The sequence below is a fragment of the Homalodisca vitripennis genome, chromosome 8, assembly GCF_021130785.1.
Source record: "Homalodisca vitripennis isolate AUS2020 chromosome 8, UT_GWSS_2.1, whole genome shotgun sequence".
In the NCBI taxonomy this organism is placed as follows: Eukaryota; Metazoa; Arthropoda; class Insecta; order Hemiptera; family Cicadellidae; genus Homalodisca; species Homalodisca vitripennis.
In genome coordinates this window covers 48714982-48787070 of record NC_060214.1, presented here as the reverse complement: position 1 = coordinate 48787070, position 72089 = coordinate 48714982, and the positions used below count along the sequence as shown (strand labels likewise).

Here is a 72089-nt window from a genome sequence, read left to right as displayed (position 1 = left end):
CATACTTTATATAAATGGAATGTATGTCTACTTTGCGGACAGTTATACCTAATCAGTATCGTGTCTCGTACAGTGCAGTGCAGTTCTGATCAATGAGCTCGATGCTCACTTTGGTTTTCTGCAATAAGGAAATTTCACCTTTGTGTCTGGTGCATTGCTTTATGATTCCACTTGTAATGGTTACATGCTAATTGCGCTCGAATATTATCTCTACTTATAGTCACAAACTGAATGGTTCGTTGAGTCATATTTTTATCGTCCCTCAATTTTTATTCATTCACCTTCTGTAAATATACCGCCACACATTTTTATGGAAGCATTTTGCGTACCCTAGCTGTACACATTCACATCTTTGCTTATAAAATTTACGTTTATTATAATTTTAAGAATTCTCCATTTTACCTGCTACTGCTTTTTAGTAAAATATAGATTATGCTAATGTTATACTATTGGTATTATTCTTTTGTCGTCGGTATAAATACCATTCTTGATCATGTATGGACTCTGTTCTATGATCAAAACATCTGTCAAAAACTTTGCTGATATTTACAGTAAATAAATCGTTTTCTTGATTTACTTTATGGGCATTTATTGATGATATCTTGGATTTAAAATATTAAGACTTTTTACTTTTACATCCAAATTATCTCTATCATATGTATGTGTTAGGAATCGTGCTAAATTTGGTCAAATATGACCGATAAGATTTTTATGATTAAGTTACTAGCATCTAGACAACCAAATGTCTCAACAAGCATTTGCATATATAATGCAAATATGATTTTGAAACCTTTGGTGGAATAATAATGTCTCATATTTTGAAAACACTACCAATAAATGCGAGAGAATAGTATAGATATTTTGAATAGAGAAGCGTTAATTTATGTGTAGTTTGATGATGAAGATAATAATATTGTTTCACATATTCTGACAACCTTTCATAGCGATGTTTAAGAGGCCTACACCCATACTTTAGCATGGTCAGAATCAGTAGCACGTGAATCTGATGTTGGGATGACATCCTAATCACGTCAAAAGAAGCGGGAAACCACTAACCGCAAATGTCGAGATTCTGGGGTGCAAGGGTAATTCGATAGGTCTAGTCTACTGTTAGATTTGGTAGTGTTTGTTATCGAAGGGTGAAAGGTTTTTGCCAGACTGGACAAGGATATGCCACCACGTGCCTGCTTTGACTGAAGAGGCTGGTTCAGAGCTGGCTTCTGCTCTTCAGAGCAGATATGACTTTAGAATAGTGTCCTAAACGTTTCCTCATGTATCTTGTCAAGAGGCAACCCCTACTCCCAACCTTCCCATCCAAAATATCCTGTAACTCCGAAAGCAGGGCAAAGGTCCTGGTGCAAAATCGTCTACGTTACTTGTTCTAAGAGAAAAAAAGGAAAAGTCGTGTTTGATAACAGTACATGCCATTCCACGCGATTAAGCTGGGCGTTAGCAAAATTTTTAAAACTACTGTTTTAGGTAATCTTGATGACAATGAATTCGTGGCGTAAACATCTTAACAGGCAACTTGTTATTAATATTTTCAAATTTGCATGATGGCATCAGGTATATCAGCTATATTCCATGATTATGAATATTATAATTCAATCATCTGTCTTTGATATTGTCACAAACATTTGAACTATGTTTCGTTCTTAGTAAAATGGTGCATTGCCGTGTATATCAATAAATAAATGTTCTTCGTTAAGTTCTAATGAGTCCTTCAACACTCTGTTCATAGATTAATTTATTTGTATAGATATGACAGAACTCGATGATGTTTCACGTCCCGCCATGGTATTTGGCTGTTTTAGCAAAGCCATTAACACTTTTTTATATGTCTAGGAAGAATTGAACTATGAACTTGAAATTTTCTAAATTTTTCTTAGCTTTCACTTAGGGTTCTGGCAAAGTTATCAGTTGCCTGCCTTTTCATATGCTTCTGTGTGATATTTGTGCTGCATATCTGAAGGACCAATTATTGAGCTGTCGACTTGAGATTATCTCATTCAACTCCATTTCTTCATAGAAACGAAATGTTCGATGATAGGGGAGTTGGTGAGGAATATGCAGACACGCGGCATAGTATATTGGAAGGATATTAGAGAACGATTTCATCAGTAAACTTTAAATCATGTATAAAACTGTATTAATACATAGCAAAGTATCAGTTCAACAGTGATGCATGTATATACGAGTACATAGGATTTTAAATGACCTATATACTCGAAATGCTACAAACAAACTGGGCGAAGCCTGTTACGCAGCACGTTGTACTTCTACCTGATATAACTATATTTCTTATATCACGTTTTTATTGTAGGTAAAGGAACATCATGATTACGCCATCCGTTTCAGATTATTGCAGTGACATAGACGGGAAAAAAATGTGAGTTATAATCAGTTTCTTACACTGATAAATTTCTAGGTGGAAGAAGTAAATTTATGTTGTATTACGTCTCGTAAATTACGACATCTGGATCGGATGTAAGGTTACAAATTTAGCTACCTACGGAAATACCACAGAGTACATAGAGTCTTTGATTCACCTCTGATTACAGGGCTAGTATCTTGCTACCTCATCCTCCCCATCACTCATTATTTCGTTTCCCTCTCAGAACTAAAATTATTTACAATTTTATGTACAATGTGATACATATGTCTGTTATGATTGATCGATTTGAGTAAAAATGGAAAAAAAACTATAATCTGTTATAATGTTTCTTTGTACACACATACACGCATGGTTTAGTATTTATTAACTAATTATATAACTCTATATAAACTTTTCCCACACTTTTACGCTAATATAACGGCATTGAAAAAATACGTTATACATAATATTAATATATAATTTGATGTTGTGTGTGTGTGTGTGTGTGTGTGTGTGTGTGTGTGTGTGTGTGTGTGTGTGTGTGTGTGTGTGTGTGTGTGTGTGCATATATATGAATTAATTAAATTTGTATAAATGCCGATAGTCGAATTTATTTTCAAACAAACATTGTATCACAAAAATACATACTCCGCCAAGGCTCGAACCCGGATCTCCCACTTACCGGATGAGTGTGCTACCATTACATCACAGAGTCCTTAATTTTTACGATTCAATCATTTTGTATATAGCCGTATCTGTTATACATCTTAAAAAACTAACATACGTTAAGAAGACCAAAAAACATGTCAAATGACTTTTATTTACTTTAATTAAATTTATATAAATGATAATAACCGAATTTAATTTCAATATACATTGAATCACAAACATTTCTGTTATTTATTTGCATTATATATTTTGTCTCGCAACCCTAACTCATTACTGGTTAGTATCATTTTCTCTCCGATGTTCATTGAACTAAATTCTTTGCGAAATAATAACGGAATTGCTACGCGTATTAGTTTTTTCTCTCTTGAAATTTGTACATGAAGATCTTGCTGCCGAGCAACTCCTTGCACGCTTGCCCTAAATTAAAGTTACATTTTTCGTATTATAAGGAGTATGTGCACATAAAAATACGTATTTAGTGCAAGAAACCTATTTTTAATATTCTATAATGTAATTTTGTAAATAGTAAAGTAACTGTGATGATATTTTATTTGCCAAAAGTAATACAGATATTAGTAGCGCTAATGTCCCTCTGACGAGACCACGTTGTTGGGATTAGAAGTTGTCTCAATAAATAGCTAAATTATCGCAATTTGGTTTTAGGCGAGTTTGGGTTCAGTTTTTGAGTACAAATACAAAACGAAATTCTTGTTAAACTTTGAGCAATTCTATTATATTCATGTTCTAGACTTGTAATCTTCCTTGTAGTAACTACAGCTGCAATTTCGAGAGAAGATGCTGACGCCGCGATGTGTGAGTCAATTTCAACGTAAAGTAATTTTAAAGTATTTTATGTAAATAAGTTCATAGGCTAAATTCTAAAGAATGTTGGAACCTCCAGGCTGCCCTCGTCCAAGATATAATTTACGTTTATTAGTAATCTATTTTGGCAGCAACGTAGCAAGACATTATTTTCTTTTCTCATCAAGAAGTGGTGCGTTTAGGTTTTATTTGCTACAATAAGAAAATTTTGTACATTGGGTATTTATTCCTACGACCTCAGAGATCTCGAATCCCATGTGTTTTCATCTATTAGGTACAAACTGTAATCATACTTAGAAACACCTGCAGTGGCAATATTTATACTCAAAGTCGAAGCAAGAGTCTAGTTCTTCACTGAATCCTAAAATTTATGGTCTTTAAGTGCTATAAGAAAAATTACAAAATTAAGTAAGTGCTTTTTACCTCTTAGAAATACCCAACGTACTCCTGTAACGACAAACGGAATATTGCTAAATACATTAAGCGCTTTTCAACTTAAACAGATTAAAACAAAACTGCAATTGAATTTGAAGAGGTTAGTCTTTTAATTAGAATAGTATTGTAGTACTGAAATTCCATAATAAAACAGTGTTACGTTTGCAACTACAAATAGCAAGTTAATAATTGCTATTGGTTCCAAGTTAACAAAGAAAATAATGATATTTCATTTTAAAATGCTCTTTAGTATTTTTAAAAAATCAACTATTCAGCTTTTATAGTGGAAGATACTGAACAGAGACGTAACACTATATTTTACTATCACAATTTATTGAGTTCAGGTACATGAAATTTACCTGAGCTTCCTGTTTACATTATGTCATAACATTTCTAGAGCCAGAAATCTTAAAATATTTCGGCTTCACTGTGGACAAGTATTTTAGATCTTCGAATATGAAACCAAAATGAGTACTTTATTATTGATCTCCCCTTAATATGGATAAGCAATTGAAGGATTTTAATTTATTTTCCTTTTTGATATACATGTGACAACCATTTAAAATATTAAATTCACTAGAATTCTTTATTGTATTACCAATAACTCCAATCTGATCATTAACTAATATAGACCGTTCATAATTATGTCATTCACAACCATTATTATTTTGGCTCTGCACGTTTGGATTGTTAATGGTACAGTTTTGTTAATGTTGCTTGTATAATTACAGTGTTATCTTATCAGAAGCGTGATAAGAGTTGTTTTTGTTTCACATTGTATCTCTAGATAGCTAGAAGACATTTTAAAATCACAAAGCAGTATGGAATTACTAATGATTTAGCAAAGAAAGGAGAATAAAGAATACTTGTTGAAGCAAGGGGACAATGGCAGGTGTATTTGAAGTGGCAGGCAAAAGGATCGCAAGTTAATCATGTGAGACGTGTTTTAAGCTGGGATAATCTTGTATTATCGATACTCCTACTCCTATAGATCTTATTTTGATGTTGATTTGAAGGCCAAGTTCTATGATAGTGGATTCTGTATTAAAAAATAGCGAATATTCTTAGGTTATGATCGACTACATTTGAGGTGGATGTACATTGTCCTGGCTGAAAAGTTGAAGCATAGTGATTAATGTGCTGTACAACTAGTAACCAAAACAAATCTATTGCTAAGAAAGTTTGCAATAGAGGTAAAGATTAAGGTCCTTACAAGGAGTGATGCCCAAGCACACGGACCGGTACGTCTAGTACGGACCTTAAAGGCTCCCACGGTTTGCCCGATGATGATGGGTAGACGTGTATTGGGCTACACCTCCATCACTATACAACAGCAGTCACTAGCATAGGGTGTGGTACCAGGGGTTGTAGGGATTCCAACTACGTATCACGCAATAACGGGGTACAGAGGGGCAATCAAGAGTGACCACTACCAAACTAAGTCATACCGAAAGGAGCTTCCACAGTATACTACTAACGAGGTACAAAGGAGTAATTGAGGCAATGCCCGCACTTTGATGGGAGAGTGACCACGGCCGAACTATGTCTACCGAGAAGAGCTTTCACGGTTCACTACTAACACGGTGCAAAGGAGCAATTAAGACAGTGCCCGCACTTTAACGGAAGAGTGGCCACTCCCAAACTAGATCATACCAAGCAGAGCTTCCACGGTTCACTACTAACTGGGTACAAAGGATAAATTAAAACAGTGCCCGCACTTTGACGGAAGAGTGACCACTCCCAAACTAGGTCATACCAAGCAGAGCTTCCACGGTTCACTACTAACTGGGTACAAAGGATAAATTGAGGCAACGCCCGTACTTTGATGGTAGAGTGACCACTGCCGAACTAGGTCATATTGAGAAGAGCTTCCACGGTTCACTACTAACAAGGTACAAAGGAGCAATGAAACAATGCACGCACTATGGTGGAAGAGTGACCGCGTTCAGATTATTCTATTATAAACCATCACACATCAAGCCATGTCAGTCAGCCAATTGGACACGATCATCAAAACTGGCTCCAGGTTGTATTAATATGTAAGGCAGACCAGTTTATTGATTATTTTAGAGAAGAAGAATTCAACGACTTTATTTTTAATAAAAAACATCTAATTCTATTATAACTAATTGTAACGTAAATATACTAAAAATATTGTCTGAATTTTAGGAGTGGGTTGCCTATGGGTAGTGTTTGAGAAAGGCTATTTTGATGAATCCTTCCCTTTAAACGCACGGTTCACATGTTAGCATTGTTAAACAAAGTCGATCACCCTGGTGATTGTTTTTATTCCTTTGTGACTGTAATATGATACAGAATAATATCATCAACACTCTTTGCAGACGCCATACATTTAATTCTACATTAGAGACGAACATGGAAATAATATTGAAAGGCGGATAATAAGTGGATTTATTGCATTGATGCTCCAAAAAGTGGCAAGTTATTGTAACTAACAAAACATTAAGTCGCCCATGATTACTTTATTGGTGATTTGGTCGTCACTGAGTGTCCACTCCTCTTACTTTTGACCCATTTACACTGCATAAATTAATCATTTATTGGAGTTCTCAGAGTAAATATTTCCAGAGGAGCAAGATGGCTGGTATAAAGGCGAGGTCTATCCCTGGCAGTTAGCTAGTCCATCCATTCTTCTACTGTATAGGAATTAGTTAGAATAAGGAAATATTGTATTTAACTTGTAATTATTCCCTTTCTTCATAATACTCCCTAAGTGTAGCGTAACAAGCTTCGTCTAAAGATCACGTATCACGTCTCATTTAATTATTTCATTTTTATGTATAACGTCGTCTCATATTAAAGTAGCGCATGATTGTATACAGTTTATTTATGAATCGATGTATTCTTAAATCCTTACATCTCTCTGGTAGATATAATATTTAATGATGCTCAGCAAAATCCCATGGATAAACATACATCATAATTGAACTAATTCTTTTATAGTTAGAAATTAAATTTCAAGTACATTTTTAATTCTGCAGCTCAAGTTTTTTTAAAGATATCTAGTGGATAATTAGGTTACATGCGTTACCATATTTCAAGTTAAAATGTTATGGTTATCATTGCACTCAGTTTGATTCATAGTCAAAATCAAGGTCAAGGACAAAAATATTTTATTAAAAAATTTTACAAAGCTTGCAATCTTATGTCATATACTATTTAAGCATCGTGGCAGTCACATTTTCTTATTCATGTTTAATAATCGAACATTTACCAACCATTAAACATAATAGCATAACGTATTAAAAATGTTGTTTGACAATTAAACATTAATCTATTCAGCAATATTCTCGTTAACTTCACTAAAAACCTTTTTTTCATCTTGAGCTATAGTCATGAATGCATGTTTTATAGAGCATCAGTATGAACTCGCATGAAGTAGGGGAGTGGCCAACTTCCGTAGCTATGTATAACAGGATCAAAGAGATAAGTTTAATGGGAAATTCTAACTACATGAGTGTAATACAGGATAACTGACAAAAGCGAAGCTCCAACTTGGTTAAGATCAATTATGTTATAGCCGAGATTCACAGAGTACTCCGCTCCATAGTAGATCAACACTCAACTTTGTAATTGAACATTATTCCTGGTTCTGTCACGTTACATAAAGTTCAGTGTAATGTAAAATGACTCTGCTGAAGTTACTGTGACTGTTCATGAGCCCAAACGTATATATCAAGAAAATAGATTACTTGCAACTATGGGATGTCTTTTAAACCATTGATTGTGTAATTGTCTTACGCATTAGCTTTAAATCATAAATCTTAAAATATTTCCAATATTGTATGTAATAACTGTAATTCTACATATTTACTAGATCATCTTTAATAAAACACAACGTTGTGTAGTATAATTTCTCACGATTGAAACGTAACGGTAAGACAATTTGAAATAGAAAAGGATATACGGATGTAATGTGACTGAACATCGTCTTGTTTGCTTTCAAGTGCTAATGCTGAGTTGAGGTTTCTCGTTTGTGCCTCTACTATATTTGAGAAATTTCTTCTGTCTCCTTTAATATATATTAGTGTTCTTAAGGTAAAATATCTTGCTGCCAAATACCATTTTAAATATATTTTGATGAGATATTTTTATCCTGAACTGTTGTTATTATAAGTACTTGGTGATATAAGTCTGTACCTTGGAAAAGGAAAGAGACAAGTTCTTGAATTTTCATATTTATGTTGTGGCAACATATAACGATGACAAAGGTTGATGACTAACGAGCTCCAGCAATACACAATGGACTAATGGGATGGAACTTGGTGCAGATAGTTTGGTTTAACTTCCGTCATCAATCAGAATTATTTTGATCAATTTAGTCGGAAAGTTACAGTTGTGTCAAGTCAAGAAGTTTGACAGAATGTTCTCAAAGTTGGCAATCCTGTTGAGTTCCTCTTCTATATTTATATATTTTAATCAGTATGTTCAGGTTAGATTTATTAGTAATATGCTGTATTCCTGACAATAATATGGGCAATATTATGATGCAAATGGTCAAACAATAGATCATATTATTACGATTATTATTATATCTTTTATTTCCTAAGCGTTAGCTAAGCATATCACTTGAAGGATTGCAACCGTTTAAGTTTTGTATGTACGCATAAATTCGAACATGAAGTTATCAATAACATATATGGTTTGTATGTACATTCATTAATATATTGAAAATATCGAGTTCGAATATAATGTGTTTCACTCAATGAGATTTTGTAGAGCGTTAGTGAAAATTTTTTAACACTAGTACACGAAATGACCCAAATTGAAGCAAGCTAAAGCCTAAAACACATCAAATTCAAGTGAGCTGTATAGAACTGTGAGCTGAGGACCACGAATTATTTTGAAAAATATATCAGAATTTACAAACCTTTTGTACCAAAGAAATTTTTTTTTACTCACTGATAACATTTATTAACAATTTAAAAGTCTGCTCACAAAAACAAAATAAATCAAAGTAAAAAATACAATAATTTTTACAAAATTTTTTAACATTTTTATCACCAATTTTTATTTTTATACCAATCAAAATAACTGGTCAGGAAAATATACAAGCTTTCCTTGCTATGATGGAAGGAAGGAACTATACGTGCCGTTGGCTATGCACTGCAGGGTTGCAGCTTTAGTTAAGCGCGTGATGGACTTGCTGCACTGGCACTTGTCTGCCGTGGCCTCTTGCAGTTTAAGGCGATTTAATTTTTTTGTTTAAGTGAAAAATACTCAACCATGCCGTGTTTTTTAATATAAATTAAAGCAAAATGTAACATAAATTTCCAGAAAATTGTAAAGTACAACATTCGTTAGTTGTCTGTAGGAGGTTACACAATTTTTATTGGAAAGTGGTTACTTCACTCATTATGCGGTTAGAAAGTGGTTTTAAAATAGCAAAAAGGATTATTTAGGATATAAAAAAATAACTGTTTAAATATGAGAAAAGGTATATAATACTGCTGAAATCTCTAAAACCTCCATTTTATACACAGATTAAAAAATTTTAAAAAACTCATCCACCATGGTATGTACCCAAGTATGCTCACCTGGGTCTTTCTACGTTTCACGTGTGTGTGTGTGTGTGTGTGTGTGTGTGTGTGTGTGTGTGTGTGTGTGTGTGTGTGTGTGTGTGTGTGTGTGTGTGTGTGTGTGTGTGTGTGTGTGTGTGTGTGTGTGTGTGTGTGTGTGTGTGTAAGGAACAACTGTATTATCATATATTTAATTGGAAATGCAATGATAGGATAAATACAGTAGAAAAAATGAAATGTAACATCGTATCGCTTAGTGTACGAGTGTATTCTTTGTAATTTAATTTATTTATTTTAATTATAAGTTATGTTAAATACTACATTATCATATTTCTCTAATGCATATTTTTTAATTATTAAATTCCACCTATTAACTGGTTACATTATAATTTTAAATTTATTTTTATGAATATAATCGCAATATATTATTGTTCGGTAGAAATTAGTTTAAAATCTATTTTACGAGAATCAAATAGTTTATATAAATTGTGTCACAATCTTGAGCAATAACTACGATGAACATACACAAAATCGCTAAATATATAACTTACGTTAAACTTTGATACGTTGCCAATAATTGGGATGCATATTTACGTATACACATTTCGTTGATCCCCAAATAAAGTATGGGGATAAATATGGATAGGCTTCATAATACCTCAATCCCTTTAATAAGCTAATGTCCATTGGATATTACAGACAATCAATGGATGCAATTATAATCAATTAATTGGTTTTGTGGTGAACATACTGTAATCGCGTGTGCGTGTTATCCTTCCAGCAGTTATCAAGCTTCCAATTAGTAGGATGGCAAGTCTGAAAACGATATCAACCCCACATGTAATGTGTGGGAGCCAATGTTACATGGCATGTTATATGGAATGTTGTATGTACACGCCCATTATATAGTTATAGTTAATTTACCAAAAAGTTAATGTATGAATTTGTAAAAACTGTATACCCTCGTTTTGTATGAATATTTGTTATAAACCCTGGTTCACAGAATGTTAAGCTACTCACCTTTTACTATAATGGAAATATAACAGGATACACAAGCTGCTTATTACGCCAAACCAATCGCGCAAAGTACTAATTTTATATCTAGACACGTAAATCCTAGCTCTCTCCTACCATCTCGTATTAACATTACAATATTATTCCGGCTTCCTCCTAGGATTGTATTAATAATTCCCTACTTCTGTAAAAATTCTATATAACAAACGGTTAAGTCGTATAGTTTCAATATGTGTTTTAAACTAACAATGAAATTTCCAGAACAACTAATTATGTAACTCGAAATATTACATCGGACACGGTCTAACTTACTGTCTGAGCTTTAATGACGCCTATCACTTTAAGAGATAAAAAAATTACTTAGTGTCTTTCTGATTGTGCATCTATCATGCCTGGTATCTCTCTTGTCTATCATGTAGCGATAGACATGAACCTTTGTCGGTATGCCCATTACACGACAGATGGTGGTGAGTACTCCTACTTTATTTATTAATAACCCTATTTCTAACGAAAAGAATTAATTTTCTGTTCAGTTCACAACCTATTCTGGTCGCACTGGTCACTGGTTTGGTTAGTTTATATTATAATAAGCAAAATCGATTTATGGTCATATTTCTAGTACTTAAAAAAACTTTTGTTTCATTATACATAACCTTAATAATAATCAAAATTAAAAATTTGTATTGTACTGTTCTTAAATAGTAAAGTAAACTATGAGACAAATATTCTTTTTCTCTACTAAAATCACCCTTTAAACATTGGCTCCCAAAGGCAATATGTAAATTAAATCATTTTTAATCGTTTACATCCGGTCTCTCAATCCTGTATATAAACAGAAAGAAAGAAATTCCAATCATTAAAGTACAAATAAATTAATAAATTTAATATGTTATCAAAACAGGTATAATGACGTATGGATCAAGTAAGTTGAGGAGAGAAGTAGGTTATTAGATGCAAATAACAGCTGTATGATTTTTATTACAAATTTCAATTTTTAAATTAAATTTATTTCGTACATTACAATACCTTATTGTGGAGTATAAATTTTTCATTTGTTTTATTAAAATAGGTGCTTTATTAAAAAAAATTTAGTTTTATTTTATTTTATCAGCAAGTAATAAGATCCAGGTATATAATTTTATTGTCGGACATCGGCTATAGTATGTATTGTTTCTGAAAAAATACAAAAAGCATAGTTCTTGGTATATTCTAAATAACTAAAAAAAATTTAATAACATCTTGTAAGCCGATGGCCACTTAAACAATATAAATATTTACGTTTACGTTAAACACTAAAGTAAACTGGTATTTTTTTAAATAAATCAAATAGAGCATTAGTGAAAGGGCTTTTAATAGGAAAATCATATTTTTATTGAAACTCTTTATTTTATTTCTTTTTTGGGATAGAATCTCCTTTTGAGACTTATTTTTAACCATATATTGTACCACAGGCCTGTGAGATTATCTTATAAATCAGAATATGGAGTTTCGTTACAGTACAAGTTCGATGGTACTGAAGAAAGTACTTTAGTCACAGGCAGGGTTTGAAACACAACGTTTATGTCACTGCCTCACTCCCGCATTAGTCTTATATATAATACAATAAATTAAAGTACTATAAAGTAAAGATACGGAATGTACTGTACTTGTATACATAATGAATTTATTCATATTTACTATAACATTAGACTTTAAAAAAACTGATGATCCTGTAAGATCCTTAATATAGTTGCCATGTGCATAGAAACAAGACAATGTTCCTTAACGTATATGATTATTATAGATGATCATATATATATATATATATATAATTTAAATAAACATTGAATCACAAAAATTACTTGCTCCACCGGGATCTTATGATACACTTTTTGTACCCTTAAGCGATATCTGGATTAAATTTAGTTTAAATTGGGATTAAATTGAACTAAGAACATTTGAAATAGAGTATAAAATACCATTGGATATTCATACTGGAATATTCTATCTCAGAACTGTCGGAGAAAACAAATTTACAACTAATTAAATCCAGTATTTACCAAGACTTGCGTATACAAACAATATCTACGTTTAGTGAGAGAATCACTTGTTGTATTTGTATGTGCCATATAATCATTAACGTAGGGTGACGTATAGTGAAGCCTTTTACTCAGAGGTCTGGTGAAAATTATATTCTGTCTGTCTTCTTCTTCTGGAAATTATATTTTAGAGTCTTATCTTCTTTGGGAGACCGAATATTTAGTCTGCATTAGATGTATGGAAAGTTATACTGTATAACGTCTACTTAACCATGATGAATAAAAAGAAACTAGTTAATAATTTTTGCTCAACTAAAGAAAGTCTACACAGCGTAGATGATACGTTGAGAGTGTTCTAATACAGCCTTCTCCCGGTTCTACAAAAGACAGACTAAATAGAATTTAAATATGACTTATGAGTGATAAACTTTACTAGCGGTCAGCCTATAAGATTTATGAAGCATAATAATGAAGCATTTCACCGGTAAACATAATATATCGGAGTTAGTTATAATTTTGGATATTTTCATTTTTTGTTAAAAACTCACTTTTAATTAGAATAAGATTAATGTGTACATAATTTTCGGTAAATTACTGGATAAAATTTGTTGTAATACATTGTATTTCTACTTTGACTGTCTGAGATGGAAGAAGCCTGGATGCAAAACGGTATTTCATGCTCTATGTCAAATTTTACATGTAAAATAATTGGAATTTACATTATATATCAAGTTAAAACAGATGCGGCAACACCAAAAAAATCATCAGTATATACTAATGTAAGAGCATATACATATATATTCAATATAAAGCGGAGGACTGAGATAGTTACTTTTGGTAGACAACATAAACCATGAAATGTTGAACTTTGACTTCAATGATTTATATGAGCCAGTACAGCCAGGCATAGACATAATAGCTTCTGTAGAGAAGAGGCTAAATGTATGGTCTCGGTAATGTGATATATTGACCATCAGTGACGTCACAAACAGGGCATCGAATGGTCCTTCAGTCAGGACCTCTTGTAGAGTGCTCTCCGCCTTCACCCCTATTCTCTATTTTTTACCTATTTCTTGTTAAGTTTCTGCGTATTTGTAACAAAATATTTTCCATTGTTGCCTAAAAACTCAGAATATTTCAGAATTAATTACTCAACGCGGTGGCATATTTTCATAATTTGGGGTATTGCGGTATAGGAATAAAGTCGAGTAACTTTTCGGTAAAGATTAGAAACGTCAGTACAATAAATAGCAATGTAACATAATAAATAGTAATATGTTAACATACATATATAAACTCCCTTTTCCTTATAGCTTTAAAATGAAAATTTAATCCAACACTTCGGCTAAAATGTACTCGTCCTACATTCTTGATACTTATTGCAGCTCTTTGATGATGTGTATAAATAAGCGCATCAACTCAATATTAATTCAAGGAAACTCAAAATGATTAACATCAGTGCAATATTGCAACTAGTATTTTTTATAGAAAGTTTGTTACAGTAAAAGCTTCTAAATATGTATCTTAGAAACGGAAAAAGATTTAATTTAAATGTATTCAGTTTCGCACAACGTCGAATAATGGCATGGATTTCGAAACGTATTGGAAAACAATAAAGAGAACGCCGCAGCCTAACTGAAACTAAACTTCTTTCACAATTTCCTTTGAGCACCTTTGGTACAAACTATAAAAGCAAAGTGAGTTCCAAACAAGAGCAACTAATATAAAGTGTTGTTACTTTTCGTTGTTTGATGTTCTTTTCATGACTCCTAATGCGTTGCGCTCTCAAATATCAACATTATGTTGCGCGCCTTACCTTTGTGTGTTAAAATCTTTTATAGAAGTAACATTTTATATCCTTGACATTTGAATTTTTTGGGGTGAATAAGGAGTTATAGTAGTATAATATTAATTCCAATCCATGCGTACGTATTCGCCAATATAGTGCCTGTGGTTAGGCTTTTTTCTAGAAACTATGTTTCTTTCAGGTTTGTTTTTGACGATAAAAGGATTGGGAAGGAAACAGGATTTCTATAGATATTGGCCATCGAGCAATATAGTAAAAAATCAGTAACACAACTTTTTGAGATCTACGATCTGATATCTCCCTCAGGTGAATAATTGACCCAACATATACCTACAATCTAGGCTAAAATAAACAATTCTTACTAGAGAGTTGTGACATGCATAAGCCAGAAATCACAACAACCATGAAATCGATGCACAGTAACTCAAAAAACATACTTTTACAATAAAGGCTGCAGATATCAGTCCATTACTTCTAACTCACATTTGCCAGAATGTTTTTAAACAAAATTTGCACCTTTTTATTTGTATCTTCTCATGTATTGCACATCGTGAAGCAAAATAACAATTTCTTTTTTATTAGTATTTAATTATAAACTCCTAGAATGGAGCAATCCAGAGTAGAACTCTTACTAAGAAACGCACCATCCAAGAAAATTTCAAATAAAAACCTGATATAAATTTCATGACTATTGAATAATCTGAAATGATTTACTTATCTATTTTGCTAACTTACACATCACAAATGTCATAACGATTAATAAAGTTTATATTTTTAACTTAGATCCAACATTTCGTATCAAGAATTACATATATCCCAAAATATATTAATCACAATTTCCACTGTAAATGAAGAAGCCACAACATAAAAAGTATAAGTATTCCGCACTGCGTTTTGCGTAACAGAATTCAAAGAGGATGCAAGCAAAATATCAAGTCTATACAGACCATATATACAACATTTTTCGGTATCCAAATAGACATAACGAAAATAGTTTTCATTTCTTCAGCAAAACAATTTTGGCCTATTGGTTGATAGGTTTTAGTTAAGCTCAGAAAATTTAATATTAAGACAGGTTAATGCAAAAATTAAAGTGTAAAGATGAAATATTTTTAGAGAAACCTTTTACGTGATACATTCACTTTTTTTTCTTTAAGGTGAATTTCTCACCACCAAGATTCTCATACAGGATTAAATTATGTAAGTGTTGGACTTAATAAGCGACATATTTTGGCGCAGATGTTAAAATATCAATAATTTTTACTCAGTGTGTTTGCAAATTTATTTGCGCTGCGATCTTCTCGTTGCCATGAACTTTAAAAAGTAAAAGTAAACTAAAATTATTCGTTAACGTTCATTCAAGCCGCCTGAAACTGGCATGCAACATAATCGAACGATGTTGCCTATATATAAAATTAGCTTCAATAGAAATTCCAATATTATAGGTCAGTTAATTTTTAGGATATCATACAGAAATACAGAGATGTACACAGGTAGACATACAAAAATATGGAAATTAAGTGCTTCCTGTCGCTCAAATGAAAGGCTTTGCTAACTCTCAGCCTGATAACCAAATTTACTAAATTATAAGTAACAAATGACCTTCGATTTTTGATTGGCAAAGCTTACATTTCGTAGGCACACAAAAAATATGGAAATTAAGTGCTTCCTGTCGCTCAAATGAAAGTCTCTGCTAACTCTCAGCCTGATAACAAAATTTACTAAATTATAAGTAACAAATGACCTTCGAGTTTTGATTGGCAAAGTTTAAATTTCCTTACCTGGAACAAATGAACGCAGTATTAGTCACTAACAGTAAATTGAAACAAAAATTCACTTCCCTGTTTATAGTATTAAACCTTTTAAGTCACTAACAATATATCCTTCATGTTCCTATAAATGGTCCTGATGATACCCACCCGTAATCCTGACATGTCAACGAATGCAGTAATGAATGTGTAAATGTGAACGTATTGCATATTCATTCCGTTGTTTGAATCTATTCATAGTCAAGAGATTGGGTCGTGAATGGGCGAAATTATCCAACATGATCTGTATACAATAAATTTAGTATCGACGGTTTTTATCTTTAAACCAATATGGGATGATAATGGGACACAGTATTACACGAAAACAAATTTCTTAATTCTTGAAGGATTGATAATTTTGTAAATATAAAATAAGTATTAATATGTAAATATTGCTTTATTATATGTAAGATGTTCTCGTCTGTATATCTCGCCCAAATTTGGCTCGTTTATTATAAAACGGTCAGTGTGGGTTGGTTTATATCGAAACCTATTCTACCGATTATTGATTATAGTGATTACCAAAATTTCACAAACATGGAAAATAAATGAGTACTATAATTTCATTACCAGACTCTCCAACTTATTTACTATCTAAATGGTTCCAAAACATACTTAAAGATTTACCTTATTTCCCTTCACTAGTAATAAAATATATGAATTTTTAAATTGAGAAAAAGAAATTTCAATAGAAATTAACGAATACTTGGTATCTTTTGATGTTACCCTAAAGTACCCATGAAGACTGCGGATCTTTCAATATGAGATTGGATTAAATCTATAGATTTGACAAGTAAAGAAGTTAAAGAGTACATGCTTTTCATTAATCTATTTGTCTATAAATCAAAATGATTTTCAATTAAAAACTGATTTTATTGTCAAACAGATATAGCAGCAATGGGAAATCCGTTGCCTTCCTGCCCTAAAATATGTTTCGTGAGTTACTTCAAAATTTAGTTAAACAATCTCTCCCCTAATTTTTATAGAATAAAAAAATTCACTTCCCTTTATATATATATATATACATATATATTAGTAAATAAAAATACAATTTCAAAGCGTTTATAGTTTTATATATACCGTCAACCAACCACACTAAAAGTTTTTAAGAAAAGGGTCAAAATATACACTAGCACAAAAACTAGTAGTTTTCCATTCATTTATTTACAGATTATTAAATACTGTTCTGCCACAAGACAGATTTAAATAATACCTTCAGTATATTAAATATTTTACTAAAATGTTAAAGCATGTTAACACACCGAGATATTTGAGTGCATGGCAATCCTGTTACATTAATCAAGAAGATGGACTAATACAAAATCCCATGTTGTTTTTCTCGAAGATTACAAAAATAACTTTACATAGTATGATTTAACTTTTTTATGCACACACATCACAGAGGACAAATTATTATTAAAATTACATAGGTCTCTGGTCTTAAATTTAAGCTAACTTACTTTTTGTATTTATTTTTGTGATGTGTCCGAAAAAGAGGAAGGCCTCACAAAAGGTAAAAAATATTGGTTCTTCTGTTTTCTAATGTATTTATAGAAAAAAAGTTTTTTACATTTTAAATAACTTTCAACGTTATCTAATTTATAATTCAGTTTTATTTAGGCTATTGGATAGAGATTTGTATTGAAAGTTTCGATATCAAAGTTACGTATCATACATAAAATAATAAGCTATTATACTAGAATCAGACATATTAAACATATGCATATAACATTAATAGTTTATTACAACGTTAAAAAATATTTAAACCTTCAAAATCACTTTTTTTTTTTTTTTCAATGACAAAATTATCAAATATTTTATACAGAAATTAAATGTAAAACCACTTATACATACATTATAGACACTACTTTAAGTTTAATATTAATTCCTCTTAAAAATCATATCATAAAATAAATATACTATAAAATATTCAGGAAAACTACTATGCTATTATAATTGAAAGATTTTGTCAATCTCAGAAGTAGACTAGTAAATTCCCTTTGCTTGTTAAGAAAGAAACAAGTGAAGTAGTCACCAAAAGCATTGATACTATACATAATCAGGTTATAAAAATAACGTTTTAATAAGATTTTCCTTACAGCTAATAATATTACCAAAATGAAAATTATTCATTCATTTAAAGGAACATGTAAATTGCTGTTTTTGTGTAATAATATATCATAGCTCTATATATTAAAACATTTTATGATTAATAACTGTATTGAAGAAGCGGTCGTAGAGATATTAAGTTCTTTCCAAGTCATCCTCAGGATATTATACTAAATATATCAGATATGATAAATAGTTTCCTGTTTGTGTTGTGTCTGGTGTTATATCATGGAATCGAGCCATTTTTTCTTATTGATTTAAAATTTATGAAGTTTTTATTATACCTTAGCATTATCTTTTAATGCAATGGTTTTCATTTTTATTTCTTTCAAAGCTTACATATTTGCAAAAATACAAATTGAATTATACAAATCATCATTTATAACATTTAAATAGTTTCCTAAGAAGATTGATATAAAATAAATAATATAAGGATTATATAAGGTTAACCACCCTGCTTACGTGCATGACATTAAAGATACTGAATAGAGTAATGTAAAACTGTTTCTCAATGCTATTGATATATGCATGCATAGCGTAGCAATAGCTACATTTTGGGTTTTAATGCATTCAATAATTAAAACATGTATATTTTAACAGATACCGAGAATTTTATAGCGTAAACTAAAAATATACTTTCAGATGGACAGTTTTAAATGCATTAATTATTCTTGCGCAGCGTTTTTCCTTCATATTACAATTGCTATTGCACTGATAATTCGAGGTCAGAAATGTGGAATGCTTATATGCATCTGAGAGGTACACCACCCTGAGCATGTTCTTCTTTCGTCATCAGAGGTTCGGTCTACCAATGAAGGAGCTCCGCAGCATTTAAAATGGCAGTGAGAATTAGTGTGTTTCTGGAATTTCGATTTTGTTCTAAATTCCAAATATCAATTCTTAAATTTAAAATTTTTATTTCTGGCTTTTTTATTTGTATATCTGATTTTCTAATTTTTAACTCGAATTAAGAACTTGAGTTTACAATTGTGTAATTTAATTTCAAATATTTGAATATTAATTTTTAATTATATAACCAATTTTTTTTTTGCTTGGTGATATTTGTGTTAAATGCAGCCCTCTTAAACGACTGGGAACCTCACCCTTCCCAAAATGGTTTTTCCAGGGAGCTCATTAACCTGGTGATACAAAAGAAGATTGCGCACAAACGTTATAAACTTACCTATCTGCCTACGGACTACACTCGTTTCTGTATACTGCGTGAGGCTTGCAAGAACCTTAGTCGTAGATGCCGCATGGATTATCTGAGCCATATTGAAGATTCCATCCCGCACAATCCCAACAGCTTTTGGAGTTTTGTCCGCACTTCTACTGAATCTCTCGGAGTCCCTTCTACTGTCACACTTAGTGGACGCACTTCATTGGACCTGCAGGATAAAGCAAATATGTTTTCAGAATTCTTTTCTTCTGTCTTCTCCCAGCCAGTAACTTCAGCTCCACACTTCGATTTCAACACACATTCTTCTTTGGCGGCTATATCTTTCTCTGCTTCGGAGGTCTTAGAGGTCTTGAGGAATCTTGATGTTATGAAGGGTGCTGGCCCTGACAACGTACCTCCATCATTTTTGTATCACTGCAAAGACATCTTAGTTCAACCCCTGACTACTCTATTTAACCTATCTCTACTGCATGGAATATTTCCTGAAATTCTTAAAGTGGGACACGTGGTTCCTATACTTAAGAGTGGTAGTTCCTCAGAAGTTGAAAACTATCGTCCCATTACCATTCTCTCTGCTGTTGGGAAGGTGTTTGAAGGGCTCGTACTGTCTCGTTTGAGACCATACTTGAAACCTCTAGTTTGTCCTAGTCAACACGGTTTTTACCGCCTGCAAATCCACAGTAACCAATTTACTTCTGTTTGAAGAAAAAATACTATCCACCATGGGGTCTGGTAAACAGCTGGACGTGGCTTTTATTGACTTTGCCAAAGCCTTTGACAAGGTTGACCACTACATTCTTGGACAGAAACTCAAAGCTTATGGCATTCACGGCCCACTCCTCTCCTGGCTGAGCGACTATCTGCTGCGACGGCGCTTGCTGGTAAGGCTTCCTGGTGCACTTTCTCAGGAATTCCATCAATCCTCGGGCGTCCCTCAGGGCTCCTTATTAGGCCCATATCTTTTCACTGTATTCATCAATGATATTACTTCGATACTGAAAGTGGATGCCCTGCTTTTTGCTGACGACGTCAAAATCTACACGGTGGTCTCCAGCCGGGACGACTCTGCACTGCTTCAGTCGAGTCTTGATGGTGTTCTGGATTGGTGTAGAACTAACAACATGAAGCTAAACTCGTCCAAATGCTCTGTAATGACCCTTCAGTCGATTGCATCAACCTAGTATTTTTTCAGTATTCACTGGATGGTCAACCTCTGGATAGAGTATTCAAAATTAAGGACTTGGGTGTTACCTTCTCTGCTGATCTTTCCTTCAATGACCATGTCGATGAGCTGTGCAGAAGAGCGTAATAGGATGTTGGGATTCATCAACAGGTCTACTCGTGGAATGACAAGCTCTGCAGTCTTAAGGACTCTCTACTCATCCTTCGTTCGCCAGTTATTGGAATATGCGAGTCCTGTTTGGTCTCCCTACCAGCTGGGTCTTGTTGACAAACCATTCCTGAGACTGGTGGGACTGCGGCGAGGACTGCTGTTTAGAGACATTCCTGTTGCTGAGCTGCAGGCCGAGCTTCTTCTCCCAGATCTTCGGACCAGGCGCTGTGTGGCGGATGTCTTGTTACTGATTCGGCTGATAAGGGGGGAGCTGGACTGCCCGTCGCTGCTTTCGCGAGTGGATTTTCGTATACCATCGGGGACTCGTTCGAGGGAGTTGTTTGGGAGGCGCCAATATTCAAGAAAACTATGACTTCCATGGTCCACTTGCAAGGATGATGAGGATTGGCAACCGTCACTGCGGCGGGTTGGATCTCTTCCACGACGGGGTTTCGACCATAAGGAGAGGAGTATTGACAGCCGCACAGCAGGACTCTACATGAAGCGTCCTACCGTATCTATTCTTCATTTGTTATTATTTTTTTGCATACGTACATATAGTATTTATTGATTGTTATTGTTTTTGTTACTATATATGCATTTTTATCGATTGTTATTATTCTTAGTATATTTTTCAAGTTGTTACATACTTTGCTCGTATTTATATCTGCATGTATTCGGTTTGCTGGTATACTTATTGTTTGCTTGTTATAGGTTTGATTTGTAAACATTGGTTTGTCTTTTATTTCTTGCATACGTACAGATAGTATTTATTAATTGTTTTTGTTTTTGTTACTATATATACATATTTATCGCTGTTATTATACTTAGTATACTTTTCAAGTTGTTGCATACTGCTTGTATTTATACTGCTTGCATGCTAGTATTCTGTTACTAGTATATTTAAGTATCTGCATGTTATAGATTTGATTTGTAAACATTGGTTTTGCCGTTGGAATGAAATAAATAAATAAATAAATAAATTTTAATTTTACATATATTTTATCTTCCTGCCAAACATTAGATTCAAATCAGCCATTATTTCTGTAATAATACTAAGGCTTCCACAGTTCCTACAAGAAAATTCAGATAGCAAAAGATATCACAAAGCTTACGTATGTGAATTATAACCAGAGGGATTTAAATATTTTTTACTTTCAAACCACTAGTTTTTTCCAATACGTATAAATTGTTATGAATGTTTTTTAATTTTATAATCTACAATATGTTAATCCCTCTGGGAGCATTATATATAGTATTTGGCGTTTTTCAAATTGAAGAAAGTTAGTCATAAAGAGTCTGTGTTGATTTTTAAATAGGGTACTAGTTTTAGTACAGTTGGAATTGATATAAAAATTTCATCATATGTATAATTTTGTAAATGTTGTATAACTAGTGTAAAGTAGCTAGCTGATGGCTATGAAATTACAACTTTTTGCTTTTTTTACTTCGTACTTGCGCCCTTTATGGGGGAAAGTTTCTTGTATGGATCTCCCCACAAGTCACTTAGTGATTTTTATGCAAAAAAATTGAATTATTCGAACGTAAGAGACTTTACAAATTAAAACATTTTATATCCACGTAAGTCACCTTACATCTATCGGCCGAGAGAGATTGTTTAAAAAGAGAGGACACGAGGGCTGTGCTGAAACACAATTTTAACCTCTCCTAAAAGGGAGATATCTTTGTTTTAAGTTGCACTCTTATTACCCGTAGTTAGTTTGAATTTTGAGACAGATATCGTCTCATCGTGTAGGGTATCGGATAGTGAGCGTTCATTCAAACTTCGAGGGATTTTTAAGAGACAAAAGTCGTGTAAACGTCTCTTATACGCTTCGAAGATATACAAATAAACTGGTCGTATTTTGTGTGGATTTTAAGATAAAATTCGTCTTGTCGTCTCTTGTAAAGACCCAACTCGTTTAAATGGTAACATTTTGTAATTTGTAAGAGTGAATTTTTTATAGATTAGATAGTGACCGAACCGTTGCTTGTAGCTACAATAAAAAATGTTGTAGCAACTAAGAACTGATTTTTTTTTTTAAATGCCCTAAAACATTCTCAAATACAAAATATTTTTGTCGTGTTGGAAAATTTAAGTTTTTTTTCTTTGACTACAATTTTTGCAAGTCGATCAGGCTCAGTATTGAGCTTTCATTACTACGAATGACTTGCATACGCTTTGTAATACCAATATAAGACCAGATGGGTTAAATTTGATATTGAGTAATTGAATTATGCCATAACTGAATTACGATTCTTTTCTTAACGAAAAAAGAAGTTCTATTACAAATGCCATAGAATAAAATTTGACATATCTTAATATATAATGATAACATAATATGTTTTTGATTTGAAATATATGTTTTATAAATTTAGATCAAAGCAAAGTCTAACAAAATTTTATTAGATTTATAAAATAATAAACAATTGGAATACAACTATTTTAATGTCATGTATTATCAGTATTCTATTACCAGATATATTTGAATCAAGTCACCTAAATTCCCGGAATTCCAGCGATAAACGGGGAGTCAGACTCAAGGCTATTTACCCTCCTTCACTCCCACAAATAGCAATACCGTTTACATAACCTCTCCAGGGATATCTCACAAATATTGAACTACCGTAAGTACTTTACAACTTTATGTATTCAAGTTATTTAATATATTGTATAGCATATTTCCACGTAAACTTCATAAGGGCCAAGAAGAGATTTTAATGAGGGTTAAGCATATCCTTTATTAACACAATCTTAAAGTACTAAGTACAACTTTAATAACCCATACAAATTCAATGTAAGAACGTATCTATATAATGTATAGCGTATACAGTAGATACAATGAGAAATTTGAAAGTAAAAAAGCGTATTTTCGTACCTATTTTTTATTCCTTTGGTAATTTATAGTATACGCATAAGAGATAAGCTATAAAGTTTTGACAGAATAATACAGATCTCAATTGGTAATCAATGTAGAACACGTAGCACTTTATGGGCAGGGCTTGTATGTATTACAAAGTATTAGACTTCATTTGTTAGGGTTACTCGTGTACTAAATAATCATATAATTAGAAAATTTAGATTTTAAGCTCAAAATAGACTCAACATTTCACAACAATATCTTTTGAGATAGGTATAGGTAGATAGGTAAGGCGGGACAACTTATTTTGAATTTCTATTAGGATTGTGATACGTTACTTTTGATTCATACTGTGAGTACTTTTTAATGAAATAGTTTATATCACACTGTATTAATGTTACATTTTATTTTTTTTTTAATTTACGATGTTTGTCCAATATTTTGTTCAATATAATTCAAACTCAATAGTTATTGGCCTAACAAAGATGTTAAGGATTATTACGTTATATTATTTCGAGATTGGTACATCAAATTTACTAATATTCTCTCAATTTAAACCAAACCTAATTCAAATATTTCCAAACTTAATATTTATTTAATCTTAATCGCATAATTTTAATAAAAATATATTTATTACTTACATAATTGTCACCGAAGCCTTACAAGCAAACTTCTATGGCAAAGACTCATCAATTATTACACATTATACCTAAATTAAACTGAAGGTCTAATACAAACAATAAACCAAAATTTTTTTATAAAATATTTTCTGTTTTTTTATATCAAGGTCAGATAGTTCAAAGTCCTGACGGAGAAGCCAGTTGCTCAGCTACACAGGAGAAACAGTGAGAAAGTAGAGATAGTCTTTTGAAAGTATTTTGAATTCTTTGAAGCGATTCTACTTTCTTTACTGAAAATGGCACATGATTGTACATTTTTATACTTGTATAAAGTAGGCTCTCCAGAAAGCTTTTATGTTGAATAGGATACTAGATCAATTGAGAGTTTTTTTTTTTTTTTGTGAAAATGAGAGTGGTGGTGAGTGTTATCTAAGAACTTTTCTTGTTTCGCTTTGACGTAAAGAAGATTTTTGAAGGATGACAAGAGAAGGGTATGATGAAGTAATTGTTAATCTTTAAAGTGCTTCCGACACTTCTCTCGAAAAGGAGCAAAACTGACCGGGGCAGTCTTGCCATTTTCTTTTGCATAAAAACCCTTTATCAGGGACAGGTTAATTTGCTGAGATTATCGCTCAATACGATATATCAAAATGAGCGTAGGCAAAGTAAACCTGTTGAGAGTATGTTTATCAACAACAAATGCAAGAGTGAGAAGGGCAAAGAAAGATTTAGAAAATATTTGTCAGTAACTCATTAATATGGTTACCAAGTGAGGGCATAAAATCTATTTCGATTCAAGAGAAGATTTGTTGCTGTTACTAAGTTTAAATCTATTGTGAGAAAAGAGGAATCACTAGTGGAAGAATGTCGGCAGTTAATATGCTTCCTCACTTTGAATACTTCCTTCTTTGTTACCATATAGTATTCTGATAACTCTTGTTTCTCAGTCTGATTTTCAAAATTTCGAACATTATTTTCACTTCCTAGGTATTATAAATTCTATTCTGTAAATAAAACTTCACGTATATTTATCTTTCTTAAATGTATTACAAATTGGATGGTAAATGATAATATAAAATCAAACAAATAGTTGTATTTGTTGTCTAATTGAACCCGCTCGATTATTCTGAAAAAATATTAAATACTAACTCAATGGATGTTCCTCCTTCATCAACATTACATCCGCCTTGTCTACTCGATCATTGACGGAGTTTCGTAAGTTATCGTAAGGGATTTAGTAAAATTACCTTGATTTTTTATCTATAAAACCAATGTCCAACCTCATGCGGTTTTACGCCCTACTTTCATTCGTAACATTATGAAAAATTCATATAATTAACACACATGAAAATATTTTCTCCTTTTAAGCTCATAGCTTTTTTAATATTTAAACGATGAAGTACAACAATATTTGATGCATCTAAATAACCCATAAATATATATAAAACAAATAGCAATAAGCGTATGGTTACGTATTGATTGTAAATTTAAAATAAGACATATATAATTTTAAAAATAAAATTATGGACTTAAAAACTACATGAGGTTGGACATTGTCCTTACGGGAATAAACTCAAGGGCGTTAGTCCCCAAGTATTAGTTCTTCACTCTAACTTTACCTGTTAAAATAAGAGATACTGTACATTTAGCTATTTACCTTCATTTGAGATTTTCGTTATGTACCTGACATTTGGTAGGTAAAGTGATCCTTAGTACTATCAAAGACCATCCTTTGATAGCCTCTGCAATACGCTATGTACGATAAGAGGATCATGGCCTGTAAGTGATTGCCGCCACAAGCAGGAGCGACCGCACGCGCAAACACGCCCCTAATTGTCGAAATGCCCAGCTGGTTTCCCCAGTTCATCATTGACCATCTTTCTAGAACGGATTAATTAAGCAGTTTCATTAATTCCCATTTAGTTTAGTTAATTTTATAACATGAACTGTCTTCATTTTAAAACGAGGAAAATAAGATTAAATAGAAATAGGCTATTCATGAAATTATTTATGTAAATTGTATTTATATCATATTTATGTTCTGTTTGAACTTATTTTTTTATTTATATAATAATCTTTTGTAAACATACTTTGTAAAATAATCTCAATGAGTTATTAAATTAAAATATATAATTTTTGTACACTATTCCCACTATTAATTACAGGTCAGACAGTTAGGAGCTTGGAAAACCAGACGAAGAGGTGTAAGTGTTTATACTTGGATAAGCATTAGAGAAGACTCGAAGGGCTGGGCCAAGTTCATTGGTCTTGTTTAAGTCCGCACGATATTTAAAACACTTTGCTACAAATGTTATATTTTTATTGAGCTTAAAATCTATATAGGCAACACTGAGTTTGATGATGATGAAAGGCACTCCATGCTTTTTTTTGTTTTGTTTTTTTGTGAGCGTTAAGTAATAATTATGCATTAGTTTTGTGGCAATGTAATTATATATATGGTAATGAATGAGAAAAAAGCAAAATAAATAAATGGGCACATATAAGTAAGTACACCCATATGACATTGTAATGTTACATTTAACACACGTATCTCATTCATGCAATAAAAATAAAACTAATAAAAAGTAAAGTCAATATTAAGTCGATGCCAAGATTTAATTTTTGCAAAATGTAATTAAATTAACAAAACTGTATAAACATATAATGTAAAAAAATATTTAGAGCAGATTTTTATCTCTAGAGTAATGTATGAAACTTTAAATAGAAAAGATAACTTTTGTCAAGATGCATATCTCAGCATGAAATTTGGCCAAACGCCGTTGAACCTTATCAATTAGTAGGCTGACAACTTGTCTGTTTTGTTTGCTGGGGAATTTAAAAATAATTATATTGTACAATTTCTGTATGATATTGGTATATCTCTATAATTCCGCAAGTAAATCTTTACAATTATTACAATTATTACTATTACATACTTGAAAATCTCCTTTAATCCTACTTTTCCAGTGTAAGGTGTCGATTATTTAACGAGTTAATAATTATTTTATGGTCATAATAACTTTTTAAATATTATAATTATTCAAGGCAAAAAATACACTTTTCCTCATAACCGGAAGAAGTTTTAAAGTCTATGAAAACTAAAACATTATTAATTTATAGTAATGGGATTTATATGTACTCAATATGTCAAAAAGTGATTAATATACAAAAATTTATAACAACAATTTTAGGAAAACATATGTATTAAACAATACAAGTAATTTATATAAATTTTAGTACCAAAATTTGAACTAGATTCAGAATTTTTATAATCAGTTGATAGTGATAGAACGGTTCTTAATGGATTTACATTTGATTTGATCGCTTTTTGTTTTTCTATGGGTTCCTAACTAACGGAGTTATCTTTATTATTTAAACAGCCACCATATTAAAACAAAATAGTATACCAAGCCGGCAAGCGCACATAGCTGAAACTTTATAAGATTATATTAAGAACCAAGCTATCAGACTTTTTGTATTTTTTGGGACTGTAAAGCATTGTGATATGGTGGTTATGGGCTGTGGCATAATGTTTGGTGCAGAAAAATTGTGAGTAACTACTACCAAATGTGAAAAGAGAAATAAGATAGTTTTATTTTAATATTTACCAAACAATGATGTTTTATTTTATCCTAAATGTTTTTGTCGGCTACGTACGATATACTTTCATTTTATTTCGTTTATACATAAAATATGTTTACAATTTCGTAAAATAATTCTATTGTAAACATTTCAAAACCAAATTAAATAGGAAACTTAATAGTAATGTCATTACGTTAAGCCGATTACAAATTAAATCCCGGGCACCAATTATTACCAGGAAAAAGATTCGATCATTGATGGCTCAATAAAGTGATTAAAGTAAATAAACTTAAACAGGGATAGCTCCAGTCACGCATATGCTAAAATAAATAAAAAATAAATTCTTTTAGTAAAACCGATTACGTTAAAAGCACAGGAAAACAAATTAGAGAGAGTTTATAGTGAAAACGTTAAAATTTTGTATTTTAGTCTGTACATATCTACGTATTTTTCAAAGGTAACCAAAATTTTAGATCTGATTTTACTATTCACAATTGAAGCTTCCAGAGCAAAGCTCTGACTAGTTTGAAATCAAATAACCCAGCCTTAAATGGTCAATATTTGCAATTGTCGGGTGATATTGACTGTGCCCTCAGGGGATGCACTGCGAGATTGAAATATAACGGATATAGGAAAATGCTAAAAAAGGGTTATATTTTAATTTTTGTCTATAAATAGCAACTAATATTAATTTCATTTCAACTTTATAGCTATTCGTATAAAATTATAAAATCATTATAATATCTTTGTTTTAGATATTGTACAATTATCTTAGGATAGCACCAAATGCATTTAATCATATTGCTCTAACTATGTATCAAACAGTAGGTATTTTCCTGATGTATGCCATTTTTAAACATGTGCCTTTATTCAATGTAATCTTACATTCTACCTCTGAACCGTACTTCAATAGCTCATGTGAGAGGATAAATACAAATTGCAATAAGTATGATTTTATAAATCTATTAGTAAAAAATACAAATTCTAATTTCTTAATCTGGAATGCTGGGTTTTAAAGTTAGTGTTTTATTCAATTGGAATGAAATTAATATATTCGCACTATAACTAGACAATCTATCATTTATTTAATGAAACAATAAAGAAATTTTAGGAAATTCCATGCTATTTTAAAAATTGCAATCATATTTGTTTCGGACTGGTTGGTTAATTTATTCATGATATATTACACGAAAAACTTTAATTTTTATCTTAAACCTAGCGAATAACTTAAATAATTATACAAGGATCATACATAAGTTTAGGCTTTTTAAATGTCGTAAAATTAGTTATTGGTAGCACTATAATTTAAAACAACCTACGAGAACCTTAATTGTCAGGTATGAAAACTGGGAATAGCGTAATAATTTTTAAGTTTCAAATTTTAAAACTTTGAAATGTTAAATTTTATATACAAAACAAGTATATTGCAAGTAGTAAAACTCATGAAAGTGATGCTTCACATATTTGGAGACAGTTAGTTGAGTTTCTTCATAGAAACACGCGTTATATCAAGTAAATTTAATCATAAATAAAGATCTAAAACTGATATTTATTTTGAGCGTTTCTCGGTATACAATATGGTTTTTTAGAACAACTCAGGTCAAACATAACGCGTTCAAAATATAACAGTTGAGTTTACCAATAATCTTAACAGTAAATTTCCAAATATCATGTATTTGTCTAATAATTATATCGCAATAGCTTTCTTTATTATATGAAACAGAAAATAAATATTTAGTTCATTAAGGAATATTTATATAAATCCTTTGCCTACTATATGAGAAACTGTCTTTTACCCACTTCGAGGCTTACTCTGGGGAAGTGAAGCTTTTTTTGGGTGCTGCGCTGAGAGACCTCATAACGGTGCATGAGCCTCTCACGTAGATTTTGCAGTTCTGCAAGTCTAAGGTTTTTAAATTTTGCAGTTGTTCATTATTATTCAAATAATATCCACCGGAAATATCTTTTCAAGAAGGATAATGATGAAAATTATGTGTATGCTTCTTACTTTTGTACATTCTTTAGTATCCTCCCGTGAGATTTCGTTTCCAGAAACCAATTAATATACTGTTTCCACTAATAAGACCAGACATTGAATGAGATCGAGCTTTAGAGATTGTGACATAAAATTTATGAATAAAATCAAACTTTTTGCCTTCCAACGGCAGTCCGTGTGGCATGAGTAACATTATCAGGAAAATAACACTCAGAATTTAGTATGAAGCCAAGAGTTTTTTACCTCGCCTCATGCCCCTAAGCACTCACCCCCGAGAATGGCATTCCCTCGTCTTCATTTAGAATCCGTACAAAATTTTGTGCCACATGAAGGACAATCCATTTGTCTGAGTACGGGTTTAGCCCATTTTCAGCTTTGTGATACATTCCAAATCAACTTAGAATTAGCCCAGGCGGAAAGATCAATTCATAGAACAAGTGCGGATGCCAATCATCGATATACTGATGGCTGCGCAGTTCTAAACACAACCGGCTAAACCAGGCGTATACAAATTTAACAGAACAGGCTTCAAGCAACTTCAAGAGGCACAACTCTTTGTCTGATGAGAGCAGTATATGTCTTATTTTCAAAATTCGTAATCTATATTCGAGTTATATTTTAAACCACTCAACTGAACACCTATCCAAGCCACAATAAATAACTTTCTCAATTGGTAAGTTTATTAGATGGTTTTGGATTCTCAAGTATTACTAACGTGCTATATAATCTTTGGCATAAAATAGATCACTAAAAACATTAACCAACCCGGTGCAAGTTCTTTCTAAACCCACATTGTTTTTTAATATAATTAATTAGAAGGCCCTTGAGATTTAAACGCAAAGAACTGGAAATTAAATGACAACGAGTGAAATAAATACCAGAAATAAATATCACAAAATTTATTTCTGGTATCTAAGCAAAAGTTGAAGTTAAGCTAAACTCAATATTCGTATTGAATCATCCCTTCACCATTAGTGTAATTTTCGTCTGAGGTCAAGCAAAAAAAGTGATAAAGAAGATCTAAATGAACCTTTTAAACCGCTATAGATGACGGCTTCATGAACTTGTTTTTTAATTAAGGCACGAGTGTCCTAAATTTCATTTTTCCAGGACACCGAGAGTTACAAAAACTAAATATGGTTCTTCTAGGGCTTGTTACCCTATTTCAACTTCTATAGATGATTCATAGTTATGAAGATGCTTTAGTTTTTATATTTTAGTCATGTGGCATAGATGTACTAATTCAAACTTTCTAAGATGTGGGGTAGTTAGACAACTATTTGTAACTGAATCTGTTAGTAAGTCAGAGCTTTGCCATACGTATATACATACGTATAGAAAGTTTTATTATCAAAAAGGTATATATCTCATTTAAATTTCAAACGTTTAAAATTTAATAAAACATTGAAGAAGAAGGGGATATAAAAAGTTTGTTTTAAATTCTCGTATAAAATTTAATGAGAAAATTAAAATTTTCAAAGAAAAATACAAAATTAAAAGTTAATATTGGAATAAACGTCCAGAACTTGTACGCAACTTCTGGAAATCTGGTACGTGAAATGTTGTACGCCAGACCTTTTATAGTACGAGTACATGAATATATGACCCGTTTTTAAATTTCTGAGTATCAAAACCTAATTAATTAATTAGTTTACTTTATAAAGAATCTCGATTTTTACGTTTTTCTTCATAAACAAAAATTAAGATCCAAGTGATCTAATTTAAAATATAAGTGATAGCACTAAGTTTTACTACAGAAAATTCTAGATATTCATTAGATGTCTGTATAATAATGGTATAAATAATGAACTGTCTGCTTTACATTTATATCGTAGTTTCTTAATTAGCCTAGTTTCGATGCATAATTACATATGAAGCAATATGTTATATATTTATTTTTAAAATTTTTTTTTTGAACGTATAAAAGTCACAGGTGAATCTTGTGAGTCAAACTTTATTAAATTATATAGTTAAGCAGAAAGCTACATTTAAATGCGTAGTTAGTTACAGGTATAACTAAGTTGCATTGTAAATTGGTTTTTAACACGCACCGTTAAACTTGTTGGAGAACGTTGTTTTAAAATTTTACGTAGATCAGGTAAATTTTTATGACATATTTGGTTAGATAAACGAATGTTATAGCATATAGAATGGCGTTTTATTTGTAATAAAGAATAAAATATTATTTCTACTTACGACCTCTCTTTACTATTTAATGGGCAAATATACTAAATAGCAGTTTATCATGACAGTTTTAATATCTACTGGGAATTTAACACTTGAAAACCAAAACATTCAACAAACGAAAAGATTACTACCTTTATTTAAAACGAACAGGTTATTTATACTATTTTGTGAAAGTTACAATTTAGAAAATTTCACATGAAAAATTTGGTATATTAAATGAAATATTATGTGTTATCAAGTTAGTATAAGGGTCTTAAAACTATTTGTAGATGAGGATTTAAGGTGCGTTTGCACTTGTGTTAAGTCTGCAAGGTTTTCTTAGGGAACCTTCCCTTGTTACTAATAATAGAAGTTAAGTAAGGAATGTTTTATTTTACCAGGTGAAGTAAGAGCTAAAAAGCTTTCCCAACTCTTAACCAGGTCACCAACGGCTTAAAGTAACTTCCGGACCACCACCGGCTACTTGCGAGGACAGAATCGCTCACCGGCCACGAATCCAAGCAGCAATCTTGCTCGACGTTGGTTGATTCGCTTATCTACCAATAACCTCCGTACCCACTACACTGCGTCATAGGCCTACTTAGGACTGAAAACTTGTTAATTAAAAAAAATCTTCTTTGATAATATCAGATTTTTTATTGCAAAATCAGACAGGGAAACGTCATCTTGAGGGTTTTTTTTATTTTACCAGTTATAGTAAAATTCAATCAAATTTAAAAAAAATGTTTTAATAAGATGATGTATGTGCATTCCTAGCCTTATTTACTTCTACATAATTCTTTATTTTGATGCTTTCTTTTTTATAGTATAAAATTCCAATCATGTAAAAATGTGTTCTAATTACTTGCTAACAGCTGTAACATTTTCTATACGATAATTGTTGAGTGCTTGTAAATAATAGAGGAATAATTTGAATTCGCTACAGTTTTTAGAACGTTAGCGTTAAAGTAAATAGAAGTGACTTCTTAACAATCCATTAAGAATATATGCTATTGTTAAAGCTAATTTTAAATGTATCAATAAAAATGTTGAAAAAATATTGAAAATTAATGAAGATAAATAAATAAATATTGCTTTCAAGGAAAGTGGCCATTAAGAGTTCCTGAAAATAAAGTATTTCTCAACAATTTGCGATGGTAGTATTGTAAGAAAATAATTGAGTTTTAAAATATGCACAGTAAAATGTAAGGTAAAATACATTTACTTTCAAAACTGGCCCAAATCTTACATTACCACATCCCCTAACCCATACGACCTATGTAGATATTTTTGCTAACGTTCAGTTAAATCACATATTGTGACATGCAATATCATCAAACTCGATGATCTTTATACATAAATTATGAAGATTCATTAAAAATTTCATGACAATATGTATGTTCATTTTTCAGATATCCAGACAGACACAGTAACATTAATACAAACTGATGGTAAAAATTGTCACAATATTATTGCATAAATAACTTAAAAGAATTACTAATCACTTAATATTATTAGGCTATTAATGGTATATTATGCTTCTTTACTCCATCTTTTCCGAGCATGATTAATTATATGATTTTTACAATACTTTTATATAAAAAACAACAATGCCTGATTTTTTACATAATTGATCAAATTTTAATATTTTAGATATTTATTTAAATCAAACCTTTTGCCATTTCTACTAATTTTCGTTTTATTGTGAAATTCATACACCAAAAACATTTTGTAAGTCAATTTGATTTAAGTTTATATAAAAAGAAATAGAAGTTAAGATAATATATTGGTTAGCTTCGTCCAAAATTGACTAATTTAAATGTTTGATGTCCGAATTATTGTCTAATTTATGAAGCTCAAAGTCGAAATTCAAAAACATAATTACGGGTCGATTTGAAATAAGGTAAATAACTGTTTTTATACTCATTATAAATATCTTACCCACACCGTACTACTGTATGTGTTTGGCTATAATCAAATTATGATTTACTTACATGCTAACTAAATTTAGCTAAATGTGTAGCTCTTTACTTAAAACAAAGTAGAAGCAGTTGTTATTGAGCTAAAGCAGTAATTATGAATAACTAATTGTAGTAATAGCTTTGTTCCTTGTCTTTGTAAGTGAAAGACAAGAAAGTATGTTATATTTCATTAGCCAATGTTGTAATGTAACTTCCCTTGATAATATGCGCTATAAAATCAGTGGCTCTGACTAATAAGTTTGCATATTCCAGTAACCGAATATAACAGATTCCAACCAATATTATTTGCCAGTGATAAACAGCCAACCAGGAAAATATAGGTATCACAGTTTTAAATATCGGAGTAATGTTTCACTATTATTTATAAATATCTGTAACTAGTTTAAAATCATAAAAGAGTGATGCCATTATCACTCTTTTGTTACTGATGAAAATACATTTGTTCAGCTCATAATTCATGAACACAGTCACAAACTAATGACTCTTATTATGACCTGACACCACTTGAAATGAATTCTTTAAATGAATAACGTTTATTCCAGCAATTTATATATATATATATATATATATATATATATATATATATATATATATACACATATATCTTTCTTAGATGAAATAGCTATTATTTTATATATATATATAAATATATATATATAAAATAATACAGCAGCTTATATATTGAAGATATGTAAGATAAGTATAACAAATAGAACAATAAATATAACAATACTGGAAAGCCTACATAGGCAATCTGCCTGTGCGTTGCTCTAGTTGCATCTAGCCGCCAAAATAAAATTTGAATTTTACTGTACGTGATTGTTTACTACTTAATCTCGGGAAGATGAAATCCTTGAAATCCCATGTTATAAGTGTATTTGATTCACATGCTCCAATTTTATGCAAGAGAGTAACAAAAAAGAAAGCCCCATGGAGGAACGATGTCATAAACAAGCAGACTAAACTAAAAAACAAACTCCGTAAAATATATTGGAAAACCAGGGACAGTAAAGATTGGGAGATGTATAAAAGAACACGCAATGAATTGAATGGGATGGTGTGGAGAGCAAAGAGAGATTTTTTTCACTGAGAAATTATCCACTGACAAGGATCCCAAAGATTTTTGGACTTGTTTGAAACAGTGTAATATAGTTATGAAAAACAGAAATGAAAACATTCCACACCAACTGAAGCTTGATGACATCAATCAGTATTTTGTCAATATGGGGAATGGAAATGAAGCCAGTGTTGAAGAAATTGATGTCTTCAGAACTAGTAAGAGAATTGAATCGATGAATGATTTTAGCTTTTCTGCTGTCACTGAAGATGATGTAAAAAAAGTACTAAATGAAATAAAATCTAAACCTGTTGGTAGTGATGAAATATCCATCCAAATGATTAAGGCCGTGAGTCCGTATGCTTTGGGTGCAATTACTCATCTCATTAAGAAATCATTGATGAGCGGTGTGTTCCCGCAGAGATGGAAAATGAGAATTGTTCATCCATTGCCAAAAGTAACGTCCCCTAAAAGTGTCCAACAACTGAGACCCATCTCGATTTTACCAGCAATATCAAAGATTATGGAAAAGATAGTAACACGTCAAATAGCACAGTATATGAACGAAGTAAACATATTGCCAAAAACACAATCTGGATTTAGAAAAAATCATAGCACATGCACTGCCCTGGTAAGTCTGTTCGTGACTTAATTGATGCGAAAGATAAAGGGATGTGTAGTTCACTAGTGATACTGGACTACTCACAAGCATTTGATTCCCTTAACCATGAACTTTTGTACGCTAAGATGCATTTTTATGGCTTTGACAAAAATTCAATCGAGTGGGTAAAATCATACCTAGAAGACAGAAGTCAGGTTACAAAGATGGGAAGTGGGACGTCAACTTCACTTGTCAAAAGGCGAGGTGTTCCTCAAGGAAGTTGTCTTGGACCTATATTGTTCAACTTATATACGTCTGACTTCCCCAGTTGTGTTCAAAGCTGTGCAGCTCACCTGTACGCAGATGATTGTCAGTTGCGCTTGTCATACGAGCCTGGCTCCATTGATGAGGCTATTGAGAAAATAAATTCCGACCTAGTGAACATCAACACTTGGTCGGTTAACAATGGCCTTAAACTCAATATAGGTAAGTGCATTGTCCTTCATCTTGCCCCACACAATCTGGTGCAGGCCCTTGGTCAGAGAGGAGTGAGAGTAAGGTTCAGTGGGGAGAGCCTGTCTGTCTCTGAGTCAGTCAAGACTCTCGGAGTTGTGCTTGACAGTGAGCTCACCTTTTCTGATCATGTCACTCATGCTATCCAGCGTGCCCTTGGTAGGCTGAGGGGTCTGTACAGATTTAGAAGTCTGCTGCCAGAATCCGCTAAGCTCCGGCTTATGAGTTCCTTTGTTCTATCTGTATTTTATTACTGCTATTCTGCATACGGCAACAGTATCTCTAGGGGAGACATAGATCGGATTCAAAGACTGCAAAATTCTGCAGTTCGATTCATTTTTAATTTGAGGCGCTTTGATCATGTGTCACCCTTCCGAGATGCTGTCAGTTTGTCCCCCATGGAAAATGTATGCAGGATCCTGACATGTGGAATGATCCACAAGGTGCTTGCGCTGGGTGAGCCGCGGTACCTGATCGAGAAGCTCCAATTTCGGGAGGAGGTCTCTCAACGCACTGTCCGCCATGGTGACCTGCTTCACTTTCCCAGAGTCAAGCATGAGTTTTGGAGGAGGAGCTTTTCTTACTTTGGCCCAAAGTTGTACAATGACCTCCCCCAGAACCTTAAACAGACTTCTGTTACTGTTTTTAAAAGTAAATTAAGAAAAATGATTGTATAGTAATTTATTTGTCTTGTTTGGGTGTTTCCTTTAGTCTATAGGTTTTAGTTTTAATTTTTATTTCCCAGTATTGTAAATAGTGTAAGATATGACAAGAGTTGTTCTGTAAAGCAGTTGTTATACTGAGAAACGCTTGCAATAAAGGCATTTTTATTTATTTATTTATTTATTTCTAAGGTCTCGCCCAATATACAAATTTACCTTTGGGATATTTTTTACTTATCATCAGTGCATTACATTTATTACAAGTTCGTAATCAAAATAGAACCTGGGTAAGTTTCCATCAGAGTACTAATAAGAAGAACTTGAAATACTCGTATTTTGTAATTACTTTTGACTGACAAACATAACGCAAAAAACAGCCGGAGCAGAATGATTGAGGCGAAACATTGTACACCCCCAGGCAAGTGATATCTGGTAGAGTTGTTTTCGTGACTGTCATATTTTCCGCCTCAGTAACCCCGAATAACAATGGGTTACTCTAAAAACACTGCCAATTTTTCTAATCCCTCCTGGGTCAATTTACAACTGGGTGATTAAAAATGGTCAGCAATATCCAAGAATCACCCATTTTACTAGCTGAGCGTTAGCGAAACCGAAACCTATTACTCCGGCGATTGAAAAAGTGTATTTCTGTATATCTGTCCAGACGACACCGTGAGAAGTAAATTACCTACGCAACACTCTTGAAGTTTTTCCACGGAGCTTAATTTTTTTAATAGCTAACATCAAGTTTTGTGTAGTGAATATCACTATAAAGGATTTAGTTAAAATGAACATTAGACGGATTTTTATTCGCAACTGTATTTGAAATAAGAAAATCGCTGAATTATTTATTTTTTATTTCTTTTCACTTTACGTAGTAATATACTTAGTCAAATTATTCGAGAGATATCTCGATGAAGATGTCATACGTAGACTATATGTTTTTTCCTATCCATGAGACATTATAAAGTCTATCAACTCAGAAGGGTTTTTGAATTCGAGAGAGATAAACATGTCTCTATAGTTTTTTTTATCTTTCCGTGAGATATTTCATGAATGGAATTAGCTATATATTTGAAATTTCACATACAACCTTCATGTAGCCTTGTCTGTGTAAAAAACAAGTTTTTGTATTTATGAGTTAAAGTGACTTTTAGAGAATTTAAGAACGAAAGTTCAGTGACGCCTAAGTACCAGTGAGAGCACTAATACTTTTACTTAAATATGTTGCATTCTAGCTCAGCAAGGAATGTTCATTTCCTGTATTCAGTTGCCATACTTTGAAAAATAGAACATGGCTGACCTTCCTTCAAGAGATTGAAGTAAGACTTTGGGTTGAATTCAAGTGCAATTCAATATACTAAAAATAGTAGGTAAACTATTTTTTGTAAGGTTATAGGCTACTGCAATGACCAAGAAAAACACAAGTGGACGTGGCTGGAAATTTAGAAATTAAGAATGATGCAACTATGACTTTGAACAAGAGAAAATTTACTAATAAATTCTTACAGGTGTGGCTTGAGCAAACCATTATATTATTGATGTATCTAGGCACTATATAGCCTTTCATTTACTGTATTTGAAACCTAAAAAGAGGTTCAGAGCTTCAAAGTACAGATCCAATCCAAATTTTAATATTAAAGGACTTTATAAAAATTGCACTAACAACTATGCATTAACTTGTTGAAGTCCATTATCTAGTATACTTCGTAACTTATGAATACAATCGGTATTATTCTATTTTTAATACATATATATTATGAAATCAAAATTATTTAAATCAATTGATGAAATGTGTTTTTAACACAATGACAGGTTAAACCAACAGAATGTCTACAACGGATTATAAATCAGTCCTTATGTAATGTTTGTATATTTGGAATGTATATTTGAAGTGACCCAGGATTAAGGCAGTCGAAAATCTTTATCTCCCCTCATTCGTAAGGGATGGTCAGTACTTCTTTAGTTGAGTAATGAGGATATATTATTAGAAATAGGGATGTTGACAGGACACGTCCCTATCAGAAAACATATAACTAAGATAGGTCTAAGCCAGGCAGATGAATGTAGAAGGAGAAGAGTCAGTAGAGTACATACGGCTGAATTGTCGTTCTATGTGCGAAACTAGGAGAAAATTCCAAGGTGCCTAATTTCTCAGCTCTAAGGATGTTAGAAATTAAGAGCCCTCAAAATTAATAGGCTTTTGCAAGAATTTGAGTGCCTAAAAACTAAGAAAGGGAAGTCCAAAGGCCCTTTTATAACTACCTGTGGTACTCCTGTCTCTATCGCTCTAACAAAATAATGTGTGTGTATATAATAGTACTTCAGAACAGCTATAGATCTTGTATACCACAGTATGTGTTCAGTAAATTAAAGTGTATACGTACTTGAAGAAAATTGTCGCCGCCGATGGCAAGCAACACATTCAATAAGTGAAGGCACATTAAGTGAACGAACTCAAGTGAGCCATCAGGGTGGGAATACGACAGGGTTTTGTGATACATGCTTTGATGGTTTTAATTCTCTAAATTGTCTACTTATTGAATTATATCGAGGTTAAATATTAATCTTTACAGACATTACATCTTTTTTTTGGTAAATCCTGGTAACTGAGAATTGTAGATTTTCATCTCAATGATCAGAGTTCATACCCTAATATGGGCAAGGTCTTTTTAAAAGCTTAGAAATAGTCATCTGAGAGTACCCTGATATAATTCGAAGACCAAAATTCTTAGCTAGATTGTCAAATTTCTCATAAAATGTACATTAAACGTAGGCACACTTATAGCAACGAAGGAGCTTAAACTAATAAAACATGTCCAAATATAATATTTGAAAACAATATAAAAAAAAACTTATAACTGAACTATAACAGTTTGGAGTATCTTTATTGCTCTAGAGGGTTTCATTATGAGTTGGGCAATTATTACATTGTTCTCATGAGTAGTCATGATGGCAATGAGACAATCGCATAGAAAATAAATTGTAAGAATGCTGATTAAATCAGTTAAACATGTGGCAAAGTGACATAAATTAAACATGTAGCCTAGCTATTAAAATTAAATGAGCTATGAATGAGAAATTTTGCATGCAACCTTATTGAAATTTGTTGTTGAATATAAATGGTTTATCGTACCAAGTCTATAAAAATATCGTAATAATAGTTGAATACACGTACAGTCGTAAACTAACAAAAAAAGAACTAAAATTTATTTATAAGAAACTGAGTAACTAGAAACTGATGTTATAGCATTATACAGCAATAATTTTAACATGGTTAAACTCACATAAAGTTAGCACATCTGTTAATTTTTAGCTTATATAACATAATTAACAATTTGATGAAAAGTAGTAACAATCAACTTATCTTAAGATTTATAGTATTAGGATAATAACTTATTAGGAATAATGAAACTAGTTTTAATATCTTAACAAGTATTAAAGTGATATATAATTTTTAATTACGTTTTAATTGTTTTAGTGAAATGCCGCTGTCAATCAAATGAGCTTGAATTTAGTTATTTTTACAGGGACTTTAAAAAAATTTGATCAATCATGGTAGTATATTGTTGTTAGATAGAAAGTTTTCCCATATGCATTAAAGTTCATAAGCTAGATTAATTAATCTCCAGAATGTTGCATTTATCGTGAAATTTATTTAAAGGAAATAAAATTTACATTGATCAAATAACTGACAGTATAACTGTTTTGCATGGGATTTTGATTAAAGCTAAACCATTTCTAAGTTATTAATATGTTCATAATAAAAAAAACACTATTTCATGCAATTAACACACTTTGTAAACTTAACTATGTCATTGTCTCTTTTGTATCCAGATGACTAACAAGTAATTATCTAATTTATTGCTGGTTCATAAACTTCAAAAGTACTAATAACATTCTGAAAGAAGTCTGATGGGCATGTCTGGAAATGTTAAAAATCGCCTTAATGTTTTAGGTTACCTGCAGGGAATTAAACAACCGTGTACAACAGCAAATCAACCTCCTCTAGAGGAATCTTGTGTGACCTGTATCGGAAATGGAGTACAGATTTCTCTGCCTCTGAAATAATCTAAGATTCATTTAGTCGAATAAAATTGATTTAAGAATTTATAAGAAGGATGAAGTATGCAGAATACTTCTGTAACTGGTAGTTTGCAAGAAGGAATTAGAATAAGAAATCTGATCCAGGACTTACATTTTCCTGTACTTCAATCGCTTAGTGTACATGAGAATAAACCAAACTTTTGCAAGGCCGCCAGAACTCTATCAGTATCCAAAAATGTATAAATATTGTTTAGAAATAAATATCTTGAACAATATTATATAGTTATGTTTGTGTATTTTTATGCTTTTTTGTATACTTATGTACATATATTACTCTCTCTTTGTTTAATAAACTATATAATTTAATGCTGCATTGTAACTGGGGTAACCTGTAATGTAAGCATTCTTCTTAATAAACGAATTTCAATTTGAATTTTTGAATATTCTTACAGAGCTACTCATAGGTGTAATAAATAATTTTAACTGACTTCAATCTTTATTATTCTACATTAATAGTAGCATGTACAAAAATATGAAGGAAAAATGAAGATGAAGGATTGCATGATGGATATGATGATCCTCATTTCTGTGCATATTACTTTTCCCATCGTTCAAGGAGATATAGCCAGTCACTGGCTGATCTTTAGGCCACTGAAGTACCAAAACGTATAATTTCGCAAGCAATCTGAGCATTTTAACAGGAATGCAATTTATTTAAAAAAAAGATAGGGTTAGTTATGTTTAAAAGTATATAACGTATGCCTTTCACGGCTTAAATGTTATTTTTTGGACTAACAACTTTGAATTTTAACTATTGCTAAATGCACGAACCAAAATTACAGTTGTAGAACGTAGACACTATTGTTTGCCAGTTTTCAATGGTTTTTGTTAGAAAAGATTAAATATAACGCGACTTGAAGTGGGAGCTTAGTGGAAATATGTCATCTGAGGTTTTGTAACACAATTTGTAGAGTAAGCAGTGGTCGGTGTTAATACAGTGGAGTACAATATGTAGTTGGTAAACACTTTCCAGCTGTCAGTTTGTGATTACGAATGATTTCATATATTACAACTTTCACGTAGTAGTGGAATACACAACGCTGAGTAAGCTTTCCTTTTACTTAAATTGACTTTGTTTTACATAGAATTTAACAACTCCTAAAACCTAAATGATCCAAAGTTATTACTTTTTTTATCTATTTAAATATTTACTAAAATTAAAAACTGTATCAAATAAAAATGGGCAAGCATCTATGATAATTTGCAATAGTAAATATGGTAATAATAATAATAACAGTTACGCAGTAAAACAAGCACTTTGGGTTTATTCGAAGGTGTTAAATATTTAACGTATAATTATTTTTATAAGTTTAATTAACGTGAGATGTCAAGAAACTGCAGCATACACGTAATTTACCACATATTATTGTTTTGTTATGCTGATAGTTTAGTTGAAAATAATTAAAGGATAAGACCAACAGTTGACGTTAAACAATATTGTTGTTGAATTTGGAATGAATATTGTGGAATATTGTTTCACGGTATTGCTTAGCTATCAAGTATTATCCAACCAATTAGTTTATTAAGGCCATTCGCTAAGTAATTAAGCTCTTTCCTACGTGTTTTGTTACTATTAGATACGTTTTGTTTTCCTTTGCATAAAGTTAGTTGTTAAAGTGCTATTATTGTGTTTAACATTCATTACAGTACAGGCATTAATGAGACGGAATACAAAACTATAAGTTTATCATAAACAAAATATAACGGAACACAAATAAACTCATGAAACTTCACCAGTTTTTGAATTTTTGTATATTTCTGTACATACATTGTGGCTGATATTAGTTACCTAAAGACAAATGAGTTTATTAGAATACTTTATAAATAGGAAACATTCTGGATGAGTATTTTTTTGTTTACATATCGTTCAGAACTGTTGTAAGACAATAAATAGCATTCTTCAATTATATCAGTTACGCTTTGGAGAGTGATCTTCATTCGAGAGATGTAAACTGTATTATTATACCGACAGTAAATACTGTTTTTTATAAAACTACTATAATAACAGATGTATTCATATTTTTTATTTTATATTTAGTTATCAAAATTATATATATATATATATATATATATATATATATACCTTTTGAGATATGTTAAATGTAATACTAATTAATAATGGTAATATAGATTGTTAGAATTATTGAGGTTAAAACTAGTATCATTCAAATTCCATTAAATATGGATAACATTTTTCATTAAGGTAATTTTCATTGCTTGGGTTCTGTCACTGGTGTAGAATTCAAATTTTAAAAGTAATAAAAATTTTGGAGTTTATATTTTGAAAATCTACCAGCTACACCTAACTGAGTTTGTTTTATGCTCATTTAAGCTCACACTTTTCAAACAGCTTCGTGACGAGCTGGATAATGCATGTTACCTTTGGGTATGTTTAAAATTATAAGGGTCATTGACTTCGATTTTGCTTTTGACAGGAGATCTTCAGAAACTTAGATTTTAGAAGTTCATTGTTTTTCGAGTGATATTTCTGTAAGAGATCATACGGAGTCTATCCTAGATCATTAGTAGAAAAAAAGAGTATAGATATGGGGAATTCTCTTCAATAATATGACTCACATTTAGCCAGAGTAGGAAATGTTTCATTTACTTCAATATTTAAGGTATCTATCTTCTAGAAATCCTGTGGATATGATGTGGTGCTTTGACACGAAAATGCTGCAGGTCTAGAATTTTCTAGGTTATCCTTCTTATAACCCTTAGGAAACTGAATCTCCGCAAGTTCCTTTCCTTGGTTTCTTTATGTAGTTTGATGTATTCCTGGTCAGATAATTCCCCAATTCTTAAAAAAGTTAATGAAGCATTACTCTTGAGCATTCTTCGTTCAGAGAAATTCATTAAAATCATTACAATAGTTTCGGAACCTTTGGTAGACATACATATAAAACAAATATAGAAACAAGTCTAAGTTTATAACCGTATATTTTTGAAAGCAGCTTAACAACCTACGATATTTAAAATTGTAATATGGTAACACATTTAGCCAAATTAAATAGGCACTTGAAATTATACATGCAACCTCAGCAAACCCTATAACATGACACTTGTGTGGCTCCTAGTTTGATAATTGAAAATGATAAATATCTGTAAGGTTATATTTGTTTTACTTAATTAAACGTTAATTAATTTGTAGAGTTAACCTTGGGTGCACGTATCAAGTAAAATGTTGAGAAATAAATAGAATTGAGTTATACCTTAGAGTCGAAATTTAAAGATATTTTTATTGTAAACCACCAACGTAGGAGTACGCCACACCACGTGTCATGTAACAGGCTAAAATTTTAAATATCATAAGTTGTTAAGCTAATTTAAAAGTAGAAGGTTATACAATTCTGCTTGTTTCAATGTTTGTTTTAAATCTATGTCCACTAAAGATTTAGAAAACTACAACAAGATTTTGATGAATCTTTTTGAATGAAAGAGGGCTGTTCAAGAGTGGTGCTACATTAATGTTTTAAGAATTGGGGAAGCATCTAACCAGGAAATTGCTTTGAAAGTACTCCACACAAAACTGTATAAGGACACCAGAAAAAGCAATTTGTCTAGATTCAGTTACCCAACAATAACTACAACCTCACTGAGAAATAATAGGAAACTTAATTTCTCACGTATAGCTAGGGAAACACGTCCTAATTGAAAGAATATTTAACAAGCTATTCTAGAGCAACGTCACAAGACGGGGATTTGAATTTTCTAAATCACTTTAAGTTATCTCAGAGTTGGTAGGAGTTTACTAATCTACATCAAAGTTACAGAAAGTCCTGCTGTAAGAGTATTTTGAAACATGGAATGAATAAACGAGACGGTATAAGATACTGGTATGTAGTTTTCTTCCAATAACCATAACCTACCTCACGTGTGCTAGGGTACTTGTTGTTATTCATAGTAATGGGGTTAGACACGCACTTATTAGAGGTAATATAAAATATCCAGCCTGATGCAACATCACTGGACTGAAGCTTAGATAGAAATTTTCAAAATCGTTAAAAGTTATTTCAGAGTTTTTCTTTTTTTAAGTTCAATAATGTACATCGAGGTTTTATAAGACGCCCCTGTAACAATCCTTTGTATAATATCACGGAGAAAAGAAACGGAAATGATTCCGAGATGTATCTTACAATAATCATAACTTACCCCACAGATGCGTCGGGACATATATATTTTCATAGTAACGGTCCGAGTAAAGTTCCCTATTCGAGGGAAGGTGAGATTATTTCTGTAGTCATAAAATCAATTTGATTTATGATTTTGAAATTTTTAAGTCACCTTATGTTACCTTAAAGTTGTGGTTTTGGGAACACATAGTGTACATTTAGGTCCCCGATATCAACTCTTTGAGATCTTCCAATGAAAATCTCTAGCCTCAGATGCTATGGGGTATATCGCTGTTCATAATAATGGTCTGAGTAAAAACCTTTTAAAGCAGCTTGAATTCTATCGTGGATAAATGAAACGGAGTTGCATCATGGTGATTCGGGTGGCTTCGGGAAGATTTTCAGTCTACGTCTGGGCTCCAGGTAATATATTGATTATTCAAAAATGTCCAAAAAATGAATAGTTTCCATGTATTTCTACTATGAAAGACATGGAGCAATATTGCTTCTTTATTTTTCGATTCAAAAGCAATACATGGACAACGAGTTCTAGCTCTATGAAAATAGAATCAATCTATTCCCTACAATATATCCTGTTCCACCAATGGTTGTTTACTTACATATACTACAGAGAAGTGAGTACATCCTAATTTGAAACTCAATTTAAACTATGCGTAGGAAAACGAACACAGCTATAGAATTGAAATTTTGCACAAAGCTTTATGTTCTATAAATTGAGTTTGATAACGGTGCCTCCACACTCCATGGGGTTTGGATGAGAATTTGTGGCCGTTTTTAAATGAATGTATCTCTTAATGAATCGTATAATCGCATAAAAATAATATTTATTAACTATAATAGTATTAATAATAGTTTATAATATTAAAATTTACTACGCAACGTGGTCTGTTACGCTGACACGGGATATGGTTTGCCCTTATCTTGTTTTACTTAGAATTGCGTCAAACAACAGGTCTGGCAGCTCTTGGTTAACTATTAAATCCTCACCAAATGGACTACGATACTGTCTCTGTGAGAACAGCGATAGTAAAAGTTCCCATCTCCACACAATATGACTGATAAGCTCTTTGATAGCTGAGATATTATTTACTAATTGGCAACTAGAGTGCAAATACTAACTGCCTGGTATACGATTACGTTGTGGAGGATACCTAATCTTAGGCGTTAAAAATGGTAAAGATAATATTTGTCTTATAACACCAGTATTATTAATAATTAAATCCTAAAAAAGTAGCCTTAAATATTATTTTACATTTAGCTATATAAGTTGTAAATAATATAAAATAAAACATTTCCTATTTTTTTTTAAATGAATTATAATATATTTTAGCTTAGAAAATCTCAATCCACAATTGGTGGTCGTATCCTTCGTAAGCATAACTTAACTTATTGTCCAAATGTTACATTCCATGTCCCATGCTATTGCTTTAATACAATTTTAACCGTCCACTATTAATAATTAGGTAATATAAAAGTAAGTATTTTATAGATTTTGTAGTAAATTTCGTAGAATCTGTCTAGTTTTAAGTGAGTGCTCAAGAGAATGGCTATTCAATACATTTGCCAATGTATTATAATTTTTATAATAATTTTAATCATTTTACAACTAATATGTAAAGGTCAATAGTTTTAATTAAATTGTAATTTCCTAAACTATGTATTATATTAGTTGTTAATCATCTTTCATTTAAGAACAGAACATTGGGAAGAAACATTTTCGAAATATACATGTATCACAAAATATATAACATATTAGGAAAATATTAATTAAATACTTTTCTTGAGATGATTGTTTAATTTTAAGTGGCATTCGATATCCATTAAATATGAAATAATCGAAAAGTTTAATTCGAGGAAACGGAAGAGGTTGAAACTATAAATTGGGTCGGTATCAAATATAATTTCCTCTATGTTCATAACATTTCTTCTTAGAATTGTTTTTAGTTTGGTAGAAGCGTTCAGTTCTTAATTAAGAAACTGAAGGTAATCTGACCATTAAAGTGAGATAATGTATTCATCATGTAGATGAATTGACCGAACACTTGTGCAAAATATACAGGGTGTGTAAAATTTCAGACAAAACCTTAATATTTGAAGCCATATCAGATAAAGCATAGAAACTTAGCATAATGTTACCCAGATATCTCAACTACTTACTATGCAATACCGATAACAGGCTTACATTGGAAAGGCGGGCAGCGAGTAGTGTTATGTAAATTTAATTACAAATATTATGCGTATAATTTTATATGTCCTTATTACATACTGCAATTAACCAAACTTCTTAAGCTTTATTCATTACAAAAGATGAAAGTGAAAATAATGTCAATATAAAAAATTTAATTCCCCTATATGTTTTATAGGGTATCAGTTTAAGACTAGATTATACCATAAAATGAGCTCTTTGAGCATTAGAAGTATTGAATTTTTGTTATGAAGAACATATTCTGTGTGTCCAAACACTTTTAACACCTTGTATAAAACCTCATTTTTAATACTGCCATTCCACAGTTGAGAAATGTTTACTATACATACTAATATGTATGTCCACAGAATTTCAAATTTAAATATCGTGATGATGTAGATGACTGTGAAACATCAGTATCAATAACTGCCCTCGGTCTATTTAACTTAGTTGTTCAAGTTCAGTCTATTCGACAACTATAAAGTGAAGTAGCTCAAAGTTAGCAATCCACCATTTCTCAGAGAATTAAATTCTTTAAGAGAGAAACACTCTTCCAATCCGTTTATGTCTTTACAAAACATATCCCACTCATCTTTATCTCTTTAGAGTGCTCTATTTCACAAGGAAGTTTTAGATTTTTCTGTTTTCTGTTTAGCGGTAAAATCATAAGCTCTGGCAAGCATTGTAATTGTTTTCCAAAGGAAAAATAGACGTTATGTACATTTTGAAGATAAATTGATTATTGCAGTCCGTAATCGAAACATAGAAAAAATATTAAGTCCTTTGCACGAGGTTCTCATTGAAGTAGTGTACATCCTAATCATTGACAGACTCTAGCCAAAATCAAAGCTGTCCTAAAAGGAATTTCACTGGAAGTGTTTACATCTATAGAAATAGTGCCCACATGATAAGGATTATAAGTTTATGAACGAAACGTACATGTATCTAGCAAGTTTGGTCTCATCGCCGTATCTTTAAGACAAATCTGAGACAACATTGTGTCCTTCAAGCTGATGTGGAAACCAGACTTAAACGAGGAATGTCTGAAAACTAACAAGATCTCTACAATATCAATTACAAAATAATGGTTTAGCTCATGGTGGAAGGTAAGCCTATTAACATAACAGCCAGATCTGGAGCTGCCACATTGATCACGTTCTACCCAGCGGCCACAAAATAACATAGACAGAGCATTGCATACACCCATTCATAATGAGTCTTGAAGACAGTTACGCCATCTTGGTTCGGTATAAGAAGCCCAGACAGCTCAACACTTTTTTTGAAAACTCAAGGCACGTTTTTCAATTCCACTATTGTTTAAAATACTTAACACTTATCAATTGCTTTAATTTTTCACTCAATGAAAAAGTATTATTTTAAGAATATAACAATATAACTTTTAGAAAAAAAGAAGTAGAAAGATAAATTGCTTTATTTATAGAACAAACAAGAGCAAATTATTACCGTCATGAGATTGACAAATCGCTCACAGTTGATTTCGACGTAAGTGATGTAACTAGGTAACCTGCTACGTAGTCAATTAAATCACAGAAAATATTAGTCCTAAAATATCAAAAACTTCTCTTTCTTCGTCATCCATTCAAACCATTTTGACGTTTTCCAGACCTTAGCTGCCTCAGACCTTAAGCTGCTTTTCTCGGAACTTTGAGGACAGGAAGTTAACAATTGTGTTCGCTTAATTTACAAACAATCGTTACTGTGAGAGTTTGGCAGGAAATCACACACATGAGTGTTCTAAATATTACTGTATTCCATTAAAATCTCTTAAATATAAGTGTGATTATCAACTATATTATATAAAAATCTTATATTTTCTAAATGTTTTCGTTTATATGTTTATTTGTGCGTGTGTTATTCACGTAACGTCTACTAGACCCATTGTACATGAATATTCTTAGGGTTTCTGGTTATAATATATTATAATATAGGCTTATTATTTAAAATGACACTCCGGAATACGCCCCACCAGTCTCTAAAGCTGGAAAAAACCAATCTTGTTCTTTAAAGTTGCGTTACAACAAACAAATATTATTAATTGTAAAAGACTGTTAACTTTTCTTTTTAAACTTTTTTATGACAGCACAACTATATTTTTAACTTTAATTTAACCATTATTGTTAGTTTTTATATATCATAGTCTTCCTGCCTTTATCGTTATATTATGAGTAAAAACTAGAACTTTAGAACTATAGAAAATGCATTTCATAGACTTAAACTACATTTCACATAAGCACCGTGACTTTTATGACGATGTATGTCCCTTCATATGATTTTGAACGTCAGGAAAGTTAAATGTATCATGTATTATATAAATTTTGTGCCTACATGTCATTTTTAAAATGAAATCTCCTAAGAATTTCACATGTTGTAGGAAACTTTAGCAAAGCCTCTTACGCCCAAATTATTTTGTGTCCAACTACATTTTTTAATGCCATTTACATTATATACTCTTGTATTTATAAGAAAAAATAAACCCAGAAACTTATGTTTACTGATTCTGGATTAATTAACACATGGTCCATGGACGCATCCATATCCGTAGTTCATTAACTATACGTTTGACACGATGTCCGATGTATACAATGAGCCAAAATCATTTTTCATAACAAGCTATCTTATAATTATCTAACCATAATTAATTGTTTTTGAATTGTAAATAAATGGTTTTGCTAGAATAATGGTGGTTTGGTATTACTATTTTAACATTTATAATGCTTAACTTAAATATTTGTTTAACTTAATTCAAAACATGCTCGGCAGTGATCATAAACAATGGGATCTTTCAAAATTTAAAAAATTAAAGCATATCTAAATTTGTCAAGAGATGTCCTTTTCTGTGTTTGAATTTATATCGGTCAACATTAGTTCCTGAGGTTAAATCCAAATATATAGATTTGTTAACAATCTGAGTAGACTCTTTCGACTTATTAAGTAAACTTATTATCTAAACGCTGTTGTGTAACCCAAATAAGTCAAAAAATTTAATATGCTCTGTGGCAAGATATCTCGAGAACAGTTTCCTGCGCACAGTCTACATTTTGCTTTAAACTTCATTTCTCCATGGAAAAGTTTTTTTTTGTAATACCTCGTATTGTAATACCATTAGTTTTGTATTAAAAATACGTATTGTTAAAAGACCACCTATCTTAGGAGACAATATATCAAAAGCAAAATTACCAGCTAATTTTGATGTGGAGACTAAATTTAAAGGAGCACATACATGTGCTCAAGTAGAAGAGTCATCAACATTCTAAAGCAGTTCAACTAAAAAAGGATACAAAATTATTAGCAATTTTACATGTGATACAAAATACGTAGTGTATCAAATCCCTTTTAAAAATGCCCGATAACTACATTGTCTCTACAACTAATAATTTAAGAATAAGAATGACAGGTCACCGTTATGATATGAAACAAAACCATTAGTCATTCATAGTAAAATACACAAAGAATCTTTTGAAAATGTACATAGAGTAAAACAATAAGATCAGTTAGTAATAATTTAAATACATCAAAATTAAATAAATAACAACAATCATGTCAAATTATTACAAAATCTAAATTTCCTTATTGATTCTTCTATAGTAAATTTAAATGATCTGAACACTCATCACATCTGTTACACCCACAGTTTGAACATGTTTTTCATTTCAAAAATATTATGTTTATTAATTTATTTATCTGTTTACATTTATGTGTTTTGTGATGTTATGTGTATCCCACTAATATTATAAATGCGAAAGTTTGAATGTTTGGATATTTGGATGTTTGGAGGTTTGTCCTCAAATCACGCTGAAACTGCTATACGGATTGTGCTGCAATTTGGAACAGGTCTTTTGGTCTGAATTAGCATTTAGAGTGCTTTTTACCACCCATAACACATTAATTTCACAAAATAAAGTCGAATTCAAATTGAAAAATTAGTTTGTTGTTGTTAACGTACTAAGAATGAAAAATTCCAACGTGTAAAAAAATATATATATATATATATATATATATATATATATATATATATATATATATATGGAACTTCATTTATTGTCTTAATACCAATAAAAATACAAAAACATTTGTACAATAGTTTTATTGCCACTTTCTGGATAATCTTGGGAAATCTATGTTGGCTGTATTTCAACGCTAGTCCTAAACGTTTAAGAAAGTCTGTGTCTTCTTGAAGGATATTAAATATAGCTTTTAAAATCGTTCTTTTCTTGTTTTTTGTGGCTTTTTTGTTTACGTGTGCTACATGTTTTGGAATATCCAGTAACGTATCTCAGCTTCCTTGTGATCTTACAGCATGCAATTTATGTATTGAATAACGCTTAAATGCAAAAGTTAATGACTAAAATGAAATATTTTGGATAACGGAGAGTACTGGTTTACCTTTTTCCTCCACCTGTTTATAATATACACTTTGATATAATGAAAAAATCTATACGAAGAAACTGTATATACGTTTTTTCATTCCAATAACATTATTTAAAAATTTTAAATTAACTATTTAGAGCTTTTATATATTTATGCCTTTGAAATATACAATACCTTTTGTCTTAATCTAAGTTTCGTCCTGTTGCATTTACAATTTAGTGTTTTATACAGCATCCTACTGTAGCCTGTGCTAGTGTGATGTGTGATTATGATCCTCGTACTTGTCATTTGTGCTCGGAACTTACATCCTTTGCTGTGACATCGCCTGGACTGGACTCCAATGAGGTTTTAGGTATGTTTTAAACATTTTCTTTACTTCTTTCTGCTCTTTTTTTATGCATTAATACCTCTCAGTCCTGATGAAGAGGATAGATTCCAATCCTGGAAACGTAGTTTTATTCATTTTAAAACCTATAACAATGGCAAATTCCCGAAATCCTGTTATCCTTTCAATAGTGTGTTCTTTTCATTTAATTGCCTTATATTATCTAACTGCTGTATTAAAAAACTGTTCCGAGTTAGCGAAAAATAACAGGAGGTCCCGGAAGCGCGCCCCTCCCAAACTCGGAGCAAATCATAAAAAAAAAACAATCACATGCCACTAGTGGGAAGAGAGACAAAGAGAGACAAGAATTCGAGTAAATGATATATAATTAATGAGGTGGCAACATTTTCATGCAAAATACAATTACTGCAGCACCACGGTGCACCGTGTAACTTAAGAACTAAATAACAACAGATAAAATTCTAATATAGACAATAACATAATAAATAGAAATAAATAAACATAATAAATAAATAATATAATATAGAAATTTGATATATAAATAACAATTTCAGGTACGGGCAGTAGTAAATCTAAAAATTTTTAACAGGTAATTTTTTATGAACTGAGGGGAGGGAAAAGGTTGTAGAATTTCTAGGCCCACTAATTTTAAAAAGTAATTTGGATTCAAGTTTGTAGCCGAAAATTAAAAAAAATATATATAATTAAAGCCAATTTTCGAAGGAGGCGGGGGCTTAGTTGCCTCCACGAATCCGAATTAAAAGATGAAATCCTCCCCTTCAGTTCATGTAACTAAACTAAATAATACTGGCTAATATACTGGCCCTCCTCCAGATCTAACATCTGGCAGCGCTCCATACAAGCCTATCCTCTCAAGTAGTATAAGAAAAAAACACATTTTTGATCCAACCTTGTTCCAGATGAAATGAATAGGAGCACATACACTCCGGTTGGATGCCGGTACAGAAGCGCTGCTGGCAGGGCGAGGCATTCAATTTTTTCAGTTGTTACCATTGGGGCAGACTCGCCGCACCATTCCGTTGACGGCACTCACGGGACCCTATTAAATCCCAACATAACCAGTAGATATTTTAGAAAATTTTTATTGTAACCTGAGAAATAATAATAACTTAATCATGTTTGCCACAAAGTATATATAATTTTTTTTAAAATTTAACAATTAAAAATAACGATCTTGTAACTAACAGTACCTTTTAAGTATTGAAAACTGTTTCCTAAAAATAACTCAAGACACCAAGTAATTTAAGATACACTACTTGGTGACAAGATTAAATATTACATAGGCTAGAACAGCCATACTAAAATGATTAAGCGTGATGACATTTACTTGTAACTATAATTCGCTGGATTTTAATCATTCTATTATAATATTATAATAATTTACATTTTATTATTAAATATTAATTGGTAAGGTAGGCCTAATAATAATTATATAATTTAACAAATAATAATAACCGTACATCATTTCCCAAATAACAATAATTAAATTATAAATCTGTTCACGCTACTCTAAGGCAAATAATTAATTAAGCAATAAAAAGAAAATCATTAATTTTGCCACCCACATTTTGCACGCAACACAAAACTCGAGGTAACAGAATTTGCAAAGTCTGTACCGTCTCGCTTACACTAAAAAAATCAAAGTGTGTACACGGAATAAATAATTTCCGTTCGCCGAACGGATCAGTTAGAAAGCACTAGAGCAAAAATATTAAAACTTAACTTTGCATAGTGAATAAATTAACAAAATTTAGAACGTACGAAAGACAGGATAGAACACTTTGCGACACGAACACGTACACGAGGAACACAAGTTACAAAATAATAATATATAAACTACTTATAACTAATCTACGATAATATATGTCTGGGTGGGAGAGAAAAACCGCCAACTAAATAAGTAAAGAGAGTGAAAAAGACAATTACCTGCCGAAAGTCGGGAATTAGCCAGCCATGTGGAACGGGACGAGCAGAGAACAGACAGCAACGCAGTAGCTTCTCCGAACGTGTCTGACCGCTCCGAAAACAGTAGCCGGTGCCGGTGCCGGTGCCGGTGAACAGCTGGTGGGTAAACTAGTCAAGGTCAACCAGCTGACCTCAACCAATCAGTCCAACCAGGCAGAAAATCAATACTTGACGGAGTGACTCCCCCCACCGACTGACAAGAGTGGCCGAGGTGGGAAAAATATAATAGACAAAAATAAATTGTCCAAACTGAGCCCCGGCTCAAAACATTCTCTTTGTTTGAAGTTTATTTTTGACGATGGAAGGATTGTAAATGAAACATGATTTTTACAGGTAAATGTTTTTTTTGTTTTACTGAACGATGGCAAATTTTCCGGAAAATAATTTCTCTTTTAAATTTCTTTTGTTATAGAGGATGTAACAGTGACAGTTATTTGCTGGACTATTCACTCTTGCTGACTTCTACACACTCGGACTAGGATATATTTAAGTTCAACCTACACCATGTACAGCAAAATGTACATTGAGACATGTATCTGGGTAAACCCATGGATGTTCAAGGACCGGCACATTACTTGCCAGATATGTAGAGATATACTGGTGGAGGAGAGGATCGGTAGGTCTAGTATAATGCGGAGGATGAATGTTGGATTAGGTGGAGTTCCTTTACGGTATAGGCTGTTCGTAACTTCGATACAAGAGAGTGCTACTCATGACTGCTTTGAATGCAGAGATGGTACAGACCTGGCCTCCCCTACTTCCAAGGTGGTGTCTCAGATATAGCCCGATAACCCTCCCTATGGAATCTCTACAGGAGGAGGTCCGTATAACAAACTTTAACTGTCCTGAATAGCCTGCCACTCCGGAAACAGACGCTAAGGTCTCTTTAGGAATAAGTACAATGAAAGTTTTCTCAGCTTCCTGTTCTAAATTTAACAATATAAATTATTTTCAGAAAGTGGTAGAAATTTCCATTATCATGCATCAGATACAATACTATATTCTTCGTCTGGAGGATAATGTTATAGTTTATTGATTGAATTGAAGTTATATACGTTCAAGATTCAATAGAAATCAACCATGAAACCGTTCGATCCTCCTTTTTGGTAGTAAAAGTTTGCTATAAGTCGAACAAAAAATTTCTCCTCAAACAATTTGCTTACCTAAAACTGATTATTATTTATAAACTAAAACTAAATTAAATTATTGCTTACATTTTTAAAAACCAGTGTAAAACGTAAACCGTATTGTTTAAGAAACATTCACGAGTTAAAAACACAGAGCTATAAAGGGTAATTTACAATTTATCAACTGTATATAAATCTAATATCTTGGTGTATATTTTTTTGGAAATAAAAAATGTTTCTATTCTATAAAATTTAGGCGTTGAACATTCCGGTTTAAAATATTTACAACCATGGGATAATATAATGAAAACGTCTACAGACTTTGAAGGATCCTATAATTATGGAGGGGATAAAGTAGTATATTAATAATAATAATAAAAGTTATGTCCTGCCGTTAAAAAAAGCAATCCAGTATTTAAGGAAATGTTCCAACTCCTTTTTTTCTTAAAATGTGTTGCTAATTTTTAAAGTCTTTTGTCATGACTCACAATTTTAGAAAAGAATTTTATGTTGCCTTCTTCTTTTTATAAAATCTATCTTTAAAATATTACAGCTCTAGGAATATTGCCTGTTATCTATTAAAAACCCTTTCCTGACTCTTACAACAATTACATTATTGTTATTTTATTTCAGTTAAGCAATAAACATTTACTGTCAATTTACATATTTTATTTTATTTTCAAGTATACATTTAATTGTGTGAATCGTAAACTTTCTTAAATTAAATATTTTTGGAATCATAATATAGTACATATAGTTTTAGAGTTTTATTTATAGAATACCAGATATTGGGAACCATAAATATGAAAGGGAGAGAGTAATTGAAGCTGAGAGGCATTAACGTAGGCTTTGGTATTGCCGCTAGTCCTGTATTAAGTTGGTTTTACGGGGAAAACAAACTGAGCCGCTTAATCGACGAGGAACTGCCAGAGCAGATGACAATCTTGGCTTATCTTCACTTTCTAACGTTTTGGGAACTTTTTACGAGGTTGATTTATTAATGGACTAATCACGTTTTGCTTCTATATTCTTATGAGTGATGTGAATATGTTATATTGTAACAATCTTAAATTATTCAATGAAAATGTTTGTACTAAGTAATATAAGCAAACCTAGTTTGTGTAAAGGCTAAATGCATTTTGGACCTCATGGCTTACTGATAGATAAATTGTTTAAATAATTTATAAAAATAGTTATTAGTCAAAATAATACAAATTTCGATATGATCAAATATTTACAAAGTAATTCCAGTAGTTTTAACTAGTTATCCAGTCCTTTAACTGTCTTTTTGGTGCACTGTCAAATTTAACTTGTGTGACAAACACAGTTTAATAATATAATTTTTCGTTTATAAAATGAAATAAATATTAATATTGCAATATAAATAAAAGCTAAATTTCAAATTTAGAAGTGTGAAATAGGTTAGTGATTTTAAACTATTAAATTATTCACATTTAATTTTATATTTGTAAGAAAATAAACAAGTTGTTTACACATTGTTTTTGTTAATAGCATACGCAGTTGTATTTCTAATTAAATCTGGGTTTTCTAAACATCCTGTATGTGTGTTCAACGTTTTTAAATAAATAGCGCATTTTTATCATAAGTTTAAAAACTATATCTTATAATCGTTATTATTTATCACATTATTAACAAATTCAAAGAAAATAAACTTTTATCTTCAATATAAAAACGAATCTCAGAATTTGTTGCTAAGCGTTGATCTCGAGAACGGCTGAACCAATTACTATATTATATTTCTACAATGTTCCTTCATTTTAATCCTTTTCTTCCTTTCCATCTCCAAACAAGAATAATGCCACATTTTCAAACTCGAATTACATAAATCTGATTAATTAAATATTTTAAAATAATTATTTTACATAATTAAAACTTATATCTATTAACGATTCATCAAGTGCTGGAATACTTTGGAGAAATTACGTACTTTCACCATATATTCAATAGCGATATGAAAAAGAAAAAAAAACAATAATACAATATGGTCAGAATAAAAACCTAGTTCGAGAAGTGATAAATGTGTAAAACGTGATGCTGAAACTCTGTTCCGATGAACAAGTAATAAACTTCTTATCCGAGGCTGCAGGCCAAGCTCTCAACAAATTATTTTACTCGATACCTTTGCTTAGGGGAGGGTATTGGTATTAATACGTAATATTGTTCCTCTTACGTGTTAAGATCCAAAAGGTTATTCCACTTAAGTGTGCTTTAAAATAATGAGTATTGTAAAGCCTTTTTACATTGTTAATCTGCCGGACTAAGTGCTCTAACGTTTACAGCCTCTTAAGAAACATTTGCTCTAATACGGTACTCGTTTGTGAATAATAAGGGGCTAAGTTATTAAGCAGTTATTAAACCATATTATGCACTTTAAAAAACAACACAATTTTAATATATTATCTTTATAATTTTAATATGATTATATTAATCTCAGTACTTTGAGTTTACAATAGTAGTTGCCCATGAATTGACTGATTATTTTATGATAACTATCAGGCATTTTCTCCCTAAGGCATGACTACTTGGATTATTCCAATTTAAGAGATTTTCTCAAAGCTGATGTCCAATTTGAGGTATTTTCCTAGAATTTTTTATTGGCAGTAGATTCATAAAGATTATAACTTAATAGGCATAAACACAAACTTAACAACAAACGACTCCATATATTCAAAAAGTATTTTTCTTATTTTTATAACATGATATAACCTACACACACACACACACACACACACATATATATATATATATATATATATATATATATATAGGCTTTGTGTGTTTATGTGTGGTGGTGTGTGTGTGTGTGTCCTATCAAACGCATATTTGCATATAATTATTTATATAATTAATTATAATTATAATTAATTATATATTAATATATAAATTGTCAATTTCGGGATAACCTTGATATCTATGTTGGCTGTATGTCAACGACAATCCTATACGTCTAAGAAAATGTGTCTTCTTGAAGGCCGTAGTAAATAAAGCTTTAAAATCATTATTTTCTTAATGTTTGTGAATATTTTGTTTGTGTGCTGCAACTTTTGGAAAGTCCAACAATGTATCTCAGCTTCTTTAGAAACACACAGCATGAAAGTCATTGAAACTCTCTACAAATAATATTTTAAAATCTACAAAAACGTGTAGAATTTTATAGCTTATGACGAAATTCACTCTTGAATTTTATTCTCTACAAAATTTACGGAATGTTTTGTATGTCCATACATTGGACATTGTGAAAAATAACTATAATTATGTTGTCTCTAATTATTGCCCTCTCCAAATCAGCAATTCAAAATTCCTTGTATAGATGGGATTTTATGAGTAGGCATACGTGAAAACAAAATAGAAAGGAACAAAACGATTACTCTGTGTGAAGTACAGCGAAACACATTTTCATATCTTCGACCCTACTTAGTGTTTAGCATAAGACAGTGTGTACAAAGCCGTACGTATTATATTTGAGTAACAAGTTTCCGTGGCAGGCTCTGTAAACTTAGTTAGCAATTCCATTTATTTGATGTTTACGTTTTGGCAATTATGTTAATGTAGGTGGAATTTACTGTACATTGGTAGATAGGCGAGATTAAGTAATAGGGCTGAATATCAGCCTCAATGTACACATATTACTGTACAAACTCTTTGTCCTTTGGCGTCTGATAACCTCGTACGAATAAACGCCCGGTAATAAAATGTAAATCTTGCACAGCTTTGCTGATCCTGACAGATTTAATATTTATTGAGATTTCCCATCGCACATATCATAACTGCTATTTTAAGTACAAATTTCCCTGAAAATATTCTAATGCTATGTTCACTTGCAACGTAGGCTATATACAGCCTCACACTTTTTATTTACCGTTCATGAAAAAAATTTCACATTAATTTCATATTCAGAATTTAATATTAATGCTTCAAAATTTGGAAAGGTAGCTAAATATTCATAAAGATCCCAAAGCAGCTGTCTTCAGGGCTTTTAGACCTACAAATTCGCTATCTCTCATAAAAACCGCATTAAAATCAATAATTCATCTTAAAATAACTAAATTTCTATAAAACAATGCCATGATGGTTTTGGAATAGCTCAACTATTATGGTTTGAACGCAGGTCAGAAACATTGTTTGTTTGTTTTTGGTGAATTCCTGTGTGCGAGGCCTTTAAAATATTTGTAAATCATATATTGTCTAAATTTACTATCTAGCATATATTTCTTGATAAAGCTTTGCCTGTTTTCCTAACAACCAAATTTCATTTATCCGCAATAAATTACCGCTCAAATCTTAGCTTTATATGGCACAAAAGAATTAGTAGTGAAATTACGTGTCAATCGTCCCTAAAAAACGTCATGTAAATCTTTAAATCTCAGTAGTTTTTACATTTTTTACAACTACAGTGCGGGTAGTAATGATATAAACTTCTGATAGATGTTGACTGTGTTAGTTCTGGGTAATTATAGTGACACAATTAGTAGTAAACTAGTTATACGATCTGTCAATCACGTAGTAAGCTGAACGAAGATCAAAGGCCTTTCAACCACGGTTTCCAAAACTAAATCATCTCATTATAGTAACGAATACAATTACTATGTCAATATTCATCCACCAATGCGTACTCTAGAGAGTGTACTGTGTTTATTATTTCAACTCTGAGTTAACTCACAACATAATTGACGAAATGTCAGATGTTCGTGAAATCACCAAGTTTCTGCATTTTCTAAACCTAAATTAATATACGCTCGCTAAGGGTTTGTAAAATCTGCAAATGTAAATTAATTCCTTGAGTAATTTAAAAGTGTTCCTGTTTACAACACTAAAAATGTTGTTGGCGCAAATATATTTCTCCTCATTTTGGAAATGCATATGTTTAAACAGTGTCAAACCAAAATGTAACTACAAAAGAAAAGGTTCCATGTTTTAATTTAGATATTATCAGGCAATCAAGTACCCAACATACTGAAACATACATTGAATGTTTCTATCAAATTTGTATTTAAATTTTCTAAACTAGTCAAAAAAGCTGTTCGTTTATCAGTCTAACGTGATACAGATGTTTTCAGTTGGCAGTCCACAGCAGCACGTTGTAGATTTGAAGTGCATGTTCATAGTTTTTTACACCTGAAGAAAACTGTAGATTTCAACCCTCGAAATGTTGAAATAAACAATTTTTAATCTATAGCGATTACAATTCCGATAAACCAATACTATTTCGTCAATAAGAAACGTTAAACAAAGAATACTTAGACCTAATTTTTACTTTCCAAGTTCCGGTAAGTATATTCTTGAATTACTGAATATAAATAGCAAAGGTTAGTGCAGCATTTCATTAAGAGGTAAGCACAATTCTTCTTCTCTCTATCTATCACACTGTCTATCATCTGTACGTACACAAATTATACTGAGAAAGTATTGGGATGTAGACTTAAAATATTGTTTTTTTATGGAGTTGTAATAATCTTGTTTTATATATAATGTAAAACAAGATTATTGACAACAAGATTCCCTCTACAGTAATTTGCTAAGCGTTGGGGAAGTCTGTACCGTAAATTAGTTAATTAAATTTCATTAAATGTAAATTTCGCAACCTAATCAGCCAGTATAATATAATATTATTTTACATCCAATGTTCCGGAACTAAATTATTGGGCGGAGTAACTACCTAATTGGCACGCGTATGAATTTTTTTTTCTTCTAACCCTTTGTAGCAGCCCAACTACGTAACCGATCAGATCTCGCGCGCTTTGTCCGTAAGTAAAATTCATCTTTTCGTATCATTAAATTAGCCCTTTGATGCCAAACGTATAAAATGAATGTAACGTAAAGTAAAGATGTGTATATAACAAAACACTACACTACACTTGTTTACGGTTTAATCGCCTTAAATACCCTTATTCTTGCAACGACCCGCAAATTCTAAAACGCTGCAACGTGCACTGCATGAAAATAGTTTGCCTAAATTGATTTTCTCTTTTTGGTCCCTAAGCGAGCAGTCATAGAACTGCATTGGCATGCGATCTAGCGGATTTGATAGGAAACTTTTGAAACCCCGCGCTATCGTATTGTTATGGTTGAATTTGAATTTATGTAATGAATAAAAGGTTGAATTAAGTTTGTTATGTAGAATATGTTTAAAGTAAAGCGACTAATTAGGTTGCGAAATCAAAACAGGGGGGATATTCTGTACCGTAAATTAGTTAATTAAATTTCATTAAATGTAAATTTCGCAACCTAATCAGCCAGTATAATATAATATTATTTTACATCCAATGTTCCGGAACTAAATTATTGGGCGGAGTAACTACCTAATTGGCACGCGTATGAATTTTTTTTTCTTCTAACCCTTTGTAGCAGCCCAACTACGTAACCGATCAGATCTCGCGCGCTTTGTCCGTAAGTAAAATTCATCTTTTCGTATCATTAAATTAGCCCTTTGATGCCAAACGTATAAAATGAATGTAACGTAAAGTAAAGATGTGAATAGTAAAGTAACTTACCCTTGAAGATCTTTTATTTGCTTGATTGAGATAGATAAAGGTTGTGGCGTCGTCCTTATGGCGACGAGCACGTTGTCATAAATTGTAATTTGTATCATTAAATGGCTAATACCGTCGCGAATTTGTTTTAGGCGAGTTTACGTAGCTGATGTATCTCACGTGTTGTTTGAATAGATGGCTACCATTTCCCAACTTCTACTCCTCTTCTAGAAATAACCATTCTTAGACTACAGCTTCAATGTCTCGTGCCAAGACGCCGACACCCGGGTTGTGAGTCTACCTATTGCGAAGGGAAGTGAAATATTATTGTTTTGTAAAGTAAAACGTCGTACGCATAATTCAATAGAACATTGGATATTTTAGGCCCACCTAGAAGATATACTTTTTAGTTATTATATTATAATTGGCAGCAACGTGGCATTACATAACTTTTCCTTTACCATCTAAAAGTGGTGCTTTTAAGTTTTCGTAATTAAACTGAACTTATAAGTAAACTTTGTATTTCTAGTATTTATTACTACGACCTCAGAAGTCACCACCCCCATGTGTTATCGTCATACGGTACACATATTTATTGCGCGACTCTGCTATTGATGTGCCTACTCTGCCATCAACTGGGTGAAACTGAATGAAAACGCCACAATGCCTGCCATTAAAATAGAATATTTGTCTAAAGATGAGTTGGTATTTGAACTGATATCTAGAGGTATTAAATTAAATAGTGACAGTACAGTAAATGAACTCAGAAAGTCCTTAAGACAGTGTTTGAGAAACAATATTTTACCTACTGCTAGTAGCCTATTAAAAAATAGACCACAGTCAGGAAGTAAAACTTCTCAGTGAAAAAGTGATATTATTAGAACATGGGTGCAGTGAATTGAACAGTGCTAGTTCACCTTTAGAAATCACCAAATTCCAAGAAAAGTGTAAACATTTAATAAACCGTTTATTTTTAGACAACCAGCTAGAACTAAGTTCTGTACATAGTGAAACTTTATCAGCTTTAAAGTGTAGGCTAGTAAATGTTGAACAACAGTTAGCTAAAAACTTGCTACCTACAGTAAACCTAGAACAGCTTAAAGTGTTAGAAGCCAATTTAAATGAATCATTAGAACAAGATGAGGCTATGGAACAGGCAGTGAAAGAACAAATAGGCCCTATTTCTGTACAACCACCAACAATATCACAGCCTACTGCCAGTACCCCCACTTTGCCTATAATGCCTATTTATAATGCAAACAATGATTGTATTAGTCAACCTATGTCAGGTTTAAATATGTTTAATAAGTTAAACAACCCTGTAGAATGTTATTTACAAAATTTTACAGTAACAAATGGTTTAGTAGTACCTGAGCTAATAAACTTTTTGAAAACTTTGTTAAAACTAAAATGTGAAACTAGCCTATCAGAAAATGAAATTTTAGCATTGTTACCATGTTATGCAAAAGGTCCACTTTTAGCCAAAATAATACAGTGTAAGTCTGTCATGCCAAATGTCAACTATCTACACAGGGAATTAATTAGTACTTTTATCCCTGTAGGCCTAATTGAAAGACTGAGACTAGATTTAGTTTATAGGCCACAAAGGTTTGATGAGCCACTGTATGAATACATCTATGACATCAAAGAGCTCAGTCAAGTTTTATTGTGTAACATAAGTGAACAGGACTTGGTAACTTGTATAAAAAGAGGTATTAAGCCTACAGATAGAAATAAGTTAATTTATGAAAACAATCCCATTTGTTTTACAGATTTGGAAAATGTGTGTATAGCTAGTAACAATATAACCTTTAATGATAACTTAAGGGACAATTTAAGTAAGACATATGTTAACAACATGTATCCACCACATGTTGAACTTAGAAAAAGTAGGCCTACTGTCAAAAACCCAAAGTTATGTTTCAATTGTAATAGGCCTGGTCACCTAGCAAAAAATTGTTTTAGGAATCCAAAAAACTAGTTGATAGGGGAGTGGTATTACACACAACACCTAAAAATATCCCTCCCCGGTTTCATAAGTTTAAGAATAATAATTTTATAAATAGTAATACAGTAAGAAAAGAAAAACACTATTTTATGAGAGTCTATGGTAAGGTAATTAAAAATTGGAGTAAATTAAACTATAGAAAACCTAATTTAAGACTAAATGTTAGACAGTGTAACAATATGCCTTTAATTGAAGCTATAGTGGGTAAAAATGTAAAAACAAACTGCTTATTAGATACTGGTGCTACAAGAGATATAATTAGTAAAGAATTTTATGATAGCCTATTGTTGAATAAAAATGTTTCTAAATTAAGGAAGTCAGATGATAGAATGTTTGCTGCAAATAACACTGAAATAAAATGTTTTGGTTACTGTTATGCTAAGATAAAAATTTCTAAATTTTGTTGGAAAGTAAAATTTATTGTATTGGATAATTTAAAATGGGACATTGTATTGGGAAATCCATTTATATCTAATAGCAAATTAATTTTAGATCTTGATGGGGATTCATGTTATTTTAAATTCAATTTTAATGAGAAAATAACTATTGTCAGACAACAGCCTTTTGAACATGAAGTAAACAGCATTGATGTAAAAATAGGGTGCACTAGAGCTGAGGCTGAGATACAAAACCTTATAGGGGATTTTCCAAATGTTTTTAATCCAAAATTAGGAGAGGCTCTAGATTTGGAAGTGAGATTAGTTCTAAATGACCCCACACCTGTAAATATTAGGCCTTATTTTATGAGCCCTCCTACTGTAAATAAGATGAAAACAATAATACAGGATTGGTTGGACCAAGGAATAATTGAACCCAGTACTTCAGCCTACTCCAGTCCAGCCTTTTTAACCAAAAAGGACAGACTTGTAGTCAATTATACCGAATTAAATAAAAAGTTACAGAAAATTGATTTTCCCATTGGTGATTTAAATAATTATTATCAACATCTTAGTGGAGCCAAATATTTTTCAATAATAGATTTAAGAAAAAGTTTTTTGCAATGTCCATTATCACCTGATAGTCAAGATCTTACCTCATTTAGCACTATATTTGGTAAATATAAATTTAAACGAGTACCCTTTGGTTTACATGTTGGTAGTGCTGTATTGTCCGCCTATCTGGATAAAGTCCTAGACAATATAAAATTTAAATATGTGATAAATTTTTGTGATGATATCTTAGTTTACAGTAAAGACCTTGATTCGCATTTAGTACATGTCAGAGAGATTGTAAATAGACTAAGCAAACATGGCTTAACGGCAAACCTAGAGAAAGCAAAGTTTTGTTTTGAGGAAATCTCCTTTTTGGGGAACTTAATAAAAAATAATACAGTAACTATAGATCCCGAGCGAACAAGGAGTATAAGAGAATTTATGCCGCCTAAGAACGCCAAACAAATTTCACAGTTTTTAGGTATGACCAATTTCTTTTCAAAATTTATAAATAATTATGCCGATTTATGTAATCCTTTAAATCGTTTAAGAAGGAAAAACGCTAAATTTGTTTGGACAAAGGAATGTCAAGATTCGTTTGTAAAGTTAAAAGAAGCTATAATGAATCCTCCTGTACTCCAGTTAGCCGATTTTTCAAAGCAATTTATAGTAATGACAGATGCTAGTGGAATAGCCGCAGGTGGTTGTTTGTTACAGGAAAACGACCAAAATGAATTAATGCCAATAGCCTATTACTCTAGGAAATTTACTGATGCCGAATTAAAATATACTGTTTATGAAAAAGAAGCTTTGAGTGCACTAATTTGCATAGAAAAATGGCACGAATTTTTAGAAGTAAGAACCTTTAAATTAATAACTGATAACCAAGCTTTATCCTATGTCCTCAATCACAAAAGGAAGGTAGGAAGACTTGCCCGGTGGATCGAGAGGATTTTGAATTTGCCATTTGAGGTTGAATTTAAAAGTTCCACCGATAATGCACTGGCAGATGCCCTATCACGTATGTTTGAGGGCGAGTCGACGGGAACAGCTGATCCGAGCCCCAGTGACTGCCGGAACGGTCCAGACCAGGATAAAAATAGATTATCGATTTCCTTCTGCCATTCAAACTCCTCCCGAAGGCAAAAATGTAAACCAACATCTAATGTAAAGCCTAAAATGCAGATAAATAATAAGTGCAATAAGAAGGATAATTTGTGGTTGTTAATTAATGATTTGCCATTAGAGTTTAAAGATTTAGAAAAATATCAACTTCAAGATAAAGAAACTCAGCAAATCATTCAATCTGTAAAAAGCAATAGTAACAATTTATGTTATTTTATAAAAAACAATTTACTGATGTACAAAAGGAATGTAAAAAGTAAGAGTAAGATATTTTTGCCTGTACAGTTAATTGATTTAGTATATGAATTCTTCCACAGTTCTTTAATAGGAGGTCATTTAGGCATTGCTAGAACGCAAAGAAAATTAATCAGTATTTTTATAGACCTGATTTAGACGAAATTATAAAGGCAAAAGTGAAAACATGTAATGTTTGTAAAATGAGTAAAGTGTGCCAAAGAAAATATGAAGGCGAATTAGTATCTGTGCCATTTAAGAACAATATGGATTGTTTATTCATAGATCTTTTAGGTCCCTTAGTGAGAACTAGAAACAGCAATGTATATTTACTTGTAGTTGTAGATGCCGCCAGTAAATTTCTATGGCTAATCCCTTTGAGGGAATGTAAGAGTGCTGAAATATGTAATAAATTAGACCGCATAATTTTTAACAACTTTTCTGTACCTAAAATAATAGTGTCAGACAATGCCGCATATTTTACATCACTGTATTTTAAGAAGTTCTTATTTATGAATTTTATTGAACACCGTAGACTAGCGCCTTACAGGGCTAATGGAAATCAATCAGAAAGGCATATTAGAAACATATCTACATTATTACGTAGTTTCTATCACAACTGTCATAGTAATTGGGATAATGACCTAGGCTATATACAATTAAGTTTAAACACCGCCCATAATGAAAGCACAGGTTTTGCTGCCTTTGATTTAATGTTTAATCATTCCTGTAATAATGCTTTATCTAATTTATGGAAGCTAAATGATCTAATTGGTGAGAATTTGTCCAAGGAAACTGTTGTAAACAATTTAAAGAGAGCTGTGGTGAATGTAAAAAGGAGTATAGCACATAACAGTAATAGACAAAAGTACTCAGAGCAAAATGTAAAACATCCCTTTAAGTTGCATTCCTTAGTATGGATTAGAACCATAAGCAATAAGGTAGAAAAGTTTTGTGCAAAATTAGCACCAAAATATGTAGGAATTTATAGAATTTTATATTTTTTTAAGCCCTGTAACTTGTATTGTACAACACACTGAAAATGTTTTGAATGTAAAAAAGGTTCATATTGTAGATTTAAAATTAAATTAAGACCTGTTCTGTATAAAATAAAAAAAAAAATTGTAGCATCCCCAGCTTAAGGAACCACTTGCTGCCAAATTTAAAAGATAAGATAAAATCCAGGAAGTTAACTGTTTGGTGAATTCTTAACGAATGTGTCAATGGAAATAAAATATAGAAAAAGAATTTGTAAATAGACTTAGTATAAAGAAATGAGACAAAGTTGATCCTGACTGTTTGTAATGAGGGAATCAAATATGAAAAATTGTCTGTGTTTTGTAGGTATGCCGAAATGTTGAATTTTAAATTTTGAAGATATATTTGAAGTGTTAAAATTCATGTAGATGTAAGATGTATAGGATGTTGTATGTAAATATATATATTAAGAATGATGCAGTATTAATACGAGATGTGAGACTTAGCTTCTCGTGAGGGGACGTTTCATTCCAAAGTATTCGATCCATATTGGTAACTTGTCCGCAAGTCTCAGGGTATTTAATGGCAAAACACTATACACAAAACACTGGTATGAATGCAAAAAGAAGTATGAATGTGGCGCCTATATAACAAAACACTACACTACACTTGTTTACGGTTTAATCGCCTTAAATACCCTTATTCTTGCAACGACCCGCAAATTCTAAAACGCTGCAACGTGCACTGCATGAAAATAGTTTGCCTAAATTGATTTTCTCTTTTTGGTCCCTAAGCGAGCAGTCATAGAACTGCATTGGCATGCGATCTAGCGGATTTGATAGGAAACTTTTGAAACCCCGCGCTATCGTATTGTTATGGTTTGAATTTGAATTTATGTAATGAATAAAAGGTTGAATTAAGTTTGTTATGTAGAATATGTTTAAAGTAAAGCGACTAATTAGGTTGCGAAATCAAAACAGGGGGGATATTCTGTACCGTAAATTAGTTAATTAAATTTCATTAAATGTAAATTTCGCAACCTAATCAGCCAGTATAATATAATATTATTTTACATCCAATGTTCCGGAACTAAATTATTGGGCGGAGTAACTACCTAATTGGCACGCGTATGAATTTTTTTTTCTTCTAACCCTTTGTAGCAGCCCAACTACGTAACCGATCAGATCTCGCGCGCTTTGTCCGTAAGTAAAATTCATCTTTTCGTATCATTAAATTAGCCCTTTGATGCCAAACGTATAAAATGAATGTAACGTAAAGTAAAGATGTGAATAGTAAAGTAACTTACCCTTGAAGATCTTTTATTTGCTTGATTGAGATAGATAAAGGTTGTGGCGTCGTCCTTATGGCGACGAGCACGTTGTCATAAATTGTAATTTGTATCATTAAATGGCTAATACCGTCGCGAATTTGTTTTAGGCGAGTTTACGTAGCTGATGTATCTCACGTGTTGTTTGAATAGATGGCTACCATTTCCCAACTTCTACTCCTCTTCTAGAAATAACCATTCTTAGACTACAGCTTCAATGTCTCGTGCCAAGACGCCGACACCCGGGTTGTGAGTCTACCTATTGCGAAGGGAAGTGAAATATTATTGTTTTGTAAAGTAAAACGTCGTACGCATAATTCAATAGAACATTGGATATTTTAGGCCCACCTAGAAGATATACTTTTTAGTTATTATATTATAATTGGCAGCAAACGTGGCATTACATAACTTTTCCTTTACCATCTAAAAGTGGTGCTTTTAAGTTTTCGTAATTAAACTGAACTTATAAGTAAACTTTGTATTTCTAGTATTTATTACTACGACCTCAGAAGTCACCACCCCCATGTGTTATCGTCATACGGTACAAGTCTAACTCTGCACAGATTATCTAGAGGAAACAAAAAGTTATAGAGTTTTGAAATTTATAATATTTATCGCTTAGGGGGCCGCAGGAACTGTTTTTGTGTTAGCCTTAAGTGTGCATACTTAAAACTATAACCTTGACATGTTGCATGACATTTAAGCCATGTCGTTTACATAACAAGCAGTAAGACTGTTGTTTATTTTTGTAAATATACGCGGCATATTTCTACAAAGCTATTTTCGAAAAACTTGCGTTTACGTCATGATAAATTTCTCAATTTTAATGGGGATTATGTTTAAAAATAGCTTAAGAACGTAGCTTTTAAATTTATGTTATAAAATATCCCTATTTCCGGTGGTTATTTCTTTATTTCAAAACGTCTGGTACTTTCGGGATAACCCTGGTAATTTTTGTATATAACAATGGGTAAAACGTATATAGCTAGGTTACTGGTAGGACACTCAATTGCTCCGCCGCGCTTTTTGTTTTTATCTAAAACATCTTAGTGCACTGAATTGTGCACCTGATAAGACAATAAAAATGTCTCTTCATGTAACTTACACTTCACTTTCTCGTGTAGGTGTCTCCGATCTTTAAATTAAATAAAGATTTAGGTTTGAGGTTCTTCGTCGCCGACTTTCTTTTGGATCTCTTCAGATGTGAATTACTCCAGATTCCATTATTCAAGTCTGTTAAAGCGTCAGATTTGAGAAGGTGCACTAAAGTGGAAGATTAACTGGGTTACAATCGATATCAACATTTAATCAACATTTTTTGCACCGTAGCTATCTTATCTTTATGTTATTTTATTCTAAAAATAACTATTATCTTTAAAGTGTGTATTCCACATCTAATAAAATGCATTATCTATGTACTGTTAAAAGGCTCGTAACTAAGGGGTCATTATTTCACTGGTAAACTTATCATAAGCTTATAATTATTTTTCCGCTACCAAACTATGCTTTTATTAAAATCATAAATGTCTATGCAAACATCGCCAACGACTTTCTTTTGGATCTCCAGATATGAATAACTCCAGATTATATGAGTCAAGTCTGTCAAGGCGTCAGATTTTATAAGGTGCACGTAAGTGGAAGGTTAACTGAGTTAAAATCAATATCAAAATTGAATCAACCTTTCTACCATAACAATCTTATCTTTATTTGATTTTATTCTAGAGATTATAGAAATATCTATTATTTGGTGAACGTATGTATTTCACATCAAATAAAATACAATATTTATGTATTTTTCAAAGGTTTGCAACGAGGATTGATTCACCAACAAACTGATCATGGCCTTACAACTATTTCTCAGCAACCAATGTATTCTTTGTTAGAATCTTGAAACTTCATTGAAACTACTAGAACTTGCAACTATTTATACACCATGAGGTCCAAGATCCATTTGCTACAAGACTAAATCTAGCAATTCCATCGGTATCCCTAGTATTTCCATCCACTAATACTGTTTTTGTTTAAGCATCGAATCTTCAAATCTTCGAACCTTCAAACCAAACGTGTCTGGTTATATTAGTAAATAATCGGGAATAAATCATTTAATTGTTATATTTCTAACATCTTTAATCGTGCAGAGAATTGTAAAAGCAATACGCGAGTAGACTATGAATAAAGTCCGTAAAAGAGGATTGTGATCAGTTCTGGCAGTTCCTCGTCGATTAAGTGGTTCAGTTTATTCCTCTCTCTGTCCGTCCGTTCTAACGGAATATAGGATTAGCTGCAACACCAAAGCCTAAGTTAATGCCTCTCAGCGTTAATTATTCACTCTTCATTTTTATGACTACCAGTATCTGTTATTTTTCAATACCGTAAACGCTTTAACCATCTGTATTAGTTTAGGAATTAAAAATAAATTAACGAAACAAAGAAATTTTCAGTTTATTAATATAGTAGTAAATGACTGCGATTGGTTAAAATAAGTCAATTTACTGCTAAACGTTATTATTTTATTAAGTGAAATAAATTAACAATAATACATTTGCATTACAAATTAATAAGCTGGTTTAGTATAGTAGATGAAATACTCGTACGCTAAATCTTAGAAGACAATTGCAATTAGATTATTTTAATAATGATATTAAAAATTGTTATATATTTCTTCTTAACAAAATCATGATATGTGAACTTTAAATAAAATACATAAGCAATATAAGTTTATAAAAAACCGCGTGGAAATATTTTTTTTTCAAACATTAAATTATGTACTTTATTAGCAGAATACAATTGTTCTATGCCCACTGTCAGTTATTTTATTTCCTCCGTCACTTAGCTCCCACCAAAGTCGTATGTATGGTATCACTTTAATATCTCATATAATAAAGAAATTGGATACCTGAATTTTGTAAATTTAAAATAATTTTTAAAAAATTTAAAATTTAAAAACTACTTGGTTCTATATCAAAGCAATGCTTATAGTTTATTATATAATTAAGTTTTATATCACACAAAAATGTATACATTCAACACACAGCGTTTACTACACACTGTACATGCAGAAGTCAGTTGTCCAGGTGGCAAACAAATATAAATCGTAGTTTTAATTTTAAAAAATCATTATAATCTAATAAATCAGTCTAATTTACTGTACAGGCGCCATAATATCAATCAAATCTCCACTTAACTGACAGACCATAACTTGTTTACATATATATATAAATAACGTCAAACGCAACTATTAAAACTATCCGCAACTATTATTAACGGTCCAAAAGTGATTTAATTTATCACACAATTTTGTAATATAGATCTTTATTTTAATAATTATTCAATCCTTAACTATTGTGCTGAAATATAAATATAATACATCTCTATGCAAAAATATTATATAGAATAGAATGTACTTGAATTGTACCAGAAATAACATTTTTCTAATAATCATGTTTTAATGCAGAAGATGCAAATGTGTTTCATTGCATACGCAATTAATGATGTATAAAACTTTATATAACATGTAAATATGTAACTAAGACTGTTTATAGTATGTTGGACAGGGAGATATCAGGTTCAAT

The 72089-nt window shown here is 31.6% G+C and overlaps 1 protein-coding gene across 1 annotated transcript; it reads left to right on the top strand.

Moving 5' to 3' along the window:
* Positions 1 to 21056: 21056 nt before the first annotated feature.
* On the top strand, positions 21057 to 21482 carry LOC124368150. Its single transcript, XM_046825426.1, has one exon. The coding sequence runs from the start codon at positions 21057 to 21059 to the stop codon at positions 21480 to 21482; it is 426 nt and encodes a 141-aa protein (XP_046681382.1).
* The last annotated feature ends 50607 nt before the right edge of the window (positions 21483 to 72089 follow it).

What these genes read in the sequence shown, in the direction of transcription:
- LOC124368150 (XM_046825426.1), top strand. Translation starts at nt 21,057, where the DNA reads ATGTCGATGAGCTGTGCAGAAGAGCGTAATAGGATGTTGGGATTCATC.